This window comes from Delphinapterus leucas, chromosome 12 (genome assembly GCF_059928025.1).
Source record: "Delphinapterus leucas isolate spDelLeu-1000000601 "Yukka" chromosome 12, BTC_Dleu_Yukka2, whole genome shotgun sequence".
Lineage (NCBI taxonomy): Eukaryota > Metazoa > Chordata > Mammalia > Artiodactyla > Monodontidae > Delphinapterus > Delphinapterus leucas.
In genome coordinates, this window is record NC_143140.1 from 70,779,306 (window position 1) to 70,851,394 (window position 72,089).

The following is a 72,089-nucleotide window of genomic DNA, read 5'->3' on the forward strand; positions in this document are numbered from 1 at the left end:
TCCTTTTTGGTTTTGTGGGATTTTTTGGTTTGTTTTTTGCGGTACGCAGGCCTCTCACTGCTGTGGCCTCTCCCATTGCAGAGCACAGGCTCCGGACGCGCAGAATCAGCGGCCATGGCTCACGGGCCCAGCCGCTCCGAGGCATGTGGGATCCTCCCAGACCGAGGCACGAACCCGCATCCCCTGCATCGGCAGGCGGACTCTGAACCACTGCGCCACCAGGGAAGCCCAAAAATGTCCTTTAATTAATGAAGAGAAAATAGAAACTGAGTTCTACAGAACAGTGAGCTAATGTTTATTCTTGGCAAATTTCCTATATCTGTTATTAAGCATGTGGTTTAAGAACATATTTTTTTAAATGTAATTATCTGTAGGGGCCAATATGGGTTTTTAGAGGCATAAAATCCCAAAATAAAGTAATAGACTTTTATGATAGTGATTCAGAATGATTGCTTTCTCTGCAAGAACCTTCATAATGATATTGCATTATTCCAACTCACAAGGGCTGTCCCAGAGGGTGTCTTAGCCGTCCTTGTTTAAGCAAACTTCTCAAACTATTTTCTGGTTTTCACAATTTCTCTCTCTTCCCTTGGCTCTGTCTTCCAGCAATAATTTCTACTTTCAAGAACTCCAATATCTTATATAATAGTGATAATGTTTTGAAGCTATTATATCCTTGGATTTTTTATTTCCTTTCCCACATAGCATGTGTATAATGGGCATTCTGCTGTGATAGTCCAAGAGGAAAGGAGGAGAGTGAGTGACCCTTCAGAAGGGCACAGTTCAGGAGAAGGTTTCATCAGACAGCAAGATAACGTGGAATGCCTGCCCACTAGGTCTTTGTGGAGGGTGAGTAGGAGAAGAGAGGCAAAGAGGGAGAGCAGCAATTTCAGAATTGCAAGCCAACACTTTAATGGTGGAAATACCCATACGGGTATAGAAAAGACTGAGATCATGCTGGGCTAACAGCACGTTTGGGATGCAGCCACATCAGCATGGAGAAGCAGCCACAGAGCAGCACTTGTGAAGGGCAGTGGATAAATGATGCACCTGAGGCGGCACACCAGATTCCCCATGACCCACGAAGAACACACTGTAACTAGAACCTGCCATGGCCCATGCTGAGGTACACCAAGACCTGTGGTGAAGATGAAGACATGGTATATGTCTGGGTCTACAGTCTCCTAGGAGAGGTACCAGGATGATGGCCAAATGACCACACAGGCACCATGTGACTCTCAGATCTTGTCTCTCCTCCACCATCACAAACCACGGGAGCTTCGTCCCCCTGACATCAAGATGCCACCTTGGAAAGGAGCAGGGGGCAGAAAGTGGACCAAAAAAGATGGAGCAGTTCCCTGAAACAAACTATATTAGAAGAGAAAACAACATCATAAACTGTCAGACTTAAAGTCAGTTTTCCCCTATGTAAAAGGATACGTTTCCTAAAGTATAAAACCATGACTCTCATGGGTGAAGGATTTTATTAAGTTATGAGGAAACTGGTAAGATTTTACAGCATTTCACAGGAGAATTCAAACACACATATATATAGGCCATCAGGAAGACTGAAATGAATACCAGAATTGGTCAATATCCAAAGGTCAATAATTAACTGCATCCGCCCCAGACACAATTTGCAAGAGACATTTGCATTACCATCAGTATTCTACAGCTCACAGAGTTGTAAAATAGCTCAAAGTCAGTGACAGGTAGAGATAACTTAGAAGGGTGTACTAGATAGGACAGTCATCTTTTTTGCCCATTTCAAAGTCTTTCACAATTTTTCTACATATCTGCTACTAAGGGGTAGGGACTCTTGCAGAAGCTGAAATCAGTTATAGAAATTAAAGTTGTATGTTCTTCGTATATTTTAGAAGTAATGTGTAGATTACAACTCTCTATGATACCACCCTTCAGGGACACTACTACCATCTGCCACTAACATCCATCTGAATGATCCCTCATCAATGTTCTGTAGAACCAATGGTGACACACTGAGCCAAAGACCCTCAAAACCCAAAGAGTTCCTGAGCAGGAAGCCAGTGCTGCCAGGGTTGGGGCTTCAGAGGAAGTGAGAAAAACACTTCTCCCCAACTTGAGGGCCAACCTCATTTATATGAGGAGATGGAAAACCATGCTCTACAGGCTCATGTCAACTTAGAGAACCGTCCTTTAGATTTTATTTGGAGCCCCTCTCCCTACTAAAGATCTTTCAGGTCCATCCAAAGGGCCATCTGAGTACAGGAAATGATCTTTAGATGCATACTCTTGTTCTTTGACAATCATTAAAGACTCCTGTTTATGGTACTCTTCCACCCATCCATCTATCCACCTATCCAGTCTTCTAGTTGTTCATACTAGGCCAGGCACTGGGCTAGGCTTATCACCAATTAGTAGAAGTTTCCTATGTCTTATCAACTGATACCCTTCCGAGAGTTCTGTCTCCTGATTCAGGGAAATAGCATGGTGTCTGGGGGAAGGGGCAAGGTGCAAGAGTCAAATAAACCCCAATTTTTTAGTTGTCTCTCTTTCTTTCAGACAAATTATTAACATCTGTAAAATATGAGGATGTAATTCTCACCACCTCATAATCTGCTGAGGTGCCACCATGTGGTTGGGTCTCAGGTTCAGGCCAATTGCTGGGAACCCATACTCTCTCCCTCCCACTTACATTCTTATTTTACTTCAGTCATTCATGCAAATTTTACATCTCAGTTCTGATTGGTTCACTAGCGTAATATAATCTTTCACATTATTATAACTAATGTTAAAATGTCATAATTCTGTTAAATTATCGATAACCTAATTAACGTGACTTTGGACTATAATTATCTCATTTTTCTCTTCTTTCACTATACTTTTGTCATGAATGATTTCATCTCTTCCTAAATTTTTGTCACTTTCTTCTCAACTCCTAATTGCCTATTGCATTTTTCTCACTTCTTATTTATAGCTGGAGTTGCTTATATTATCAAACCCAGACTCATCACCTCCCTGCTGCCCCCACAGAATCTGCTCCTCTTATTCTAAGCATCATCTTGTGAACAGTGCAGCGTCCCAACATTCCAGTTTGTTCATAACCTGACACCTTTCCAGCTTTCTGTTGTTCCATAAACATTGTTCTCTGTCAGGCCAGTGCTAAGAGATGGAGATAGAAGGAGATAGAATGCCCTCCGGAAGTTCAAAGACAGTCTATGGGAATTAAAGAGAGACAGTTATTTAATTCAACACATGGAATAACTTTCTTAAAATTTTTGTTTCTAAAGTTGAATGGGCTATCCACAAAATGGTGAGCTTTCTTTTACTGCACTGTTCCAGCCAAAGCTAAAGACTAGCCTATTGGGGTGAGAGAGGGCAAATAATGTAGCCTCTAAGCATAGATGTTTCTGGTTACCTATTGGGACATTGAAGAGGCAGCTCTAACCACAGTAGGGAGATCAATCCTGCAGCTGCCTCCTTCTCCCTCTCCATCTAAGGAGAGGGCCCCCAAAGTTGGGGAGTAGAGAGGCAGGTGGTAGTTGGAGGAGGGTGATGAAAGGAGACATCCTCTATCCTGGTGACCTTCACTTATTGATTTCCACGGGACTAAAAGAACCCAAACAAAATTTCTGTTTGGGAGCACAAGACTTAAATCCATACCCTCTATCATTAGACGATTATTTATCCAGTGCCAGCCACGCGAAGTGTCTAGAACAGACTTAAGCGAGAGAATGTTTGCCAAGGACATAGCACTTAATAGCACAGCAAACAACGAATAGGAGTTCCCTTTGGCCGCTAGTGCTGTGTTGTTTCCACTTACGTTACTCTGGTAAAGTCCTGTTATTTAATTTGAGGAGTCGCAAATCTTCAAATCGCAGTCTCTGTCCTACTCCTTGAAATTAAAATGAAAAACTCATCTGATCCTGACTGTATTATGTGTGTAGCGTAACCAATCTCTGTAACACCACTCATGGGAACACTATATCTGTAACTGAAGGCCCCCCTTCAGCAGTGAGGGGGTATTTGTGTGTGTTCCCCCATGTGTTCCAGATATACTATTACTTCCCTGAGGACAAGGATTATCTTTGGATTTTCTTTAAGTCTAGCTCAGAGCCAAATATATTAAATGCTTATAAAGATGTTCATAAAAATGACAAAGAGGGGACTTTCCTTCGTGCAATGCTTGTCATTTTTGTCTTACTCTAGTTTCAGATGAAGAACAAAGTGTTCCATCCATCCTCACTCCAGTTTGTACTGAAGAAAAAAAAATACATGTAAAGACTTAAATGTTTGATTAGCTGTACGTGAAGCGCTCTCATGTGGAAAGGAAGATGACACCGCTAATGATGAATTCACTGAGGAAATGCATTAGGTAAAGCAGCTTGTCATCTTTTTTTTCAAATCATGCGAAAAGGATTGGGGGACACTCCTAGCCATAGTGTGTCAACCAGGAGGGTATTTTACAGGTTTTTGGATCTGATATTAATGACTGCAACTGTTTCCTAGCAGGCTGTAACCACCGATTGTTCCAAAAAAGAAAAAAGAAAGTGAAGATGCCCAACTTTATGATTAATTTATTGTATGATCTCCAGCATCTCTCCTGCCATTGTTTCTTCGTGGATGGCACAGCTATGATTACCCTTGTGTCTGGCTACCTCCTGGAATATCATTATTTTCAGTCATATGACATTAGCGAAGGACATCCAACTCTTGGTCATCCGTTTCAAAGAAATGCAGCCTGAGCCATTGCTGACACAACCCAGATGGCTTTAGTCGTGTGCCACAGCAGCAAAGTAGACTGCAAACTCTGTTAAATGAAGCAGGTGGCAGGTTCCCAAAGGCCCTGCATCCTGACGTCTCAGAAGCCTGCCTCTAAGCATGAGACACATAAACATTAGTTGGTGGCCACTCAGGGTTCTCTGCTGCCTCGGTCCTCCTGGTCATGCTGCTGGCTATGGCTTGACCTCAGGGCCTTATGCAAAACCATGAAGATGGAATGACTTTTCTCATGCCTCTTCTCTCCTCTCTCTCTGTGCTCTTTCCTTCCATTTGGTGCCCCCCAAGCAGAACCGGGTAAATAATTTGGGGGCCCCATGTAAAATGAAAATGCAGGGTCCTTTGCTCAAGAATTGTTAAGAATTTCAGGATGGCGACAACAGAGCATTAAACCACACATGGGCCCTTTTAAGTGTGGGCGTCCTGTGCAAATGCACTGGCCTCACGTCCACGAACCGTCCATGCTCCCCACCCCTCACCAACGACCTCGGTCTCCTTACACTGCCTTAAGCTTTAGTAAGCAGCCGCACTCTGGTTGTCCCAGGGGAACCACCTTTCCTACAGAGCCCCATAGAGCCCCCTTCTCCTTTACTGCCTTTCTCTAGGACCCTGCGCCCTGCTGAATTCGTCTGTGGTCAGGCGCTGATGCCTAACCATGGAATAATGAGGAGTGAGGAGTTTGCATTGGACCCAATGCCGAGTCCCTAGTGAAAGAGTGTGAGGCCCTGGGACAAGCTTCTGGAGGAAGGCACTCGGGCCTTCTCAATCAAGCACCAATTTCTTGCCTCTTCTTACCTGTGGTTTGGCCAGGAGTGTTGGGATATTTTTAATCCCTATATCCATCTAATGTGTATTGAGCACCTACTATTTGACAGCCATTGTGCTAAGTACTGGGAATGCAAGGGTCAATGAGATTTGTTCCCAGCCTTTGAAGAGCTCCCTTCTACTGGGGTTACCAGAAACAAAAGACATAATCATGGAGCTGATCCTTGTCCCTCCCCTAGAAATGTAAAAAAGAGCAAGTGAAGAGGGAGGTGGGGAAGAATCTCTAAGTAACTATATATTTACTCCTCACCAAATTATACTTGAGCTGGGCAATGACTGAGATAATATATGTGAATTGGGATGAAAAAAATCACAGCATTGGGTTTAGTACTGTAGAGAAGGAAAGGCTTTTCGTCTACCCTCTTATGTTCTGTGCCTGGGCCTGAGAATTAAACTGACAAAAGATAGCTGAACAATTTTCTGAGCTCATATAGATCTGGGAGAAATTTGAGCACCTACCAGCAAGAGTGAAAAGACCTTGTTGAATACCTGGTGCATTCAGTGGAGACCAGTGAAGGATCACGCCTTAGCAGTAAGGTTAAATTAGCTCTAGAGTAAAAACTATTTTAGACCCTTCCTAACAAAGCTGAAGATTTAGTCTCCACAATCAAGCTGATGGCAAGTAATGTAATTGCCTGCTAAATAGTGTTCAACATTCTTTAAAGGAAGACAACAAAATCCAAACACTCAAGAGCATAGCGTTCATACCATGTGGCATTCAATGAAAAATTACTAGATATGCAAAATAAAGCAACAAGTCCTATAACCAGGAGGAAAATCAGTCTGTAGAAATAAAGCCAACATGGGTGATGGAATTTGCATATAAGGATTTTAAAACAGCTATTTAAATATATTCTCATATTTAAAGGCGAATATAAACACAATGAGTCTTTCAGTAATTACACTAAATATAAATAGCCTCCATTTGGGATTTTACATTTTATATTTGCATACACTTCGATTGAAAAGCAGAGTTTGCCAGACTGGATGAAAAGCAAGACCTAGTACAAGCTGCTTTGGAAAATACCCTTAAATATAAAGACAAGGATAGATTAAAAGTAAAAGGATAGAAAAAATTATACTATGTCAACACCAATCACAAGAAAGCTAGAATAACTATGTTAGTGTCAGATAAATGGATTTCAAGAAAAGGAAGATTATCGGGGTCAAGAAGATCATTTCAAAAACAGAAGTAGAATCACAGATGCAGAAAACAAACTTATGGTTACCAGGGGATAAGGGGGTGGGTGGAGGGATAAATTGGGAGGTTGGGATTGACATATACATACTACTATACATAAAATAGATAACGAATAAGAACCTACTGTATAGAACGTGGAACTCTACTCAATACTCCGTAATGCCTATATGGAAAAGAATCTTAAAAAAGAGTAGACATATGTGTATGTATAATTGATTCACTTTGCTGTACACCTGAAACTAACGCAACATTGTAAATCAACTATACTCCAATAAAAATTTTAAAGAAAGGTCATTTCATAACAACAAAAAGGTCAATTCATCAAGAGGACATAAAAATCCTAAATATGCATTTTTTTAATAACACAGCTTCAAGCTATGTAAAACAAAAACTGATAAATTGCAGAAAGAAATAATCAAATCCACAATTATAGTTGAAGATACTTGATTAAAAAAAGGTCAATAGAAAATCAGTAAAGACCTGGGGACCCTAACAATCAACCAGCTTGACTTAATAGAATGCTACCCTCAGTAACAGCAGGATACCCATTCTTTTCAAGGGCACATGGAACATTAGCTAATACAGACCATATTCTAGACCATAAAATAAATCTCAATACATTTAAAAGGATTTAAATCATATAGAGTATGTCCTCTGCTCAAAATAAAATTAAAATACAACACAATAATAAAATGATATCTGGAAAATCTCCAAACATTGGAAATCAAGCACGCTTCTGAATAACTCATGGGTCAAAAAGAAATCACAAAGAAATAAAACACAATACAAGCAGTCCTTGCCTTGCACAGGTTCTAATATGCACGGATTTCAGTTACCATCAATAACACCAGTCCCCCAACAGCATGGTTCAAATTTCAGTTCCCACAGCATACTGACTGTAAGTAATGCTATAAGGCAGCATTTTTGGTCCTCAAAGTTTTTGGCACCAGGGACTGGTTTAGTGGAAGACAATTTTTCTACGGACTGGGTCAAGGGGGGCCGGGGGGGGCGGGGAATGGTTCAGGCGGTAATGCAAGCGATGGGAAGTGGCAGATGAAGCCTTGCTAGCTGGCTGCTCACCTCCTGCTGTGTGGCCCGGTTCCTAACAGGCCGCGGACCGGTACCAGTCCACGGCCCGGGAGTTGAGGACCCCTGCTGTAAGGTATAAACTTCATTGTGAGGTCATCAGTCCATAAATCACTACGCAAATAACAGATGAGCATCATGATCAGTGACCAATCACATCACTTCTCCCAAAATCTGTTGGCAATTCCTTGCTGTGTATTTATTATTCAATTCACACATATGTAGTAAAGTTGTTTCCTCCTTGTCTGCCACTAATAAGCCACATGACATTTTACTGAAATGGGTGAACCAAAGAAGGAACTGACCAACAAAGATGAAAGTGTATCAAATAAGTGAAAAGTGATCACCTTGGAAGCACAATTTGAATTGAACGCAAATGGAATTATCGAAGAAATAGCTGATGTGGGAATGTTAACATTACCGCTTTCTGAGAGACTCTAGATTTGCAGTCAGAGGACTGTAGTGATGGTGACATAATGAGGAAGTGACACCGGCAAAAATGTAACTCTGAAGGAACTCTCAGATTTTTCATACCATTGAATGTGCAAAGGATAAACTGTGAGAAGCTGATCCAAACTTAGAAAGTTCTGAGTGTAACGATTCACAGGGGCATAGAAAAAGTGCTCACTCCATATCATAAATTATACGATGAAGAGGCAGCAGCACTGTTCAAACTACCCCTGATTCATTTTTTTTCCAATTGTGCTAACATATACATAATATGAAATTTACCACTGTAATATTTCAAAATGTGTAGTTCGGTGACATTAGGTACATTCACATCGTTGTGCAACCATCACCACCATCCATCTGCAGAACTTCTTAAAATTTTCCCAGACTGAAATTCTGTATCCATTCCCTAAGTTTTTACGAAGAAGTAAAATACTTTAATTCTCAAAGTGCTTCATTAGAAATATTAAAGTATTTTTAATTATAGTATGCTAAATAAATATTAATTTTACCATTTTAAAAAATTTCCTATACATTTATAACAAAAAAATTTGTTATAAAGTTTCCTGTACATTTATGACAAAAAAATTTTGTCACAGAAAAATTTTAATGTCATGACAAAAAAATTTAAAGGTCACAGAACAGTTGTTATTTTTTCCATGTTTATTAAGACCGCTTTGCATGATTTTAGTTTGCATGGTCATTTTTATTGTTTCACTACTGTGTAAAGCAAGGACTGCGTCTATATCAAAATTTGTGAGGTGAAGTCAAAGTGATCCTTAAAGGAGAATTTGTAGTTGTGTATGCTTACATTAGAAAGTAAGAAAATTCTTGCAATATATACGAGTGTCTAATCATCCCATTATACACCTTAAACTTACAATGTTACATGTCAATAATATCTCAATAAAACTGGGGGAGGGGAGGAAAGGAGAAAATTCTCAAATTCAATTATCTATATTTTCACCTTAAAAGCTAGAAAAAGAAGAGCAAATTGAACTCAACGTCATTAGAAGGAAGGAAATCATAAAGAGCAGAACCGATGGTATTTGTCACAAAATTTAAATAACGATCCTACCCAGCCATAAGACAATAAAGAGCAGAAATTAATACAGTAAAAATGGATAAGCAACAGAGAAAAATCAGTGAAATCCAATGACTCAGCAATATTATTCCTACATATTTATTTAAAAGAAATGAAAACATATGCCCACCCAAAGACCGGTACACTAATGTTCGTATAAGCATTATTAATAATAGCCCCAAACTGAAAATAACACAATGTTCATCAAGAGGTGAATGAATAAATACATTGTGGTATGTCTATTTTAATGGAGTATTACTTTTCAGTAAAAATGAATGAACTACTAACTTACACAGCAATGAATGAACTACTAACTTATGCAACAAAATCTTAATATTTTGAAAGCATTATGCAATGTAAAAAATAGACCAGCCACAAAAAGTTACAGCCTGTATATAATTCTATTTATTTAAAAATCTAGGGGCTTCCCTGGTGGCACAGTGGTTGAGAGTCTGCCTGCCAATGCAGGGGACACGGGTTCGAGCCCTGGTCTGGGAAGTTCCCACATGCCACGGAGCAACTAGGCCGGCGAGCCACAACTCCTGAGCCTGCGCGTCTGGAGCCTGTGCTTTGCAACAAGAGAGGCCGCGATAGTGAGAGGCCCGCGCACCGCGATGAAGAGTGGCCCCCGCTTGCCGCAACTAGAGAAAGCCCTCGCACAGAAATGAAGACCCTGCACAGCCCAAACTAAATATAAATAAATTAATTAATTAACTAATTAATTAATCAATTTAAAAAATCTATAACAGGCAAATCTGATATTATTGACTGAAAGTAGATCAGTTCTTTCCTGGTGCCTGGGGTGAAGTGGGGAGATGGTCTATAGAAAAGGATTGGAAACTTTTCAGGGTGATACAAATGGTCTATATCTTCATATGGCAGTAACTGAGTGTCTCTGTTTGTCAAAAGACATGGAGTTTAACATGTGTGTATTTTCTTGCAAATAAAATACATCATAATCATAATAATCGTGAGGAATACTAAACTGTGAGTGGGAAGGCTATGTTCATCAACTGTGGATTCTTGTGAACCAAGAGGATTGATGGTGGTGTAGGGGAAGTGGACACTTTTACAAGGCCGCATGTTTGTGTTTATGTTTGTATGTCGGGGTGCGGGAGGTGACAGACGGTGGATGGTTCATTTTGCCGTCTCCCACCACACTGCCCCAAAGGAAGCACCCCTTCCTTCACTCTGCTTTCACTTACTCTTCAAGGCGCTTATTTTCCAGCAGACAGAACTTTTACCATAGACATATTTATAACACAAAAGTTCAGTCAACAGTACAGAAAGCCGCAGCCTGTGTTCTCGGCATTAAATGCCTGGACAAATCCAGAACTGAAGGAAAACACATTTTTCTGCCCAAGAGTAATTTACAGCCTAACGCTTTACTACAAAGTGAGTATTACTCTCTCCAAATTCCCAAACAATAAGCCACTTACTTCCTCAGGGTTTTTTCCAGGAACTACGTCTTTCAGGCATATTGAGGGGTGATAACACACACACACACACACACACACACACACACACACACACACTCGGTGCTGTACTTCCTGGGGGAATTCAGACCCGGTCTGAACTAGTTACCGCGTCTGGCAGTTCCTCCACAGCCTGCGGCTTAAGAGGATGTGGGGCTGCCACTAGCAGCTAGAAGTCAGGATGGAAAGCAGCGGGACCTCAAAAACTGTCCCAGATGGCGCCCAGTTTCCTGCCTCGAAAGACAGCCCTGCTTTCTTTGAATCTTGGCCCCAGAGCAAAGGGTAACAGGCCTTACTGCATTTCAGGGGTCATGTTTCCTGGGCCTAAACCTCCTACTCTGCAAACGGATGCCAAAGAAGCAGGCTAGGCAGCATCTGCCCGTCGGCGTCCTTTCTGAAGCCAGTGGCCAGGACTTGGGCTTCCTCCAGCACCAGGAGTCGGTGCACGCTCTTTGCTGCTGCAGACACGTGTGTGCTATGGAAACTACCCTGGGCTCTGTCTCACCCAATCCTTGCTGTTTTGCTTCTGTTCATTCTTCCATGTAGCACTATTTGTGAAGCCCAGGAGCGGCCTACCCAGCTCCTTAAACACCTTCTTCACAAGCTAGTTTTTTAAAGTGGTTGTATAGTCGGCCCTCCGTATCTGCGGGTTCAGTATCCGCAGGTTAGTTGAATCCATGGATGTAGAACCCGCCGATTAGGAGAGGAGATTTTACTGCAGCATTTGAATAAGGAACTTGAGCATCCACAAGTTTTGGTTTCCTCAGGACCCTGGAACCAATAGCCCGCAGATACCAAGGGATGACTCTATGTGTTATTTCAAGGTTGGATCACATGGGCTGCTTCTTGGGGATGTTACACACCAGTGAGCTTGGCAGAAGTCAGTTTTGTTTTCTTAAGATTGTTTTCTCAAAGTTTCTAAAGCTTCCAATGACATAGAGATTAAGTTCTAGACTAGGATATACTACATCTACTCCTTTCATCCAGAAAATTGTATCATTCAAATTGATCTCACCAATACTAAATATTCAATAATAGTTCCCCAAACCAAAGGAGCCACAAATTGCTTTTTGCTCAAGTTCCAAGTGTTGGGATACCACTGTGTCATTTGAGAAACTCTAGTTTCCCTGCTGGAGGCTGAAGCAAGTGTGGACAGCGTGCTGGTCTCAGAAGCCAGACCAACAATGCAGAGATCTGGGCTAAGAGACTCTGCCCTGTGCCCGTGTACAGCTTTCTACTGGGATCTGAACTTGACTTCTGAAACCTCTGACTCACCAATCCAATGGAGCCCATTTTAATCATTTCCAACTCCCTCCCTCATGTCCTTCTTGAGACTGGATACGGTGAGGCAGACGAATGACCTACACATTAGGTCAAAAAACTCAAGACTCTAAAGTTTAATCTAAAGCCAAATTCATTTTCCTTGTTGTAGCAGAATTTATTTTGCCCCCAGAAATGCTGGCCGAAAGATGTTAATCAAGTTCTGAACTGAACCAAAAGTCAGAAACAAATTTTTTGAATCCACCTGTTAAAGAAAAGATCTTGTACTCTGTTGCTCACTTATATTGCTGGCTAAGTTTTCAGCTTGAAAAACATGTAAGTTGTTTCATTTGTCACAACCATAGATCCAATGAAAATCATGTGTATTTGAAAATATTTACATCTTAAAAAAAATTCCTTGCACTGCCTTTATAAGGTTTGTTTTTTAATAAATCAAACTTAAAACGACTTGATCTTTAGGAGACATCTGATATGGAATCCTAGATTTGAAATGATAAAATTAGTGTTGTTTTAGAATCTGATTAAACAGGTACCATCGCTCACAAACATAAATTCCCATCAAGCTTACAAAAAAAACTTTTATAGCTAAGTAAAATAAGAAGAAGTAAATACCGTATTTCATAAGACAGGAAAAATTTCCCCTCTCTGCATAGTACATTAGGTACATTACAGGCGAGTTTTCTTGCCCCAGAAAATTATTAGACTAAATATTAATGGTATTGCAGGCAGCAGTAACTGTGAACTTAATATAATAGGGTTATTGTCAGCCATTATTTCCCCAATGATGTTAACATTTTCCTAAAAATAAGGTACGCATTGATAGCACCAAACAAGAGTCATCTAATGTTACCCTGACAGTGAGCTCTGATTTAGTGCTGGGGTAACTGATGGGAGTGGAGAATAGGTGGAGAGGGGAAGGGAATCCCACTTGAAGCACTGACAACTGGTAGACCTTTTGAACACCCTTGAAATTTGAAACAGGGATACTGGCAGCAAGAACAAAAAGAACACACATCAGCCCAGAGCAAAAAGAAGTTGCTGTGTGTGCCAATTCCTCATTTAGGTGACTAAGAGATTGATAAGGTAAAACTTAGAATTAACTAGAAGCTAATGTTGGCCCCTATAAAAATGTGTTTTAGTACCTAAAACATCCATTATTAAAATGGTTCCAGGGCTTCCCTGGTGGCGCAGTGGTTGAGAGTCCACCTGCCGATGCAGGGGACACGGGTTCGTGCCCCGGGTCTGGGAGGATCCCACATGCCGCGGAGAGGCTGGGCCAGTGAGCCATGGCCGCTGAGCCTGCGCGTCCGGAGCCTGTGCTCCGCAACGGGAGAGGCCACAACAGTGAGAGGCCCGCATACAGCAAAAAAAAAAAAAGGTTCCAGACCGTGTTAAATTTCCTACTTAAGAAATGTCATACAATATTCTTGAAAATGCTATTTTTTTGTTTATAAGGATGCAAAAGCTTACCATCGGTTGATAGGCAGATACAATTTTGCCTTTGCCAACAATCTTCACAAGTTTCATGGAATTAGATTTTCATCTAGTTGATCAAAGGAAATCCAAGAAGTAGGGTCCTGACTTCCAGTATAAAACAAGAAACAGGCCAGCTAAGATCTCTGGGGAGAAGTTTTGAATGTCACAACCAGAGCTACACTATAAAGGCTAAGGCTGACTTATGTATCAAATGAAGACACCCTCCCCCACAGGATTGATAGTTTATTATAGGGTCAGAATCACATTCCAAATCCTATTTAAGATATGTGTGGTTAACATTTGCCACCACTGTGCTATTAGGAACTATTCTTCAGGAATGGAAACAGTCAGGCTGCTCTCTGCACAAGAGTCCTCATGGCGCCAGGACAAAATACTCAGGGCACTGCTACCTCTCTAAAAATGAAGAGAAGTTGCTAGAAAATGGTCAAGGCAGTCAATCAAGATCTTGGGCGTATTTTAAACTCATTTATAGTTTAATCTGTTGGCAGAAATGGTACTTCAGCCAACTCTGGAAGTGAAACAACTTCAGCTCACTCCTTTGACTAATGCCACCCCTGTTCCATACAAGACAATAAGACAATTCTTAGAAAAGAAATCTCACATTGCTAGCATGCCTGCAACCCCCAATGTCATCCAGATGGGGAAATTGGGTGGGAGGGGTGGGAGTGGGGTAGAAGTTCCTCTTAAACCCAAACTTCCCAGAAAATTTTTGTCTGAAGTTGTCAAAGTATTGGTAATTTTTTTATGAATTTACTCGATGTTTTACAAATGTTAAACTCTTGAGAGCTCTGTCTCACCAGAAGCAGAAATGCCTGGTATTGTGGGATAACAAGGCCCCCAGGGTATTTCCAAGCAGACTGGCAGCGAGAAGCAGTACAATCATCTAGCAAAGGAGATATCATTCTTGTGCATTGCCCAACAACTAGTGTTTAGTCCCAGCAGTGCAGAGTTTTAGAGTGATGTGGAGACTGGCCAGCCCCCAAAAGAGACCCCACAACTCAGCACTTTCCTTGAAGAATCCACTACTTCCCCAAATTTTGTTCATAATCTTGTAGGTGCAGAAATGATCTTGTAAGTGTCCTAGGGTTGGCTAGACTTGAAATGCTGACTCATTCAAACAAAGCCCAGAGTCAATGATGTGTAAATCTCGAATGCTAATTTACAAATTAACATTCATGATGGCCTGAGTAGCCTACTCTTTCCTTCCAGACAAGCTACATTATCACCAAAGTGTTTGGTGAGCATGGGTGACAACCAAGGTAAACAGGACACAGGCCAAATACATGGTCACTGATAGAATACCTTCTTCTCACACATGTCTTTGTGAGTCTCCTTTCCCTTTGTGTCCATTGCTGATGAATTCCTTTTCTGGTTGACACACTTTTTCTCTTTAGCTATGTGACTTTCCCTTCAGTTTACCAATAGTCATTCAGTAGGATCACTCTCTATGGCTATGGTGGCCTGGTGTGCTGATTTCTTTTCTTTTTCTGCCTTTAAAAATATATATTTATAGGAACAATTCCCCATTCTCTGGGACTCAGGAAAAAAAAAAAAGATCCAATCTGAGAGGAAATAAACAGTGGAGACCAGTGTAGCTCCATCCCCAAAATCACCAACCCCCAGGTCCCACGCCTGGGTTGGGCCGATGTTGATGGGAGGTGAGCCTAGTAGTCCTTTGAACCCACCCTCTCCAGCCTGGAATTGATTTTCTTAATTTAACGTAGAGAGTGCAGTCTCATTTCAAGTTGTATGGGGCACTTCTCCAAGTGCCTACATTTTGAAAGGATGTGAAGATATTGGATGAAAACCTGAAGACCCTGTGACTCTTTTGAGAGTTGGTAGCTCATGGAGGGGCAGGGGACACTCACCTTTTCAAGAACCGAATAGAAAAGGTGTCACCAAGATGATTGTGTATCTGGAGATTTTTATCCTTAAAAATACTTGGTTACAGGATCACCAAGGTGCAACAATTGAAGGAGGAAGAAGGAAGGGGAAAAGACACACATCAACACCCGTAGTTTGGAGGCGTGGCAACCACACCTTGGTTCTGACTTGACTGCTTCTGGCTCAGGTGTAGTTCCTGTCTGAGCACCTCTCATCGTCAAGGTACAGAGCTCTGCGCTACTAGGCTTTCAGAGAAAATGAGGATAACTTGTCACAAATGAGTCATGAACTTTGCTCTTTTGGCCTTGCCAGAACTTTAATTTTTTTTCTTCATTGGCCTGGAATATCTAGAGGATAGGAAGGCAGGGCACTGCAGGAGGAGATTAGGGAGATTTCTAGAAGGAATCCAAGGAGATGGAAGATAATAACCACCTTCTGGCATTCCAAAACAGGAATTTGCAGCGTAACATCAGCTTTACAAACTTGCCTAAATCCTTGAGAAGAGATTGTCCCCAGGTCTTTATCCCTTTAGCTTAGCCATGAGCCTGCCTGACCAGCTAGATCACAGAGTTTTACATGAGGTACTTCAAGAACAGGAAGTGGGTTAGTGAAGGGCCGTGTGTGTGGTGGAGCAGGGGGACTGTCTTCTTCTGACCCCAGAAAAGTAAGGAAGGAGAAGAAAAGGAAGAGGGAGGCCAGTAGGCAGATGAGTGTCCCATTTGCCCCTTCCTGGCTTTTGGCCTCGAGTGAGACTATATCCAGTCAATTCTTATTCACTGCAGTCTGTTCTATAAAATCACTGCAAAGACTGAATTAGCAAATACTGGACCACTCTTTCTGGGGTTAGGTTCCTGTGAGCTTGCGGTCACACATTTTTTTTCCTTTTAAATAGATTTTTTTTTTAGAGCAATTTTAGGTTTGCAGCAAAATTGAGCAAATAGTAGAGTGTGCTCCAGTGTCCCCCTTGCACTCTCCCCACACTCGCAGCCTCCCTGACTATCAATATCCCCCACCACAATGGTGCATTGGTTACAATGGGTGAAACTACATTGACACATCATAATTATCCGAAGCCCATAGTTTACATTAGAGTTCATCCCTGGTATTGTACATTCTATGGGTTTTGACGAACAATGACACGTAGCTACCATTATAGTATCATACCTGATAGTGTCACTACCTAAAAATTTCCTGTTTATCCCTTCCTCTCCCCTAATCCCAGCAACCACTGATCTTTCACTGCCTCCATCGTCAGTCATATAGTTGGAATCATACATTATGGAGCCATTTCAGCTTGGCTTCTTTCACTTAGTAATATGCATTTAAGGTCCTCCCATGTCTTTTCATGGCTTGGTAGCTCATTTCTTTTTAATACTAAATAATAACCCATTGTCTGGATGTACCTCATCGTTATGGACTGAACTGTGTCCTCCCAAAATTCATATGTTGAATCCTTAGCCCCTGATGTGACTGTATTTGAAGATAAAGCATTTACGGAGGTAATTACGGCTAAATGAGGTCGCAAAGGTAGGGCCCTAATCCAGTAGGACTGGTGTCCTTATAAGAAGCATGCCACACAGAAAACAGGCCATGTAAGGACAGAATAAAAGGTGGCCATCTGAAAGCCAGGAATAAATCTCTCACCAGTGACCAAAATTTTCAGTACTTTAATCTTGGACTTCCAGCCTTCAGAACTGCAAAAAAAAATGTTTCTGTTATTTAAGTCATACAGTCTGTGGTATTTTGCTTTAGCAGCTGGAACAGACTAATGCACACAGTTTATTGATCTTTTCATGTACTGGAGGACACCTTGGTTGCTTCCAAGCTTTGGCAATTATGAATAAAGCTGCTATAAACACCCATGTGCAGGTTTTTGTGTGGACATAAGTTTTCAACTCTTTTGAGTAAATACATTGAGTAAAGGACTGTGACTGCTTGATCGTATGGTACGAACATGTTTAGTTTTTAGTTTTGTAAGACACTGTCTTCCAAAATGGCTGCACGATTTTATATTCCCATCAGTGATGAAAGAGAGTTCCTTTTGCTCCCCATCCTTGCTAGTATTTGGTGTTGTCCCTGTTCTGCATTTGGACTATTCTAATAGGCGTGCACTGGTATCTTATCACTGTTTTAATTTGCCTTTTGCTAATGACATGATGTGGAGTATCTTTTCATACACTTGTTTGCCATCTGTATATCATTGTTGGTGAGAAGTGTGTTCAGGTCTTTTACCCATGATTTAAACAAGTTGTTCCTTTTCTTATTGTTGAGTTTTATGAGTTCTTTGTATATGTGGAATAAGAGTCCTTTTTCAGATATCTTTTGAAATACTTTCTCCCATTCTGTGGCTTGTCTTCTCATTCTTTTGACAGTGTCTTTCATGGAGCAGAAGTTTTTAATTCATTAACCAGTTGATATATAACCCTGTTTAATGTGTGTATCTGTTTAAAAACACCTTATTTAATAGATATTGTTAATTCAAGAACACTGAACTCACAGCCAACAGCTCTATAATGCATGAAGGAAGCTTATTTAAAACATGTTGTCTTAGTCAGCTCAAGATGTCATAACAAAATACCACAGACTCTGTGACTTAACAGAAATTTATTTTCTCACAGTTCTGGAGGCTGGAAAGTCCAAGACCAAGGTTACGGAAGATTTCTGGTGAGAGCTTTCTTCCTGGCCTTTACAGGGTCACTTTGTCCTCACATAGCTTTTCCTCTGATTGCAGAAAGAGAGCTCTCAACTCTTCTTATGACATTAATCAAGGCTCCACCCTTAAGATCTCATTTGACCCTCATTACCTCCTTAGATGTCCCATCTTCAAATACATGACACTGGGGGTTAAGATTCAACATATGAATTTTGAGGACACAAGCATTCAGTCCACACCATATGTATTTTCTCATGTGTTCAGCACATACAACATGTATTTTCTCGTAAGGCACTTCACAGCCTTCTTGTCCTTAGGAAGGCTACATGGCACTTCAGGACTACAGCAGTGGGCCATTTTAAAACAGTAAAATCACCAATTCAAAACACAGAAATTTGAAAAATGTGGTACTAAGTAGAACATGAAAAGAACACTTGCGTACAGTGTGAGCCCTGAAACAAGAAGGCAAAGTGTCACCTTATAGGACTTCACCTAGAAACATACACAAAGGGCAGCTCAAATTTTTCACCACTCTGCATGTGTCCACAAATGGTGGTGAAAGTGCAAGAGTGTTGATTTGGGGGTTAAAATAAATTTTAGCAAGTGAGCAAATTCACAAATATGAAATCTGCTAATAATGAGGATTGACTGTATATATTTTAGGTAAATTGAAGGAATCACTCAGAGCAAGGGGCTCCCCAACCCACCCATTTGGATCTTAGGAGATGATTATAGTGCAGAAGGTACATGACAACATGTGGTCATCTATGTACTCAAGAGGGTGAAAGGACATGAGCAGATAAGAAAGGTCTAGCTGGCATTCTGGAACCTCTCTTGTTTCTTTTGCCCCACAGGATGCTGGAGTTGAATGCAGAGGACCAGCCACAGGCAAGGTGACCCCACAGCGAGTCATGGGTAGATAGCCAGGCCAAGGAGCTGAAGGGAATACAGCAGAAACCCAGGGGCTGTAGTTCATTAGTGTTGAAGAGCAGCAGAGTCAGTGAGCAGGAGAGGCATGACAAGTTATTTTCAAGAACCTTGCTGGAGCCAGAGTTTTCCACCTGCAGATTTTAGTCCTGAAATGCAACCGGGCGTCCTGGGCAAGAAGCTGCCTACTGGAGATGGGCGGATTCCTGCCAGTACAACCCATGAACCCTCATGAAGCCAGGGGCCTGTCCAAACCCTCCTCTCCTCCCCCAGTACAACAGGGAGTCAATAAGCCATGCTCTAGACTCCACCATTTCAGCTGGGTGAAGACCAGGCTAACTGGGCCACTGAGCAGCTTTATCCAATAGTGATTTAAGATAGCCTAAGGCACTATTAAAATCACTGGAGCTTTAAATCAGACTGGACATTTAGCCTTTCTCCTACTTACCAGTGGGTGGGGACTTCGGAGGAGAGCCACTTTAGTTGAACAAACAATAAATTCCTTTTTCTCTGTATATCTCAGCTCTACTGTGAGCTGAGCTATGTCGCCCAGTTACATGAAAAACTTTTTTTCAGTTGGTGATTTTTTGAATAGTGGTCATAATCCAGTGAGGGAAATAGATGCTCCATCATTAATCATAATGAAAAGGCAGTTTATGATGAGCGTTCTATGCGTTAGTTAACGTTGATTTGTTTTATCCAGAAGGCAGCAGTGAGCTTTGGCAATGCTGTTAGCAAAGAAAGACATTGGATTGGTGCACGAGAGAGCTGATGCCGTCCAGCCTGACTGTCTTGAAGGCTGCTACAATACGTGTGGATGTAATTCTCGTGGTTTTCAGTGATGACTGCAGCAGAGTAATCTGTCAGGTGCACAAGCACCAGATCCCTACCCTACCATCTTCTTTCGTCCTTCTCACGCACTCTCTTACGTCCACATCTCCATCCTGAGTCCCAGGCATCTGGCCTGGAACACCTTATATAACTGATTCTCTCCAGTAGTTATTGCTTCCCTTTGGTCTGCTCACTTTTTAAATTGACCAGCAGTTCTTCATGTTGATGCTGATTCTTTTCTTGAGATTTAATGTGTGCTGATTATTTTTCATTGTGACTCCTGCCATTCCCATCCATTTACTGTCCTCCTCTGCCCTGTTCGGTGCTCCTGAAGCACTTGGGGGAATGTGTTCAGGATTCTTGCTGGCCTGCTTCCAGTTGGGTTCCACCTTGGAGGGCTCTCTCTCCCTTCCTCCTTGTACCTTCCCTGCTTTCACTGAGTCTCCGGCATTTGCTGCATCTCTTCTTCACCACAGCCCCTGCTGGGAGCCATCCTCATCAGGCCTATTGTTCAATGGGATTTAGTGACACTATTGCCCTCCTCTTGTTCCTTTGGTCCTGTGGGTGGTGATGACTTCCCACTGTTGCCAGGCTCTGAGTGCTTTAACAACTCCTACTGCTTCCCTTAAACCTGTCCACACCCATATCATTTCTTCATTGAGATGTCTTTATTCAGTCACAGGAGTTGGATTCTGCTTCCTGGTACTCCAAGTAATCTCCAATTTACTATTTGTGATACTTCTTTCAAGCCTTGAGTTTTTCTTAGTTCAGATCACAGACCACCTGCTTTCAGAATCATCATAGTTGCTGGCTAAAAATGCAAACTCCTGGGGCCCTTCGCAGCACCTTCCCAATTAGAATCCCTGGGAGAGCTGGTGAAGATCAGGACACCTTCATTTTAACTGGCTACTGAAGAGCTTCATAGCCAAACTGAAGCCAAAGAACTTTGTACCAGGCTCCCCTCTGCTTGGTGTTGACTAGCACCTGAGTGTGTTCTTGGGTACATCAGTAGCTTTCCAGAACCCTTGCATAAAGTCCCTTTTTATTCTTTAAGATGAATCAAAGATTAATTACATGTATTTCAAGTGATTTAAATCTCTAAGAGAAAAAGGAATCTATAAGTAAGATACTTTTGAGCCAAGCCCACTAAATGTTTGGAGGCTTGCCTGTGTGAATCCCTGTCTATACTCTTAGGAGCATCCAAAATGTGTCTGTGAAAGGGGACGTGAAATGTACAGTCCAGCTTGCTCAGTCACGAAATGGTCCCTATTACAAATGCACCCCCATTCCTGCTACACTCACTGTTTGGGATGCTGAGAAACTTCAGAATAGCAGTAAACAGAGCAGCCTAGTTGCCATCTGGTTCAACTTACTCACTTTGTAGAAAGGAAACCAAGCTGAAAGGATTTGCCCAGAGTCTCACACACAGTTTGTTTGTTTAGTGTATTTTTCGATAGGTTTTCCTACTTCAATAATGACTTTAGGTGTTGCTTAGATATAGGTAGTGATGAAGTTGACCCTCTGGGTCCAGTCCTTCCACTGACCCTTAGTTGATGACATAAGATTGAACTGTCACCTTTTTGTTTTGTTTTGTTTTGTTTTGAGATCTGTATTAGTTTCCTATTGCTCATAATAAATTACCACACACTTAGAGGTTTAAAACAACAATCATTTATTATCTATACAGTTTCTGTAGGTCAGAAGTCCAGGCCCAAGTGAGCTAGGTCCTCTGCTTAGGGTTTCACAGAACTGAAATAAAGGTGTTGGCAAGGCTGCATTCCTTTCTGGAGCTCGGGGTCCTTTTCCAAGTTTATGTGGTTGTTAGCAGAATTCAGTTGCTTGTGGTTGTGGGACTGAGGCCCCTGTTCTCTTGCTGGCTGTCTGCCAGGGCCACTCTGTGCTCCTAGAGGCCACCTGCTGTTCACTGCCACATGGCCTCCTCCATAGGCCCTCTTTTGCTTCCAATCATTCTGTTTTTTTCTGTCTCTTGACTTCTAGACCCAGTTGTAAAGGACCTGTGTGATTCCATCAGGCCCACTAGATAATCTCCCATTAAATGAACTCAGAGTCAACTGGTGAGTAAACTCATTACAAGAGTGATGTGCCCTTGATCCAAAGGTTCTGCCCATATTCAAGGAGAGGGAATTACACAATGAGTGTATCCCCAGGGGCAGGAATGTTGGGCCCACCTTACAATTCTGACTATCACAAGGCCTTAAAGCAGCAGACATTTATTGAGTGCCAAACACTGGTTTAAACCCTGTTAAACATAAACTGAGGCATACTTTTACATTTTAAGAGTTTATCTGAGCAAAATTCAATTCCAGCTGGGCAGCACCAAACTGGAAGTGGTTAGGAGTGCTCCACCAGTAGGAGCCAATGGTAAGACTTTATGGAGAGGGTACAGGAGCAAAGAAAGGAAATTATTTGATTGGCTATAGCTTGAAGTCTAGTTGGCTGTGATCGGTTGTCCTTAGCATTTTGATTTTGTAAACTTGAGGCATTTACAGGCATGGATTTTGGTTTGTGTATGTACGCCACTGACAGCATGAGAGCTACCTCATTCTAATGGTCTCCTTGTTTAATCAATATAACAACTTAATACATGTTTTAACTCATATAATTCTTACAGCAACTCTAAGAAGTAAATATTATTATTACTATTATTCTCCTCTTTTTATATACAAGTAAGTTGAGGTATATAAAGGCAAATACAAATTAAAAATTAGAGGTTTCAGCCCCTCTGTTGAAAAAGAAGGGAAGAGATTCACAGCTCTGCCCTTTCTTGCAGAACTTCTTTCTTTGTCCTTTTCAAATGTACATAAATCTTTTTAATGGCTAGATAAGCTGCTGGCCAGTCCCACAACTCAAGGACTGGGAGCTATCTCTTTGAAATGTAATCATCAAGAAAGCCAGTGACCAGTGTTCCAGTGTGCTGGGAAGAGATGGGTCTACTGGTCACCAGACCGTCAATTGCAAAACCCACCTAATGTAACAGATTGGATCCCCTTAGCTATATGAGTGAGATTTCTTTCTGTTTTAGCAATCCCTTTAGCAGGTTGCTTGTGATGTGTATCACATTCATGTTTAATCAATAATAAAATTGTTTTCTTTTCCTTCTACCTTTGTAGCAAGGTTTTCTGGGTTGGGAGGAGATTGTGTTTTTAATTATGTTTTCCCAATAGGTAGAGAGAAGGTAACTAACTTGTCAATGACATCTTGCTGCTGAGTGGCAGAGTTCAGATTGTGGGCTCAAAAAGCCCGTGTATCTACCCATCTCACTATCTTGCTGTTGTTTTACCAGAAACAACTTATGGTTGCTAACTGTTCCTTAATGGAGGCTTCTCTATGCACTGTTCTATGACCAGTAAGGCCTCACATCTAACCATTTAGAGCAGTGTTCCTCAACCTTAGGAATATTGACATTTTAGGCCATGTAACTCTGTGATGTGGGAGTTGTCCTGTGCATGGTAGGATGTTTAGCAGCATCTCTGGCCTCTACCCACTAGATGCCAGTAGCACACCCAGTTGTGACAATCAAACATGTCTCCAGACATTGACAAATATTTAGGAAGGATGGGGCAAAATCACCCCAGGTTGAGAATCACTCCTTTAGTTGAAGAAGTAAGAAACACACACACACACACACACACACACACACACACGTACACACACACACACACACCATTGCTTGGCAAGGAGCAAGGACAAAGAGGAACCACAGACGGGAGAAAGGCATTGACTTTCACAGAAGGGCTGAGGGCCAACTGTCTGGTAGTTGAAGCTGCAGCTTTCTAAATCTTGATTTTGCAGAAACAGGTAGAGACCAGGGTTGGGTTAGCTTTGGCCTCATTATTCTTTCATCCTATTCTTTTTTTCTGGTTGGGTTGAAGAAGTGCCAGAGAATAGCAAGTCACAACAAAAGTCATTCTCCTTACCAAAGATTTGGGCAGCTCAAGTTTGTCCTGTATTTCCCTACTTTGATGAAATTTAAATTGTTAAATCCCCTAAAGCAGGGGTCCCCAGCCCCCAGGCCTCGGACTGGTGCCAGTACCATGGCCTGTTAGGAACCAGGCCACACAGCAGGAGGTGAGCGACGGTCGAGCAATCAAAGCTTCATCTGCTGCTCCCCATTGCTCCCCATCGCTTGCATTACCGCCTGAACCATCCCACCATCTCCCCTGTGCATGGAAAAGTTGTCTTCCACGAAACCAGTCCCTGGTGCCAATAAGGTTGGGGACCACTGCCCTAAAGGATCTTTGTTGGTGGGGGGATTCGTGAGTTGGGTCAAGAACTACACTTTAGACTTTATCCAGCTGCAAACCACAGCATGAAGGTGACTTCATCCTGGAAAATTCTCAACCTAAAGCCTAGGAAGAATTAAATAAAAGAGTTTAAAAAAAAGATTATTTCCTGCTGTGTTCAAAATCTTGTGTCTTTCCTGTTACTAACAAGAAACTTACACACACACCCGCACATATATCTCTTGGAGCAAGATAACTTATGAACTGAAAACCAACCCAATGCGCTTTCACCTCTTTGCCTGAACACTCTATACTTTAAATACACTTCAGAACTATTGCTGTATTTGTTCCGTGGCCATTTCCTTCCAAACTGTATAAAGAACTATTCCTTTCAAGCAGTCAGCAAATAATATGTATCAAAGATCTGCTATCTTGCCCATACTTTAGGAAAGACAAAGAATCATAAGATCCAGTCTCTCCACTCTCAAAGTAGGGCACTGCTGTGAGAAACTGGTTGTGTATCTGAGGTGGGAAAGCATTTGCAAAATTTTCCAATCCAGGAGCTCTTCTGTTCACGAGCAGGTCAAGTTTCAAAAGTTTATTCATTTATTCTTTTGTTTATAAGTAAAAGGAGGCCAAAAGGTGGTTAATATTGTCTTGCTTCATTTTTTTTTTGTTTTTGTTTTTGTTTTTGCGGTACACGGGCCTCTCAGTGTTGTGGCCTCTCTCGCTGTGGAGCACAGGCTCTGGACGCGCAGGCCCAGCGGCCACGGCTCACGGGCCCAGCCGCTCCAAGGCATGTGAGATCTTCCCGGACCGGGGCACGAACCCGTGTCCCCTGCATCGTCAGGCGGACTCTCAACCACTGCGCCACCAGGGAAGCCCTGTCTTGCTTCTTGATGTATTTCCACCAAATAGAATGGAGAATGATTTTGTTCATGTTTTAGAATTTGATAAACTCTTTTCCTCTCTACTTGAATATGTTGTCATTGTGTTAAGCATCTTTTTTCTAAAATAAAGCAACTTTAACTAAAATGAAGATCTACTGAGGAAAATTATATCTCACTTGATGATATTTCCAATGTTCTATGAAACCTCTTACCAACTATGTTTTGATGTTATACAAATCTTAATAGGCATTAAATTTATGAAAACCTCAGTCACATTTTCACCATGCTAAAGCCTGGAGTTATTGAATTCACATTCTACACTTCTCTAAATTTACCTCGGGCTATTTTGTGCCTAGCCTCCTGGCTGGGTGGCCGGGTGGATCTGTTTTATTTCTGCCACCACAAGCCTAATGCTGAGTCTTTACACAGGTCCCTCCAGTACTTTCCATTAGGTGCTGCCAAGGTCAAAGGCTGCCTTCGAAGTCCCAAACACAGGAATCAAAGGCAACTTCTAACCTTGGGAAAATCCCTGCTAAACTGATTATGACATCATGGACAACAACACAAGAGGGGGCTGACCTGACCTCTCTATCTCTCAAAACCCAAGTTCCTGGCGGTCATTATATAATCTAGGGGAGAAAAAACTATTCCTTTACCCTCTTAGGTTCTTTTTCTGTAGGCTGTGAATTAAAATGACTGAAGGAAACCAAAATATGTAACCCTAAAATATGCCACTTGGGCATATTGATTATTTTGAATTATAGGCAGTTAAGAAACAGCTGGTACAAGAAGGACACTCTGATCCTCCTTTTTCCTCCTGAAAGCTGGAGATAAAACTCCCTTGTGAAAGGTGCCCTCCCTGTGTCAGAAAAAAGGAAGACATTCTTATCACCCACCAGAGGTGGGGAGTTGGGGGCTAAGAAATCTATACAAACAAACCTTGTTTTACTGACACTTTTTTTCCTAGAAACTTCTTCACCATTTATTACCCCCAACCCAAACCCCTGTGTTGCGTGAATTCTTCACAAATTTATTGTTTCTTTGTCTAAAAAGTATAAAAGCTTCCCACTTTTGTCACTTAGGGGCTTCATTCTCTTGAGAAATCTTCCATGTACATGTAAAAATTTAACCCAATGTGTATGCTTTTCTCCTGCTAATACGTCTTATCACAGTTTGATTCTTAGGAACAGTCGGAGACCCAACAAACTAGAGGAGAATTTTACTTCCCCTACAAGACAAAAGACAGAAGAAATGCATACAAATTTATTTGATGTTAACATTTTTATGTGACATAGAGGTGGGGGAAAGACTTTATAGGAAAGAAATTTTTAAAAAACCCAAGACTTGGGAGCTTATATACCATCTTAACAAGGGACAACAAATTGTTAAGAAATGACTAGGCAAAGGAAAGGAGTTTAGGCGTCTAGGGATGTTAATTATGTGAAGTGACTAGGAAATACACTAGGGAAACTAATGGAATTTTGGGACCCAGGGCGCACCAGCCAAAAATATGCCCCAATGGCATATTGATTATCTAGAACAGAAGTTACTTAAGAAATGTCCAATGCAATATGGACGTTCTGACCTCCTTTCTGTCCCACTGAAAACAGGAACTAAACCTCTCATGTGAAAGGTGCAGTCCCTGCATCTGGAGGTAGAAGGACACCCTGATCACCAGAGAGAGGGAATTCAGGCCGAGAAGCCTGTAAAACAAACCTTGTTACTTCTTTACTAGCCCAAGCCCAAACCCTGTTTAGATTCTCACTAATTGAGCACCCAAAGCCTAAGTTTTTTGTCCTGTCAATTCCTTACCAATTTATTGTTTCTTTGTCTAAAAAGTATAAAATATGTCTGCTTTGTCCACTTCTTAGGTCCCTTTTCTATGAGAAAGTTAAAGTTTGTTTCTTTTTCTCCTGTTCATCTGTCCTGTGCAATTTCATCATTAGTGCAGCCACAAGAACTCAAGATGGGTAGGGGGAAATTTCCCCTCCCCAGTGCAAGACAAAAGGTTATTTTCAAAAGGTCTGTTTGTTCAGACTCATCTGAACATCAACTCCCCTTCTCCAGTGATAAGAAGTTTCTCTTCTTCCTGGTACTGGGAGGGCACCTTTCTCATGGGAAATTTACGCCTGGCTTTTGGGCAGAAGGAGAAGGGCAGAGAGGCCTTCCTGAACCTGCTGTATGTCAATTGCCTTCAGCTCAAAATAATCAATATGCCAAAGTGACATATTTGAGGGTGGCATGTCCCGATCCCCTTCAATGGGCTCCAGGATTTTCTTGCTGGATCGTCATTTACTTGCCCCGGCAGCAGGCAGGGCTGGATGTTTGAGTGGTTTTCAGGATATTCTCAGGGATGGCCCCTGGGTGTAGCTGGGAGGTCCTCCACCTCTTGCTTCATTTGCTGTGTTTTAGTGAAGGAAATGGCATTGGATCTTAGGCATGAACTCAAGGGCTGACCTTCACATTTGCTATATTGGCCCACCCGATATATTTATTTCCATTTCCTCAGTCCTTTGTTCTCTCTAGTACTGATTACTGAGGCGTGCATAGATGGATCATTTTTCACAGGTGGCATGATTCACTCTTTGCCCTTTAAAATATCTGTCCAGCAATTCGTCCAATTTTGCCTGCAATGCTTGCCATGATCTCACAATTTTCAACTTATTATCTGTACTTATGTTTTTGTCAGAGTGACACATTTCTTCTAAGATAATGATCCTAAAACATCTTTGCAACCAAACCTCATCTGACAGAAAAATATAATGGCAAACCTGACTGTGCATGCCCGTTGAGAGTATCTTTTGGTGCCGGCACAGTTGAAGTGCCTCCTCTCTGGAAGAGTTTTATTCTAAGTTTATAAATTATTTAGTAGACAGGGCTTCTGTGGTATTAGTTTGGAGTCAGTTACACCAAGAATTCATTGCTTACCTTCTCCTTGTCTCTTAGAAGACAGTGGGGTGTAACTCAACAAGGACGGACTGGGAACCACGGTCCTTCCCACACCCCATAGCTCATTTGTTCTTGGACCCAGGTCTCTGCACCTCAATTTGGTCACCTTTGAAATGAGAGGGTAAACTAGATTATTTGAATTTTGCATTCCAATGCTTAGATTCTATAAATGCTATTCAAGGCTGTGCATTTCTGTTCATCCAAAAAACTTTTATTGTGTGCAGGTATACGGTGCTAGGTGTATTATGCAAAGAGGAATCAGAAAAGTTGCCACTGTTAACAGTTAATAGAGAGTTAATAGTCTAACAGAAGACATAAGTGCATAAATAATAACACACAATTTATAAAATGAGAGACATCTCTAGAAAGGAACAGAGAAAACAATTTCTACTTCAAGTTGGTCGTCCATTTTTGGAGAGCCAGTTAAGATGCTACCCCTCAGTCAGATTGCTTGTATAAGTAAGATTAAGGGCAAGGTAGACAGCGATTTAATACTTTTTGTTTTTGTGTATGTGAGAATTTTTATGATTATAAAAGTAATGCATGAGAAAATGGGCAAGGGACTTGAACAGACATTCACAGAAGGCTAGTCAACATATGCAAAGGGGCTTCAGCTCATCAGAAAACAGGGAAATGCAAGTAACCATCCTGAGAAACCACTACACACCCACCCAAAAGGGCTAAGATGACACCACGTGTTCACCGAGGTGGGCAACGATGAGAACTCTCATAAGCCGCTGGGGAGTGTGTAAATTCATACAATCACTCTGGGACACTCTGTGGCACTACTACTAAAGCAGCCAACCCTCTCCACACTGCAGGACATAGATATTCTACTTCTAGGTTCTACCCCAGCAGAAATGTGTGCACTTGTGAGTGAAAAGACATGGAAAAAGAATGTTCATAGCAGCGCTATTCATCACAGCAGCACTGTCCATCAACAGTAAAGCAGGTAGATAAATTTTGGAAGATTCATAACTGTAAATACTATGGTATTTTTCTGTACAGTCCTTTTTGTGCATATGTAATATTAAAGATACACCCTCTGTGCCCTTCCATTAAAAATGTAATAACACAAGCATTTCTTCCTAAGATAAAAAGTTATTTGTGAACATTTTAATGGTCACACGGTAGTTGACCGTATTCTTGTTACTATGATAATTAACATGCACTGTGTGCCAAGCACTGTGTTCAGTACTTCGTTTTCTCTATCCAGCCTGATCCCAGAGTGCTGTGCTTCAGCACAATCATTGTTTCATGTCATCACCTACGGCTGAAGTCCAGGCAATCTGCTTCTGCCCAAAGCCCCAGCCTCTGAGGCTGCTGGTCTGCTAGTCCTCAAATCGTCCTTTTATCTCCTTACCAAACCATTAGCAACCAGGGCCACAACCTCAGACCCACTGGCCTAGCCAATTCCATCTACCAGAGCAATGCTAATGCTTGGAACAAAGTGGATATGGTACCACACTTGCTACTGGTATGGCTGTCCTCCAGTTTATCTATTCCTTTCTGGAAATTTCAACCTTATCATCTCACTCTTACTCTCACAAGTCTGCCTCAAAAATTTGACTAAGACAGGAGATTAAGAACCCCGACAATGTACTTCCATAATCTTCCTATTCTTTTTTTCCTTCCCACTATCACCCAGGCAGGAAGGAGCTTGACATTCCCTCTTGACTTGACATTCCGTCTTCTCGGCTGGAGCTCCTCTTCCTTAAGGCAGTAAAACCACATGGTCTAAGAGAGACCAATGGGAATCTCTTCTCTGCCATGGAAGGAACTCTATGGTCTGAGTCCTCCAGACTTAGCCCTTGATATGGGACCAGAAGACAATACCAGCAATTGGTAAATATCCCAAACAAAAATATATTGCTCTACTATCCAAAAATTTATCTTTGTCTTACAATTACTATTTTTAGTGTAGAGTGAATGCCTGCCTCACGTCTCTCCTGAACTGTATTTATGGTTTTGTTGTTGTTGTTGTTGTTGTTGTTGTTGTTTTGCGGTACGCGGGCCTCTCACTGTTGTGGCCTCTCCCGTTGCGGAGCACAGGCTCCGGACGCGCAGGCTCAGCGGCCATGGCTCACTGGCCCAGCCTCTCCGCGGCATGTGGGATCTTCCCGGACCGGGGCACAAACCCGTGTCCCCTGCATCGTCAGGCGGACTCTCAACCACTGTGCCACCAGGGAAGCCCTATGTATTTTTTTTCATCACCACATTTACAGGCCAGAAAGAGAGAGAAAGAGAAAAAAAGAAAGAGAGAAGAAAAGAAGTAAAAGAATCTTCAGTTACTTTAATTTGCACATTTTAAATTTCTAACATTGAAATATTTTTCATTTGTTAGCAATTTTTATTTATATTTCTATGCAATGTTATATCCTTTATTCATTGCCTTATATGGAATTTTTTCTCATAGATCTTTATGACCATTTACTTTTAAAAATTAAGCACAATAACATTTTGTTTGTCATATTAGCTGAAGATACATTTCCCAATTTTTTCACCTTTTAATTTGATTTATATAGTTGGTTTCTGGTAGTTTAAAACCTTATATTATCAAATTGATGGGTTTTCTGTTTTCCATTGCCTTTAAACTTGAAAAGTCCTTCCACATTCAAAGACCCAATAAATATTTACCTTCATTTTTGAAAATGTTTATGGTCTGATATTCTTATAACTAAAGCTTTAAGTGAAGTTAAAAATCTAATATGAGTACAATTACTCTTTAAGTAAGATACATTTCTGAGTTGGAAACTGGTTTTTTATTGACTCTCTACAATGTACCACACATTTTATATACACCTGCATTTACTCTACCCACAAGTGCTTGCAGATGGACATTACTGTTTTCCCTTCAAAGATGATACAACTCAAGATGAGAAAGGTCAAACACAAACTTGCTCAGACAGTGATCGGTGCAACTAGATTTAAACCCAGCTGGGACTACCCATGAGATATGACTGGCTCTGAAGACCATGCTATACGTTGTGGACAGTGTAGTCAAGCATTTAAAAAACCAGCTCATGGTTGCTAGTGTTTAAACTTAACTGATTTCTCCAAGTTTCAGCTTCCAAATTCACAATGCCCCCCAAAATAATTTAAATTGAAGTGAAGAGAACGATTGTGCTACATTTCCTGGAAAAATGATGACGTTTTACCCTTCTTTTGGTCTCCAGTCCCACTCCCAAACAATTTAATTAAAAAGCAAAAGCGGGCTTCCCTGGTGGCACAGTGGTTGAGAGTCTGCCTGCCAATGCAGGGGACATGGGTTCGTGCCCCGGTCTGGGAAGATCCCACATGCCGCGGAGCGGCTGGGCCCGTGAGCCATGGCCGCTGAGCCTGCGCGTCCGGAGCCTGTGCTCCGCAACGGGAGAGGCCCCAGCAGTGAGAGGCCCGCGTACCGCAAATAAAAAAAAAAAGAAAAAAAGCAAAAGCAACAACAAAAAATGTCCTGAACCATTTTTCCTATCTAGCTATAACATTGCACTAAAGTCTGCGCTAGTACTGCCCAATAGAATTTTCTCTGATGATGTACATCTTCTATATCTGCCCAATACAGTACTGTGCCACTGGGCACATGTGGCTATTGAACATTTCAAAGTGTGGCTACTGTAACTGATGAACTAAATTTTAATTTACTTTAATGAAAATTAGTTTAAGTTTAAGGAGTCACTGGCTACTAACTGGCAAGTGGCTAGTGTATGGACAGAACAGGTCTATAGATTAAGTCCTTGTAATTAAGTATCAAAGACTTTCAAATACCAAATTTTCAACCTAAAATTTCTTCCCTTATGTTAGTCCATTGTAAGCAAAATAATTGTAGTTTAGCATCTGGTTCACTTTACCAGAATGGAATTAGTAGTCACATCCACCAGTAGAATGTCAGTAAGAGCTTCCTCATGGGCTGCTATTTCTAAAAATGAAAATGTATAGACTCAGTAGCACATGCATGATTTATGTTAAAACTGCTCACAGTGGGTCATGCCAAGTGGCAAGAATAACAGCGTCCACCATCGCTGAATCCTAACTCTAACCTGCCCATATGTTCCCCATCGCTATCCAAATCTTCCTGAAATCCTTAATAAAAATGGTAGCTGACATCAGAAATATTGAAGGCCTAGAGAGAGACTCCGATTTCTCTTTGAATATTCACCAGTAGCTTCACTGCTTCCAGAAAACAAAGGTCATAAAAACCCAAAATAAGGGCGAAAAAAACAAAAGACTGAGAGTACAAGAAGTCAGCAGAAAAAAATACACTTTTCTGAATTGGACTGGTTACCAAGAGTCTCAATTCAAACTAAATGAGGTCTTTTCCACACCTTGGCAATCGTAAATAATGCTGCTATGAACACTGGGATACATGTATTTTTTCCAATTAGTGTTTTGGGTTTTTTTTTTTTGATATATAGCCAGGAGTGGAATTGCTGGATCATATGGTAGTTCTATTTTTAGTTTTTTGAGAAACCTCCATACTGCTTTCCACAGTGGCTGCACCAACTTACATTCTTACCAAGAGTATACGAGGGTTCCCTTTTCTCTACATCCTGGCCAACATTTGTTGTTTGTGGTCTTTTTGATGATAGCCATTCTGACAGGTGTGATGTGATACCTCATTGTGGTTTTGATTTGCATTTCCCTGATGATTAGCAACGTTGAGCATCTTTTCATGTGCCTGTTGGCCATCTGCACTTCCTCTTTAAAAAAATGTCTATTCAGTTCTTCTGCCCATTTTTTAAGTGGGTTATTTGGTTTTTTGATGTTGAGCTGTTTATATATGTTGGATATTAATTCCTATGGGTCAAATCATTTGCAAATATTTTCTCCCATTCAGTAGATTGTCTTTTTGTTTTATCATTGGTTCTTTGCTGTGCAGAAGCTTTTAAGTTTAATTAGGTCCCATTTGTTTATTTTTCCTTTTGTTTCCATTACTCTAGGAGACGGATCCAAAAAAACATTGCTGAAATTTATGTCAAAGAGTGTTCTGACTACGTTTTCCTCTAGGAGCTTTTTAGTATCTGATGTTACATTTAAGTCTTTAATCCATTTTGAGTTTATTTTTTGTATATGATATTAGAGAATGTTCTAATTTCATTGTTTTGCATGTGTCTGTCCAGTTTTCCCAGCACCACTTATTGAACAGACTGTCTTTTCTCCATTGTATATTCTTGCCTCCTTCATCATAGATTAATTGACCATAAGTGGATGGGTTTATTTCTGGGCTCTCTATCCTGCTCCATTGACCTGTGTATCTTTTTTGTGTCCATCAACAGATACATGGATAAAGAAGATGGGGTATATATATATACAGTGGAATACTAAACCATAAAAAAGAAGGATATTTTGCCATTTTCAGGAATATGGATGGACTTGGAGGGCATTATGCTAAGTGAAATGTCAGACAGAGAAAGACAAATACTGTATGATATCATTTATATGTGGAATCTAAAAAGTACCACAAACTAGTGAATGTAACAAAAAAGAAGCAGACTCACAGATATAGAGAATAAACTAGTGGTTACCAATGAGGAGGAGGGGAGGAGCATCATAGGAGTGAAGGAGTGACAGGTACAAACTGTTGGGTATAAGATAGGCTCGAGGATGTATTGTACAGCATGGGGAATATAGCCAATATTTTGTAATAACTGTAAATGGAATGTAACCTTTAAAAACTGTATAAAAGATAAGAAGTAAAAAACTTGATGTAGCAATTAAAAACTAAATAAATAAAATAAAGTATATATGAAAAAAAAAAAAGTAGATGAGGTCCCTCTTTGCAATGCATCCCACCCTTCCCTTCAGGACTGGACCTCCGGGAACTTGCTCTTTCATTGCAAATGGCCAACCAAATGTTTCCATCCTGCTGCTGCACCAGAGCCTTTTAGGTTTGGCTCTGGTCCCTGAAAGTAAAAAGTATTTCTGTCTGGTTCCCAGAGTATCCACCTCTGGCTTTGAACTGTGGTGCCCTGTTCTGAACAAGGCCCTACTTCACTCCTTTTCCAAGGTTTTCCACTGTTTGTGACCCCTAAAATTCTCCCTTTATTCCTATTCCATCAATCTTTACACTGGATTGTTTACCCATAGAGTTTTCAGCAACCAGTTGTTAAAAACGTAGTCTACTTCTCCTGTGTTTGGAATGAAGTAGCTACTGAACAAATATTTTGTGAATGACTCATAACCCGGGAACATTTAAGCTGCTGAATGAATGATCAAGCACCTCGCAGCCAGGGAACTGATGTCACCATCACCCATTTCAGGGTAGTGTCACAACTACTAAAATACCTTAAATATCTGTGACAGGAATAAAATTTTTGAGGCATTAAGTCAATACTTCTTGTTTCTGGTGATTCATTTTCCCTAACTGTTCTGGAAGTTGCTACCCATTGGACCCAGGGCCAGAATTGGATGAGAACAAGAGCCATCACTGCACTTTGTTTAAAAATGAGGTCTTGGGCTTCCCTGGTGGCGCAGTGGTTGAGAGTCCGCCTGCCGATGCAGGGGACGGGTTGGTGCCCCGGTCCGGGAAGATCCCACATGCCGCGGAGCGGCTGGGCCCGTGAGCCATGGCCGCTGAGCCTGCGCGTCCGGAGCCTGTGCTCCGCAACGGGAGAGGCCACAACAGTGAGAGGCCCGCGTACCACAGAAAAAAAAAAAAAATGAGGTCTTAAAATATTATAGTTAGACAAAAGTCTAAAAACAAACACTCCTGTTTTGCAAAAGCTGAGTCTTGCTGAGGAAAAAAAAAAAAAAAGGTTAAAAAGGAAATGTGTGTGGTCTGATGAGCTGGATGTCAGAGGACTGGTTCTGGGGAAGAAGGGAGAGACAGCCAGTTCTTAGTCCCAAGAAGGGATTAATCGCTAAGCCCCCATGACAGCCTTCCTGGGCTGCAGAAAGGAGCTGATTGAGGGGTAGGGGAGAAGGGCCAGGGCCAGACCTGGGGTAGGGAGAATCAGAGAGGTTTGGGGGGAATCTGTGAACACAGTGTGAACAGGGAAACTAGCCAGCTTCTCATAGATTTCCAGCCATCCTGCCCTGGGGGAATGGACCTGGGGCCACCCCAGCCCCCAGGGGTATCACACACTGCAGTGTGGTACTAAGATGGCAAAGAGAGGATGGGACTAGGGAGAAGGAGGATATAGGTACCAAGGGAACCATCTGACTGGATGAGGCTTGGAGACAGAGTGCAGAATCCACAGACCCATGGAGACCATGTGAGTGGCCCACTGGACATCAGCAAGGGACGTCAGCACGATATCCGAGGTGCATGGGGCTGATCACCCCTCTATGAACAGCAAAGCCTGGGGAGCCGGCTGCTCCGCAGAAGCCTATGGGCTGCAGGGGGCAACCTAGGGACCAGAAGTCCTCCCCCCTTTACCTGGCACACAGTTCTCTAGTCTAGAACAAGAAAAGAAAGAGAGAGAAATTCTTGAGAGGGGAGAAACTGCCCTGTATGAGGGTTTGAACTTTGAATGGACTCAATATTTACCCCAAAGAACTTTTTAGCCTGGAAAGTATGGAAATTGTCATCACTGCAAACAGGGGTTCCAAGTAAGATGAGCTCAGTGAAGGAAAATAAAGATGCATTTCTTCATTTTTTAATTTATGCATATCTGATTCATGGTGTGTGAATTTTGACCCCACTACAAATACATCACTATTTTTTTAAGTATCAATATATGTATTGAAATCTTTTTTTTTAGTCTAAATTAAGAAATCAAACTTTACTAGTATTTAATATGGAGATTGACAATAGTGCACATATTTTGTGATCAGAGGACATGATCAAAATGTGTAGAAACCAACTTCCTCAGAGACTATTTTTCCAACAAGATTAGGAGGAAAAAAATGCTTCCTACTCCTCATATTAGAAGCAATGATTACCAGATTGCATCTTAACTCTAGAAAACTAACTCATTCAATACACACTGGTTTCTTACTATGCACCATGCAATGTGCAAGCTCTGTAAGTCCAAACTTAAAATGTAATATTCATTTGGGACTTTGTGAACATAATATCCTCACTGCCAGAGAAAATGGAAAAATCCTTAGAAAGATGATACCTGCATTAATTATAATAATAAAACACAAATGTCTTCACCTTGCTTCCAGCAAGACCCCAAACTAAGCTTAGGCTTGCACTCACTGGTCACCAACGTGTTGTGACTTCATATACAGTTAGTACCACCACCTCCAACTCTTCTTCATTACCTATGAATGGATGTTTACAGAGAGTATCGTGTCATTTGCATACAATGACCATTTTACCTCTTCCCTTCCAATTTGGATACCCTTTATTCCATTTCTTGTCTGATTGTGTGGCTAGGACTTCAATATCATGTTGAATGGAACTGGTGAGAGTGGACATCCTTGTCTTATTCCAGATGAACGGATGTTTAAATTACCACTTTAGTCCTTAAAATTAAGCAGTATCTCTACAAGCAAAATTATTCCTAAAGTCATAATATATCACCATTAACAACAATTTAGGCTTATTATGTGGGTTATAGTTTACACTGTGATTCACATTATTTCACTTAATGTGATGGCAGGTAGGGCATTTATTACATCCATTCTACAGATGAAGAAACAGGCTTCACTGTTCAACTGTCTTTCCGAACCAGGACTAACCCAGATCTTCAGACTCTCATACCTGCAGCCACCCTTCTACTCAAATATCTACCTTGGCTACCACCATTCCTGGGATAACTGATTTGATCTTTGCCACTTATTTAAAGTGGGCTCTGTCTGCTTTAATGTGGAGTATAGTTCCATATCCTCACTTTGCACAAATACTCCCCTGACCAACATTGTCCACACTGATCTCACCTTCCTCTCAATGCCCACAGCATGTCTGTTCTCTTGACATAGCCATTTCATAATCTATCATACTCTCCCTTGAAAGAACTCTTTTTCTAGTACTCACCCTTCAATATGTTTACATCTTGTAGTCCTCAACTAGATGGAGCTCCTCAAAGACCTTTTCCTCTCCAGCCTTCTCATACTCCCTTGCAGAGTACTTGGCACACCACAGGACCACATACATTTGCAGATTCATTGATAGGTTGAAAGAGTTCTCTTCCTTTCCTTTGAAAGGAAAAGGGTCCCAGAAGGTCCCTGAACCCCTGGGACAAGAGAAGAACTCCAAAAAACAGGCAACCACTCTGAAAGGGAATATGTCTTGCTTCACAATTTTTCTTATGACCATCCTTGCTGAGACCCCAGCAATTAATTTTTATTTAATTCAGTCCAGTGAAGATTGGGTGATTTCATTCTGCCGACAAGAATGCTGTTCTGTATTTGATGACTAAAACATATATGCGTAGCTTGCAAATATTATAGTAATGTCTTTATATAAAATCAATGCATTCCCAGGGTACTCCTGTGCCTTGCAAAGAACTATCAAATGTAATTGGGCTTTCTGACCTTGTGACACAGCCCATCAGCTACAAAGTGCCTCCTTTGTTTCCTTTTCTTAAAAAGTACATTCAATCTGCTCTGGACTTTCCCGTCTGTCAGTGCAGCTTGAGGTGACTTCCTGCCATGTCAGCCGACCGTGAGTCACGTCACTGCTGCACGTTAGCAAGGCTGCTTCTGCATCTTCAGCAGCTAGGGAAAGAGAAGGATGGACGTGAGCTATCAGACACCCCGTCCCAGGGAGACCGCTTTTCTCCATGTTCATTTAAACCTCACGGTTATAAGCTTTGCCCTCTATCTCCTGACTTTGTGATGATGCTTCAAAAGACAGGAAAACCAGTTTCCTCCTTTCCAGAATGAAAGTGACCTTTTAAAAAAATCCATCTCTGTAGTGAGTGAATCATTTATCTGGGCAACCCCTTTCTCCGAGGGGGTCCTTCCTTTGAGCCACACTTCAGGGATGTCTTCAGTGTAGTAAATGGCAATGACAGAAGTGCTAGTTCTGGGATTCAATGTGATGTAAGTAGAATTTAAAAGAAATTTCAAAATCACAGGAAAGGAACTATGAGGATAGATAGGGTGGATGTGAAATACAAAGAAAACTTCCTGGATTGGGGAAGCCATGGGAGCAAAATCATGAAGAAGTTGGGGGCTCAAGAATAAGCAAACTCTAGGAAGTTGGAGGAGTCTGGAGTCCACTTTTGCCTTCTGCAAATATCTTGCATGTTATTCAGCTACTTGGGAGTTTAAAATCCTTATTCAAAGATGATAAGGGAGCAGTGACACTAACCTATCTCATCTGATGCTTTTGAAAAAAGCCAACAAACTACTACTGTGATGCACTCAGCAGACGTAAGTAAATTAAAAATGCTTTTTTCCCTATTAGGCCAGTGACACAACAATCCAGTTACACTGTCATCACCTCTGATTTATCCAGAGATATGGCTCATTAGCAGTGTCAGGGTATTGCCTTGGATTTGTGTTTGTTAGATTTTGTTTTTTCCCCCTTTTCCAGGGATTGTTGGCATGAAAATGATTGGGGGAAGAAACAGGTAAATTAAAGGTAGGAGTAGAAGAGTGAACTTATGCTCTCATTTATGATCCTAGCAAAAGGTATGTTTGTCGGGGGGTGGGGAGGAACTGGTCAGCCAAAACCCTCTTGAGACTTAAAGTAGGGAGGGTCACTGACCCTGACATAGTGAAGTTGAGAAAAGGTCTATACGCCTCTCACGGTAGAATGCCCCATCAGCATTCTACTCGTTTCAGTATCACTAACGATTAAATTACCTGTAACCATTCTAACCAAAGCACCACCAGCTCAACTATTGATATACGTGTAATAGAAACAGATGGCAAGCTTTCATTCTGGGTTTTTTTCTATGTCATCTCAGTTTGAAACTTTCTTGTCCATTTACTGGACCATACATCTGATCATATTGCCTGATACTGATTTCAGGAAAAAAAATGTGCCACGTTTTTTTTATTGAAGAAAATCAGGCTAATGCCCATCAAAGGAATAGGTGATGATTAATGGAAATTGGCTTTAAATTACAATGTTTAAAAAAGGTAGAAGTCTATTTTCTTCATATAAAAGTCTGAAGGTAGAAACCTTGGTCTGGTATGGCAGATTTGATCCCCAAATGTGTCAGGGACCCAGGTTCCTTCAGCATTTTTCTTCTGCTGTCCCAAAGCTATGGTCCTAAAGTTCTGGTACAAGACTTATATTACATCTGACTTATATTAGCAGCAAGGGAAGGTAATGAAGACTAAGGGGTTTGGGTGCATATACCATTAGTCTGTAAAGAGGGTTCCCAGAAGCTACCATCCACATGGCACTACCCTTTATATCCCATTAGTCAGAAGTTCAGCACTTGGACACACCTAGCTGCAAGGGAGGCTAACAAATGCAGTTTCTTTCTGCATAGGCATGGACCCAGCCAAAAGCCCATCACCGATGAAAGTTACTTACTGAAGGTAATTTCCTATCTCAGCCACAGAACCAAAGGACGTGATATATCACTTAGGTTCTACATACCTCCATGTAATATGCTAGTAAAGTCATCAGCACTGGTATAAAAGTTTGAAGACAAAAATAATAATTCACACTCATTACAACAATTTGTAGACCATTTGAGGATTCTAGACAGACATAGCCATCTATTAGCTCTATAACATCATGTGTACATCTAACTACTTCTTTACCCTAACCTTTTGGGATTAATGATACTAATGATTCATGCTGATGAAATAAATGTAGCCATCAGCATCTTAGATCAGCACCTTTAAGCCCAAAGAGAAAAAAAGCATGTATGCAGATCAGGGTTATATCTTTAGAGCGTTCATTGAAGTTAATTCTTGGCATCCTGTTTTGGAGAAATTCGGATCTGTACTTATATGCATGCTTATATATCTTGTTTAAATTAAAAATTTCACTTTTCTGTATTCCTTCCCATAAGGTCTAGTGATATATGGGCACTCCTCAAATGTCCATTTCATAAAAGTTAAGAAATTTCAGTAATACAGATTTGGTAGCTAGTACTACTGAAATAAATTGGAAAGTTCAAAATTTTATTAAGAAGCTTTACCAATTATTTAGCGTGAACTGCTCTAAGAATATCCACTGGCTCTCACTTAGAAATACCCTAAAACCTCTGTCATGGGGTTTGGACATCTTAGTTGTTTCTGAATTACCAATGGCAACCTGCTGATCATTCTCTAGGGCTGAACCTGTCATTCCTAAAAAGGAAATGAATAATGACATCGTCAACTAAACTTGAAGTGGAATCTTAAGGAAACAGTTTACCACTCTTTCAATTAAAATGAAACTACCTTTTTAAGATAGCATTTTCTGTAGAAAATTTTTATAGGTCCTTAAATATGACAAAACCCCCAAACCAGGGAAAGGCTAAAATTCTGTCCTGACTCAAAGACAGAATTCCACTACCAGAGTCACCTACCACACTTCAGCAGCACCCTGGATTTTCCTGAAAGGATCCCCAGCCAAGGATTGGGCAGGTTTAGCCATGTGCTTTTACGAAACCAGCTAATGACACAGTCACAAAGACTATAGCTCAAAGGTTATGGATTGGGCTGATGCCAACCCTGGTAAGGTGCCTTCCATTCAATACAAAGAACTGTAAGCTCTTTAGATATCAAGACACTCCTTTAGTTCAAACATCTATGTTGCCTGCTCATGGTAAAAGCACCACTTTCAGCTCTAGCGTTTTTACGAAGGGTATTTAGTCCGCTTTGGCTCAATTCTGGCCTTTCTTGGTATTTATGGAAAACGCATGTTCATTTTCAGCTTCATCTGCTCATTTTCTTTTAATTCTTCTTATCTCTCTGGATTGCTTCTAAATCGAGAATCATTCTCAAAATCACAGCACAGAAGTCAGCCTAAAGCAGCCGTCATCTAGAGGAGCCTAAGAATCTTAGACTTAAACCATGTTAGAGCTAGAAAGGCATTTAAAGATCACCTAGTCCAAACTCAGTTCAAAGGAGTGAGGGTGCCCATATCAGTGCTCACAAGCAGAAATGCAATCAGACCTGGACCCCAGGAATTTTCAATTCAACTAACTTTGACCCAGTAATTACACTTCTAGGAATCTAGTCTACAGATACCCTGAAATATATACAAAGATATTCGTATACAACCACGCTCATCCTATTAATAAGAGGAAGCATACCAGTAAAAAGATGATCACGCAAAGTGATGGGGTATGTATAGGTGAAGGAAACACAGAAAGGGTGAGAGAATGCCCAGGAGCCTGATTCCACAGCGGTTACCTCTAAGGAATAGGGTTGGCTGACCAGTAGGGGAGGAAGAGGGCCATTCACATTTTATTTTATATACTCCTGTTAAACATTTTTTAAATGAAACTAGTAAGGGGTAAAAGGAGCACAGGTGTGACTCCCTGACTCTCAAATGACCATCCTCTCATTAAAAGTATCAGTGTTAACATTTTCCCACCTTACTAAGGGTGTTTACCAGTTTGCGCCTTTCCCAGTATCCAGATAATGTAAGTGTATACAACATTCTTTACTGTTGGCTAATGCTAGAAATGTGATTTTTCAAAAACATTCAGTATGATAGAAAATGATCCTTTTTCCCCACCAACATTCCTTACAGCCTGTGGAGGCCATGTGGGTGATGATATGTAGTTTTGATAAAACAGGGCTCTTTCCTCCCTCACTGTGACACTCCATCAATGAACTGGTTATGAACTTTTGCTAGAGTGTTTCTTTCTCTGAACCTGCACATGGGGATGAGTCCTGGCCATGATAATATTAATATTGTAATTCAAGTTTTCTCCGGGCTTACCCAACTGCACAGATAACAAGAACAACCCCAACTCAAGTTTCCCTGGTTCTTTCCGTAGCTTGGGGACAGTAGACCTTCAACCTCCTGCAAGATAATTTTCAAATATTTCTGAAGGTCCCTAGAAAAGTATCTTCCATGTGCTGCTGAGTAAGATCCCTCCACCAAGCAAGTCTAAGGGCTCGTCCAGCCTTTTGACGGCCATCACTGTCCCCTGCTTGGCACTTCCAGCTACTTTCGCAGCCAAGGCCCTGGAAATCAGAGATGTTCAAGCTGCTTGGCATTTTCTTTTAGGTTAGAGGTGTGCTTCCTCTCACCCCCCACCACTCATGCCCAGCCCCAGTGGCAGTACTCAGCCGTGTGGCTTCTGCCCCAGTATATTATAGAATTATTAGTGATTCAGAATTTCACTTTCCCTTTGTAGTTCCCCTCCTGTTCAAAGGACTCAAGCTTTCATTCTTAAATACGTATTGATAGCCTGCTCTGTGCAGACACGTATAATATGTACAATGATGGATAAAACAGCCAAGGACCCAGCTAGCATGGAATTTTTATTCTCTTCATGGAGAAAGATAATGAACAGTGAAATAAAAACAAATAAATATACAAACTACAATTGGAGATAGGTGCTGTGAAGGAAACAGAGAAATAAGGAAGGAAGTATTTTAGTAGGATGGTCGGAAAAGGCCTCAGAAGTAGTGATGGTTTATATAACAACTAAGACATTGAAATGCCTGGTTTGGAAAAAGGGAGGTGAGGAGATGGGGGAGAGAGGAGAAATAGGAACAGAAGGAGGAGGAGGGGCGAACATTTTTAATTATTAGGAACCAGGAACATTCTAAAAACTTTACATACATTATATCCTTTAATCCTAACACAATCCTGTGAACTAGGACGACCTTTAGCCCTGCCTCACAGATGAGTCAAATGCAGTGTGGGAAGGGTAAGTAAGTGGAAAGGCAGAACTTGAACACAGGCAGTCTAAGACCCTAAGGAAGGAAAGACTTTGAGTTATTTCAGTAACTTACAAGCCGTTGTGGCTGAAGCAGACAGCAGAAAAGGGAAATCAGCACACAATGGAGGTGGCAAGGCAGGCAGGGACTAGACCATGCATGAGTAAGTAGTCGTATTTCATCCTTGGAGTTATTCATGGTTAACATTACTCCAAAGGAACAGTGCTGTACTGCGGAGCCAGCTGTAGTCATGAAAATAATGATTACTTATATCCTTTTTGTAAGCAGAAGTATTAGAAAATGAGAGTGCCTTTCTTTTGTTGTGAATAAGACATGAGACTTAAGATCCCAGAGAATTATGACCCAGCAATCCCACTACGGGGCATATACCCAGAGAAAACCATAATTCAAAAAGACACACGCACCCCAATGTTCATTGCAGCACTATTTACAATAGCCAGGTCATGGAAGCAACCTAAATGCCCATCGACAGATGAATGGGTAAAGAAGATGTGGCACATATATACGATGGACTATCACTCAGCCATAAAAAGGAATGAAATTGAGTCATTTGTAGAGATGTGGATGGACCTAGAGACTGTCATACAGAGTGAAGTAAGTCAGAAAGAGAAAAACAAATATCATATATTAACGCATATATGTGGAACCTAGAAAAATGGTACAGATGAGCTGGTTTGCAGGGCAGAAATTGAGACACAGATGTAGAGAACAAACGTATGGACACCAAAGGGGGAAAGGGGTGGGGGTGGTGGTGGTGGTGTTGTGATGAACTGGGTTATTCGGATTGACATGTATACACTGATGTGTGTAAAATTGATGACTAATAAGAACCTGCTGTATAAAAAAATGAATTAAATAAAATTCAAAAATTAAAAAAAACATTAGGCCAATGAATGATCCTACAATGGCCTCTAAGTGCTCAAGTGAAAGAAAGCGTCACACGTCTTACTTTAAATCAAAAGCTAGGAATGATTAAGCTTAGTGAGGAAGGCGTGTCGAAATCTAAGATAGGCTGAAAGCTAGGCCTCTTGTGTCCAACAGTTAGCCAAGTTGTGAATGCAAAGGAAAGTTACTGAGGAAATTAAAAGTGCTACTCCAGGGAACACCTGAATGATAAGAAAGCAAAATAACCTTAGTGCCAAGATGGAGGAAGTTTTAGTGGTCTGGATAGAATACCAAACCAGCTACAACATTCCCTTAAGCCAAAGCTAATGCAGAGCAAGGGCCTCATTCTCCTCAATTCTGTGAAGGCTGATAGAGGTAAGGAAACTGCAGGAGAAGAGTTTGAAGCTAGCAGAGGTTGGCTCATGAAGTTTAAGGAAAAAAGCCGTCTTCATAATATAAAAGTGCAAAGTGAAGCAGCAAGTACTGATGTAGAAGCTACACCAAATTATCCCGAAGGTCTAGTTAAGATAATTAATGAAGGTGGCTACACTAAACAACGGATTTTCAATGAAGATAAAGCAGCCTTATATTGGAAGAAGCAGCCATCTAAGACTTTCATAGCTAGAAAGTAGAAGTCAATGCCTGACTTCAAAGCTTCAAAGGACAGGTTGACTCTCTTGTCAGGGATTAATGCAGCTGGTGACTATAAGTTGAAACCAATGCTCATTTACCATTATAAAAATTCTAGGACCCTTATTATGCTAAATCTACTCTCGCTGTGTTCTATAAAAGGAAGAGCAAAGCCTGGATGACAGCACATCTGCTTACAACATAGATTACTAAATATTTTAAGCCTGCTGTTGAGAACTACTGCTCAGAAGATTCCTTTCAAAATAATACTGCTCGTTGAAAATGCACCTTGCCATGCAAGAGTTCTGATGGAGATGTACGAGATTAATGTTGCTTTCATACCTGCTAACACAACATCCATTCTGCAGTCCATGGATCAAAGAGTAATTTTGACTTTCAAGTCTTATGATTTAAGAAATATATTTTGTAAGGCTATAGCTGCCACAGATAGTGACTTCTCTGATGGATCTGAGCAAAGTAAACTGAAAACCCTATGTTTCCTTCCCTGTATTCCTGTTCATGGCCACTGACACCAGTATCTATGTCCTAGTAAACCAAGTTGGAAATCTTGACGTCAGTATAGATTCTTCACTGTCCTTGTGTACTCAAGTACTCACTACTGCCTTTAGATTATGTGTGTAAATACCTCTTCCCTCTTTGGCATTACTACTTTTGTCAGGTACTGAAGTTTTGCAAAAGCATCCTAATATGTCTTCCTGCCTCTAGTCTCACTGCTGTTGTTTCTCAGACTATCCTGTAGTCAGAGTAAATAAAAACACAAATTTGGAGGAAAAAAAAAGATCCTGGAAGAATGAATTACACTTTTCTGGCACATTTGTTGACCTTATATATAACTAAGGAAATTGTACCATCCCCCAGTGCTTACCTGTAGCAATTCATCCCCTGTGTTACAGAATTATGGGTGACAAAATTAAAGAGCATTCTACTAGGGGTTGAATCCTGAGTTAATAGCCACAGAGATGAGGAAGGGCAAGAAGAGGAGCCAGCTGTCAGAGTGAGCTGGTCCTCTGCTGACAGCCAAGAGTTCTGCCTTGATGGGATCAGCTCTGAGTACCACCCTTACTCATGGCCACAGGCTACAACGTGGATCTTCTCTCTGTGCTACCTAACTTGGTCAGTAAGTCCTGAAGATGAAGAAGTACCAGTGTCTGGTGCACCCAGTGCAGAATAAGAATGAAAAGGGGTGAAGTGACTGCTTTTCTTAAAACTCCAGTAAGTTACATCACTGGAAAGAATGAAAAGGCAACTGTTTTTTTAATCCTAAGGTCAGCTTTTTGTTTACTTGCTCTCCTGGATCCTTTTAGAGGATTCCTCCACCTCCTAGGAAAACACAAATTGCTCCCCCCCAAAGAAAAATTGAGAAGATGTGCTCAATCTAATCACATAAGCTTGAGTCTAACCTCAGCTCTAGTCACATAAACTAGGAAGAACAGACAGGGGGTTTCCCAAATTCTGTTTGCTTGTAATGATAAACCCTTATTGGTTAGCGTGTTCTTCCTTCTTGTTGAAGAGTGTGGACATCCAAACTCCACAGCCCCCTCTCCAGCAGCCCCGCAGTTTCTGTTTGGGGATCCACGTGATTCCTAAAAGGCTAATTCCATCTTGGTGGGAAGGAAGGAACATGTGTGCTGGGCTAAGCCATCAGCACACCTATCCCCCAGTCACCATGACCGTGACTGAGCCAGTTCATTCAGAGGGACTCTCAGGACTTTTGCTAGGAATGCGAGATGAAGCCTCCATGTCCCTCCTGCTGTATTTGAATTAGAAACCCTGGAGCTAGAGCCATCTGGGGACCACAGGAGGAGCGTGACTTAGGATTGGGTCACTGCTAACAAAAACAAAGTAGACAGAGAAAAGAGTGAAGAGCTAGGTTCTGGATGACATCATTGAGACGAAGGACCCCACCCCACCAGAAAACTGGACTTTTCAGGGATGCGAGTTGATTACATTCAGTTCAACAAAAATTTATTGAGTGACTGCTTACGTGCCAGATATGGTATCAAGCACTTAGAATACATGAAACCGACAAGAATCACTGTCCTTATTCAGGAGACAAGCAATAGACAATAAACATAACAAGTAAACTGGTAGTGTGTTAGAGGGTGATAAACGCTGTGGGAAAAGGAAACGAAGAGCAGGGTAAGGGGGTGGAGAATGAGGGATGGGGGTTGGGGACAGGGTCTCCGTGATTTAAGCTGGAATGAGATGGGTCTCTTTGTTACTTGCTGTCTATTACTTGCAAATAAACACCTGAGGACATTTTAAATACTTGCAATGCCCCAACCCCACCCAAACAAACCCCCAGATGCAGAAATTATAATAGACAACCCCCCCCCCCGCCAACGAAAGAAAAGGATTGTTAATTATATTTGTTTAAGATTCAGGAAGGGAAAAAAGTTGTATTTGAATTCAGGATAAAGATTGAACGAATTGATTTCAAAACACAGATCCACATTTTGTGGCAGGATGTGGGGAAACTCTTGAAACACTTCCATTTCAATCCTGTAGCACTTTGATATAAATTACAATCCTTTCCTAAAGCAGCAAGATTCTTTTACTCCCACTGTTTCTGCTTCTTGACATATAAAAATAACCACTTGTCTCTGTTTCCAATTTTGATTTATGGAAAATACAACAAATGAATGTCCTCAATGCTTCATAACTTGAGATGTTAGATTCTGTGATTCATTTTCCCAGGGACCAACTTGCAAGAACTATGATAAAGTCAAACGTTATCATAGAACTAAGCTGAAGCCAACAAGCAAGAAAGGAAGGAAGCAAGAGAGCAAGGAAGAAAGAATGAATGAGAGAGAGAAAGAGAGAGAAAAGTACCTTAATGTAGAGATGTCTGTTCCCACCCACCTTTCTGTGTACTGTGGCTAGTGGCTTCCTGTAAAGGAAACATTTTGTCGACTCTTGTCTTAGTTAAGACTGGCATTCCCCCCTTGTACAACTGTGCAGTGTTGTGTAAAAGAAGAAACCATCACCATAGAGACTCTGGTCTCTTGAACACTAGTTAGGGTGGCAGTGTCTCTCTGTCTCTCACCATAGCACTTACTTTTTAGTGGGTATCTGTTTGTAGGCTGTGTGTTTTTAGATCCAACGTCAGACGAACTAAAGCTATACTCCAATAATGCCAAAAAGACAACTATAAACATGACTGAATTGGCGAAGTGGGTTTTCATGCAAATGCGTTGTGCCATTACCAGTTTCAGATCTCAACGCCAACTTTCCCTAGATGCCTCAGAGTTTAGCCTCAGTGAAGCTGAACTGCGTTACACAGCAGGCAGAGCCAGGGAGAAGGGTTGGGGAGGACAAACACAGAAGGTATCCTCCCTCTCAAAAGTCTCTCCCTAAAACCTAAATGATGAAAAAGACCCTGGCCCACTTCAGGAAGACACACTGAAGCTAGAATCATATTGTTCTTACGTTTGTGAAAAGAGGCACCTTAAATCATCGGAAAAGGAAAGATTATTCAACAGATCATGTTGAGACATTGGTCAGCCTTTTGGCAAAAGAAGGTCCTCCCAACCTACCATTAAATTCCCAGTGGCTGACACCCAAGGACACATGCACACAAATGCACACACACAAGTACACACACACACACAGGCAAAGAAATCTAACTGTATACATACCAAAAAAAAAAAATTAGCTGAATATTTGATCACTGGTGGTGAAGGGACTCTAAGAGTCATGTAAGAAATCCCAAGGAAAATGATGACAGACGTGATCACATGAAGATATTAAACTTAAGAAGAATGTAAGATGAAAAAAAGAGAGAAAGAACATGAGATGAAAATACAAACATCTAAATAGAGGGGAAAACCTTCAACGAATATCATGATAATAATCTAACATCTTTAAAACACAAAGAGTTTATAAAATGTGATTACAAAAACATGAAAATTCCAGAATAAAAATGGGCAAAGGACACCAGACAATTCATAATAGAGCAAATATAAATGAGTTTAAAAATAGATGAAAACATCTCACTATTTAAGGCAAAATTGAAACAGCAGAAGGGAACCTTTCTTACTACCAAGTTAGCAAAACATTTCTTTTTCTAATAGTGCTGATAAGAGTACAATGAAACAGGAAATTTCATTCACTACTAGTAGGAGTGTAAAACTTTCTGGAAAGCAATCTGTCTTTTCTCAAGAGGGCTCAAAGATGCTTATGTCCTTTGACCTAGTAATCTTACTTCCAAGAACTTATCATCAGAAAGTAATTTAAAAATTACAAGATATGGACAAATAATCACTACTTATAAAAACCAGAAGCACCCAAAAATGTCCACTGCTCATTTCAATATCTTATTGAACACCTAATATGTGTCAAACGCTGAGCTGGAACAGAATCCAAACACAAAACAGACGTGGCCCTCATCCTTGCCGAATTTACAATCTGGGTGGAGATAAACGGTTAACTGAGTAATTACGACATTTGCTACCAGACCTCAGAGCAGAGAGAACCTAACCAGAGGAAGTGACATTTAAACTAAAATGTGAAAAGTGTGTGAAGTTCAGCAGAAGACAGGGATGATAGAGGGAAGAGTGTTTCAGCAAAAAAAAAACAGCATATGCAAAACCTGGAGGAAAAACCAGCTAGAGAGCTTGGGAGTTCAGCAGGGCTGGGTCAGCCGGGCAAGGAGAGGTGGGTGGGAACCAAAGGGCGACAGGCTGTAAATCACGTTTAAAAGTTTAGATTTTACCCTGAAGGCACTGGTTTGATAAATTATGCCACATTCATTACATGAAAATATGACCTATTAAGAGAATAGTTCCCATGGTGTTCTATCACCTGAGGAGGCTCAGAAGAATACAGAAGGTGATTTTAACTCTCTTCACCTCCTCAAGGACATGGAAGTCTCCAGTTCCAGGCTTTGCTTACCACCCTCTCCTTGGGCAACTCCCACCCTTCCCTTCCCAACTCAACTAAGAGGGTCTTTGTGTTCCTGAGTAACAAGAAGGAGTACCAAGACTCTATTTGGCACAATAGGACCTAGTAGGAACCAAACTGGAATCGCTTTCCTGGAGAAGGGAGAGACAGACATGAGGGAGTGCCCCCTATCCGGGAGAAGAGATCTTTCCAGATGGGAGAATGGCTGTGATGGTGCTAAGGGAAGCTAAGTATTAGGTACCAGGTCTTGAATTCATTAATAAAGACTTGAAAACCTCCCCATCACGAGGACAGCCCCACTTCTGAATGCACCACTAGGGCATGGCAAGGAGCAAGGGCATGACAGTCAAAGTGGACTGAAAACCAGAAGACCACACACCTGGTTTTAGCCTGTGTCAGGCTCCAGGATGATGGTGATGATGTGTGTGTATGTTTATATCTTCAGGAGAACAGTAGAACCATCTCAAAGCACAAGCGAGGTTAACTTTTCCAAAGAACCTTGGTGAGTATGGTCAAGACAGACCTTTGACTAAGAAATGAGGAAATCTGTGATCCATACAGCATGATCATGAAAAAATAAAAGAGAAAAAAGAATGTTGATCCTCTGTTACAAATAAGATAAACATTACATAACCAATAATAAATGTATTTATGAAGAGTTTGTAAAAATTAAAATTAAGTAAAAGAAAAAAATGACAAATTGTATAGAGTATATTGTCAGCTTTGCTTAAAATACACACACACACACACACACACACACACACACACATGCATGCACACATACACACATGCACACAGAGTCAACAAAATGCAAGAATATACTCCAGGCTTTTAATGGTGGTTATCTCTGAGTGACATTTTTTTCCTCTGCTTTAGTGCATTTCCAAATTACTGGATAAGCATATTTTATTTTTATAAATGTTTGTTATATATCTTAATCATTTTAAAATGTTAAGCTCTTAAGAGAATAAGCTTAGCTCAGCGCTTAGCCCATAGTAGTACTACATAAGTAATATTCATCAATAAATGAAGTGAAACAACTTCACTGCAAGAGTGTACACAGATTATGAAAACTATTCAAATGTTTTTGGCCTACAAAGTGTGCATGGGCCCCATTGACTCTGACCAATGACTTACCTGCTATTGTCTTCCTGTTTGGGGGCATCAAATGAAAACAAAGCTGATGCTACTCCTTTGCTCTCAGCAAACACAGAAGAAAAACGACAAGGCATTTATTGCTTTAAAATCTTCATGTCTGTAGCCTCGTCACTACTGATTTTTCAGGCCTGAGGAACGGGTCCTGAAATTTCTACTTACTTCCTTTTTTAGATTACGAGTCATATGAAAATTTAGCCAAATTAATTAAGAATACTCTATCCAAAAAAATCTACAACTTTACTTTCAGGATCCTCTTAATCTAAGCTAAAGATAAAAAAGCAGCATGAAGGTGCTGCTGTTACCTGGTTAAATTTGACAACTGTGAGACGTATGGATGGTAGTCTACAAGTTTAGAAACAGGAAACAGCGCTTGCAGCACTTGCCACGGGGCATACTCACCGAGAACGTGGCTATGTAGGAAGCCAAGATCAGAGGAGTAGCACAAAGGCGGTCTTCGACAACAAAACAGTTTATGGTGAGGCAGTGACGTGAGATTGTGTTTATGTGAACACACAAGCCCTCTCAACCCACGTCTGGTGCCTGGAGTGTTTTCTTCCTCCCCAACAACTTTATTGTCAGAGGGCATCGTGTTATTAATCGCGGAAACATGTCTGTGGCTAGTAACGTATCAAACAGAAGTCTTGATACGATCTGCAGCTTATCAGTTGATTAGGTTTCACCCGCAGGAAAAGCCTGGCCGCAGGCTGCCACAGGCCCGCCAAGCATCTTGTACAGAAGAGTCCTTGTCGCAACCCCGGCGGGAGTGATGTAAGCCAAAAACACACCTGATTCCATCGGCTCTCCATAGCAACAGGGCTAGATAATGAAGATCAGCAGAAAGAGGCTGACCCCGTGACAGAGGGAGTTTTCGAGGGCAATGCGTCAACAATACCCCAGCGACAAATGTTTGTTATGGTGATAGACGGGGATGCACAGCAGAGCAAGGCTGCCAGAAGAATTTGCATAGGGAATACAAGATTCCTGCCTTGGAAGAAGAAACAGAGAAGATATAAAGGTCTCTGGAGGAAGAAGGCAAACGGGCATCTGCTGAGTTGGAGCCTCTCTTCTATTTATCGGATTAACAGAATACTTCCCTTCTAAACATCCCGACACCTTGTACAGAACTTCAAATCTCTGCCATTTAAACTTGTCAGTTGTAAGTAGAAGAAAGCTGCAGGAAAACTAAATGAGAGAGGAAGGGAGTCATCTACTGTGTATCCTTCCCCCAGGCAAGGTGGGTCCCAGAACATCGGGGCTGGGACAGTTTTCTTTTGACCTTTATTAGAAGCTGTTTGAGATTTTTTGTTGGCTTATTTGCTTGGGTGTCTATCTCCCCCACAGTTCCTGAGGGCAGTACTAAAGTCTCTATTTCATCTTTGTATCCATGGTACCTGGCACAGAACAGAAGCTTAATCAATATTTACCAGTTGCTCGTGGTGATGGTTGCATGAAGTACAGCTAAGGGATGGGACATTCTCCTTCTAGCCTTAGACAGATGTGGTAGTCTCTGGGAAGTTCCCGCCCAGATCCTGGACTCTCTAGTCAGGTTAGTCAAGAGGTGGACTTCTCCTGGTGTCCTCTCTAAGAGAGGCAGGCAAGCCTGACAGTTTACAGCATGAACTCTGGAGCCAGATGACCCAGATTAGAATCCTGGCTCCACTTCAAGCTGTGTGAGCTTGAGCAAGTTACTTACCTTCTCTGTGCCTCTGTGAGGATGAAATGAATTCATTAGAATGGTGCCTGTTTCCCTAGAAGAGCTCTTTTAAGTTTAGTTGTCACTATTTCCAGTATTGCTGCTCAATCTTAGGAAGAGAAAATTCCAGGGGATGAGAGACTTTTGCTTCAAATTTTGAGTTTTACATGCAACCCTGCAGTCTTATCCCCTGGGAGTCCCTTCCTGGATGGAAGATGAATCAGGTATCTAAGCTTTTCCCCTAAAGCTGTCAGTTAAGCCACTGTTAATCCCCAGGAGTGCCTCTGAGTTCCTCACTAACTTCTGCAAATGTATAGTTAAGTCACTTGAAAAGAAAAGATAAATGGTCCAAACCAATCAATCCACTGTAACTGTACATGAGCTATTCAGTTTGCCTTTGAATTATTATTATCTCCTTACCAGGTGTGATTGCTACTTATTATCTAGAACCTCGCCAGATACTATGGCAGGAACTGTAAACAACCAGCACCCAAAAGACTGAGGGGACCTAAAGCCAAGTTGGAGAAACAACGTGAATATTGGGCGATTAACAGACATACAGGTCCAGTGATAGAAATGATACTTTTCTAAAGAAGGGGTTTATCATATAACATGCTGCTTCTTGAGGGCTTGCACTTGTAGAATTGCATTCCCTTCTGCTGTGCCATCTTTTTTTAATATATCTAGCTATTGGTCCTGGTTACTTTTTTTTTTTTTCTTTCTCTTTGGACCAAAGTAAGCCTTAGAGTACTGACTTCTGGGGCCCAGTAACTTAGAGGTTAGAGTCATGAGAACTTTACATGGAGAAGTAATTTGCATGTATGAGTTAGGAAGGTGTTTTGCAGGTATGTTACAGGCTTACTTTCAACCATTTAACTTATGCTCCAAAGTAACTGTAATTTAATGTTGGTAGTATAGCAAATTATGAATAGCTTTAATTGTATGTTTAAAGTCATATGTTCACAAGCTTAAACTGGATATAAGAATTTAAGCAATTCTTGAAATATATGAATGTCTCCTTAATATACTGATTACAATGCAAAAAAATAAAAAATAAAGAAAGAAAGTAAAAAAAACCCAAACATCCAGGTCCAGAGAGTGGTTGTGTTATGCACCCTCCCCCAAGACACACACACACCGTGAGCCCACAGTGTTCCAAGGACACATTAAAACTTACATGATACCTGGGGAATTTGATAAAGTTCTCTCTCAAAGCCAGTGAAATAAGGTCATCCATAACTACAAACCAGCAGCAAAATATTGCCTGGGGAAAGGACTCTGACTGTCCTTCATTTCAACGACCTTGAGCAGATTCTCTTGGAACTGCAAAAAAGAAGGCAGGGAAAGAGCGAGAGGGGCCGCCATGGTGGTGATTTCCAGATGAATAGAATCCAAAGGTTGAAAATGTCTACTAAGAATTTTAAGTCATTACAACAGTCGCCTCTTTTATCCAGGATTGTATTCCTACTGCGGGGCTGCAGTGTGATAAAGTAAGAGGATCAGCTCTCGGTTTTCCCTGTTATCATATTACAAACATATGGTACATTTGTCACAACTAATGAACCAATATTGACGCATCGTTCTCTTGATTTTTCCCTAATGTCTTTTTTTTTTTCTGCCCCAGGATCCCATCCAGGACACCACATTACATTTAGTTAACTAATATCTCCTTAGACTCCGATCAGCTGTGACAGTTTCTCAGGCTTTCCTTGTTTTGATGACCTTGACAGTTTTGAGGATTACTGGTCAGATATGTTGTAGAATGTCCCTCGATTGGTATTTTGTCTGATGATCCCCCTGTGATGAGACTAGGTTAATATATTTCCGCAAGGAAGACCGCAATGGTTAATTGCACTATCCCATCCTATCAAGGCTGCATACCGTGACTCGAGTTCCCGCCATGAGGAGGTTCTTTGCAGGTCTAAAGTAAATCACTTTTGTCAGAGTAGTCATTCTCAAAGGGTGCTCCCCACATCAGAAATGTCAGCATCACCTGCAACTTTTTAAAAATGTAAATTCTTGGCCCGGTCACAGGTTTACTGAATCAGCAACTCTGGGAGCGGATCCCAGCCATCTGTGTTTGAACAAGTCATCCAGGTGAATCTGATGCACCTGAAGTTTAAGAAACACTGTGTCAGAGGCTGCCTGACACGTTTGGTTCCATGTACAGAAGAATGCTTCTCACTGCTCACCCATGGAGCCGGTGGCTCTCAATCCCACTGCATGTCATGAATAGCTATCACCACACAGCATCCCCAGAGACTCTGATTCGTTGCAAGCTTACACAGGGTTGAGGGCTCCTGCATCTGGCCCTTTGTTGACAGCAGCACCCCAACTTCTACTCACACTTTCCATCCCCCCACACGCTCCTTCTTTGCCCACCTCAGACTTCAGAAGAATGGATCAATCAGTAGCCTGATTTCTTAGAAAACATCAAACAGGATTAAATATTGTAGAATTTTAGAGTTGGTAATAGTTATAAAGTTCAACTAGTTAAGTGATTTTAAAACTTTTTTTTTGAGCAGATCTCTTTTTTCAAAGGAAATCTTATAGGAAAACCCAATATAGAAAAAGAGAGAAAGCCTAGCTGCTCTGATGAAGGGTGAGGGGGCTGGACAATGCTTCTGGTCCTCCTGGCACAGGTGGGCCCTCACTGGCCAAGTTCAACCTTCCCAGGTGATGGTTGTCCACCTTTGCCTTGATCACCTGTAGCGATCAAAGCTTCTTTACCACTAAGCTACTTCCATTTTCAGTATAGCTCAAAGCTTTTCAAATAGTCTTCTTTCCTTTGAGCCCAAATCTACCTTCCTATCACCTCTTACCACTAGTAATAGTCATTTTCTTGGTGCTGAAGAGAGGAGACCTAGTTCCTTTCCCACTTGAGGACTTTCCTCATTTCATAATCAAGCCCGCTGCCCCCTAAACAGGGGTTCTCAGCTCGACTCATCTGAGGAGCTTTTAAAACTCCTGATGTCCAGACTGCATTCGAAATCAATAATTCGGTATCTCTCCGGGTGGAACAAGGTAGAAGGACTTTTTAAAGTGTCTCAGGTAGATACGATGTGCAGCCCTGGTGAGAGTGAGAGGCTGTGCCAGAACCTCCCCTGCCCAGGCAAACGTAGCCACGTCTTCTACCTGATCCTCAGTTGACACCGTTTTATAGCTTCTCACCATCCTCTTTGCTTTCTTCTCAGAGCACTGCATTGTCCAGATCCAAACAAGTCATAATAGAACAATGATTTGTATCAGCTGTTTCTGTAGACCAAATGTAGAAACTGTTAAGTGTAGGGTTGATATACTATCAAATGCTTCCTTGCCCAAGGAAATTAAAATAAAATGTGTCTACTGCTTCATAACTCAACCAATTAAGTCCTACCCACCTGTTTCCCCTTCCCCTGAACAGGAAAGATCAGACAAGCCCTCCTACTTTTCTCTAAGCAGGCTTGGATTTGGTGAAAGGGAGCAGCCATCACCTTCACAGCTAGTATATTTGCCCTGCCTTGGTTATAGGAGAGGTAGATGGTGTAATGGCTTTTGATGAATGACCCAAGCAACTCCACCCAAATGGCCCAGTTCTTTGGTGAGGATTCCTCGCTCCTCCTCTATCCCCAAACCTATTAGCAAACGACTGAGCTGTGCAAAACACAGGCTGTATAGGATGTCAAGTTCACCAGCCTCCAAGTGATCCCTTCCGAGTCCTCTTACCCAGAATTTCCTGAATGAAGTTAAAGTCATACAGGCCAGGAGCCAAGGAGTTTTGCTAGAGAGGGTGGGGTGGAGCTCACTTAGATGAAGTTTTGAAGTATCTCAAATCCTCCAGAGCCAATGACAATTACTTGTCTCCACCAGGCTGGAGAACACATTTCAGTGGTTCCTATCTCCATCTGTTAACTCCTCTTTATTAGCTGACTCATAGCCATTAACTCCAAGGAAGCGCAAAGAGGATAACATCTACATAACCATGGGTTTCCACCAACCGCTCCAGGCTGCCAAGCATTGTTAAGACAAACATAATAATTGTGCTGAGAGCTTCATCTCAAACTCACATGCTCCATCCTCAGCTGGGCCCTCAATTCTTCCCTATAATTATTTTATTTTTTTCTTACTTAATTCACTGTGCCATGCCCTACGTCAGTGTCTCAGAACCTCCTCCCAAAGCTCCAGTTTTCTCTTCTCTAACATGGGAATAATTATAGCTTCTACCTAGTAAAGCCATTCTGAGTATTAAATGAAAATAATGATCATATGGCTATAAACACATGATATCATAAGTACCTAATAAATGCTGTTATTATTATATTATGTATATGTTATTACATATTTTATGGTGTTATTCTTATGTAACATAAATAATAAAGTGACAAAATAATAGTGTAATATTCTACTCATCTCAGGGTCAAGAGACTTTTTTTAATGCCAGCTATATGCCAGTTATCATGACAGTCACTGTGACTTTTAAAAATTAGTAAGACATAGTCTTTGTTCATCACACAGGGAGAAAGAGGTGTAGAATTTAGAGTTGACACAACATTTTGATGTATACTCTCTGAAGATCCCAGCTCCCTTCCTCTGGATTTCCCTCATCTCATGACCGTTTCCTTCTTTGCTAAGACCAGGGCAAATCAATAGAAGCCCTTCAGTGTTCCTCTTGATCTCAGAATTTCTCCAAGTGTATCAGGTTCTTGTTTTTTTGTCCTCTTGTCACAGAAGAGCACGTCAACTCCACTCCTCAGCCTTGGCCTTTCCCAGGCTCACTGTGGTGCCCCAGAGAGGGTTTCCCCTCAGCCTCTGCTGTAAGCTCTGAACACTGCAGCCCACAGTTTAAAACTGAGTTCTTGTGAAGAGATTAGAATAGAGTTGAAGCTATGAAGGAAAGAAAGAAAGAAAGAAAGAGGGAGGGAGGGAAAGAAGGAAAGAAAGAAAGAAAGAAGAGAAGGAAGGAAAGAAAGAGAGAAAGAAAGAAAAGAAAAAAAAAACCCAACAACCTGGAGATAGCTCGTACCAAGTGCCATCTGTATGAGTCATGCAGGAAAAAAAAAAGAGGTGCCACAACCTTCAGCAGAAGAGAACCTTAGAGCTCCAGTTAAAAAAATATACTATTCCCAATAGGAATAAAGTTAACTCTCCAAAACTTTGTAATCATATTCATAACACTTTAATATCTTATAGTTTTTGTTTGTTTTTTGCGGTACGCGGGCCTCTCACTGTTGTGGCCTCTCCCGTTGCAGAGCACAGGCTCCGGACGCGCAGGCTCAGCGGCCATGGCTCACAGGCCCAGCCGCTCCGCGGCATGTGGGATCTTCCCGGACCGGGACACGAACCCGTGTCCCCTGCATCGGCAGGCAGACTCTCAACCACTGCGCCACCAGGGAAATCCTATCTTATAGTTTTTATAAAGTAATTTCACAAAAAAATTGTTTCCTTAAGCCACTTAACTCAGTGAGGAAGGTTAAGGAATATTCTGCCTATTTTATAAATGAAAAAACTGAGGCTGAGAGAGATGAGGGTGGTTAGGAGAACTGGGTCAGCTAGTAAGTGCTGGTCCCAGGACTTTCCCCTGGGTCTTGAGACCCCCCCCCCACCTGCTTTTCCTCCCAGGATGTTAATATTTATTAGTTTATTATGTGCTGGAAAATTAGCATTATGTTTTCTCACCTCCACTGTACAACTCTGAAAGGTAAGTCTTACCGCCTGCATTTTAGAGATCAGGGTGACCTTGTGAGGAGGGGCTGGGGAGGGAGGGAACCTATTAAGTAACTTGCCCCAAATCCCACCTCCAGGAATCTAGAGTTGGCATATAAATCCAAGCGAAAAATGAAAGCTAAGTTTGGAGGAGGTGCCAGTGACAGCAGCTAGAAATGGACGAGACAACCGTGGTTAGATAACTTGTGTGTGTGCCCGAGACTGGGCCATAGTGCAGGATGGTGAGGGGAAGACCCTCCTCGGTAATGGCCAGAAGTACACAGCTATCTTCATAAGCACTAATTTCTAAGTTATTTCTGGAAAAAAAAAAAAAGATTTTATGTATCCCTTGGTTTTTATTGCTCTTTATGATCACATGAGATCCAGAAATTCTTCAACGACCCCGGTGCATGGCAGTAATCTACATGTCCATTCAGACCTATCACTCACATAGATAGCCTCTGACAAATAATATGACTTATGTTTTTCAAATAAATTCCATTTTTTGCATTACATTGGACATGTAGACATCTTTTAAAAGAACCTTAATTAATTTGAAGCTAGGACGTCAGCAAAAATCTCTTTTGAAGAAAAAAACTAAGGAAGAGGCTATGAACCAATTTAAAGAATACGTGTTCAACAAAATACATTAAAAATAACACTACTTATAGTGCAGCAAAGTTTATGGCAGATACTTGACATGGCAGCCTCTTTGGAATGTTAAGTTTTGAAATATTTTAATGGGTTGGATCTCAAAATTCTAAGGCATGACTGAATAATTTTCTACTGGGTACACTGTACTTTTATGAGGATTTCATCCATTTTTCCCTTTCTGTGTTCAGGCTGACCTGGTTGGTGACTATGACTCAGATGATTGACAGGTTGTGGTTTGAAGGCTAATAGGTATCGCTTCAGAATTCTAAGCTCCTTTGTCATGGACCATCCCTGGGGATTCCAAAGTGTTACTAGCCTTAAAGGAACTCCCCTTCCTCAATAACCACAACTCCCAACAAGAAAGGAGCAACTTCTGGTAGTGAAAATGGGACATTTCAGAAGTATCAACTAATAGTAAAACCAAGTCACGAAAACTCTCTCTGAAATGCACTCTTTGCCATATTAGGAAATGAAGCATGGGAGATAGACAAAAGCTTCGTAAGAAGTAAACTGAATTAACTTTGTAAAAAGCTTATCAACCAAAGATTTTTGTTGTTATTGCTTTTTACCAATGAAATATAGTAGAGAGGAATAACCTATATAAGGACTGAGTATCCCACTTTTGGGGATCAGACACAGAGAAAGCAATAGTTCCTTGGCATTTTTTAATCAAGTTCGGGTCTGATCAATATTTATGAATACCTACTAAATGCCACCCTGTGTTATCAGGTATTGGGAAGTTAGTAATGCAAAGTCTTTCCCTTCAAGAAGCTTACTATCCAGTGGAGGAGTTCCTACTATAGTCACAAACTTTTTAACATCTATTATCAGAGTTATTAGACAATATTACCTGCTAAGAGCTTTGCTCTGTCCTCAAAGTGAATACATGAGAGGACCCAAGGACATGTGAAGGCCTCACACAAAGTCCAACATACGTACTCACTATAAACTTTCATTTGTGGTCTTATTTTTCTTAATCTGTTTCAGGTAGAGACATATTCATTTATTAATAATACTAAAAGTACAGTGTGTGCATCCCAGAAAATACAACATACTTATTTTCAACTCAGAAACTTAACTCTCAAGAAGTAAGACACTAATTGGGATCAAAAAGAGACTGATCTAAAAAGTAAAGGGGTGCTGGGAAAATCATCAGAGGGCCACCGTTACAGTGAATTCAAGCCAGAGATTTCCCGGATGTGGTATAGCATCAATATACACTGAATGCACAGACTGAAGAGTGTAGGAGCTTGTGCAAATAGTTTTCTAGAAAGATTATATCATCCATAAAATACCTGAACTTTTCAGATTCAAAATTCCCAAGTGGAAGAAGGACTAGGGACTTTTTTAAGGGACTAAATGACTCAACTTGACTCTCCGACTCTGTTTGATGAGTGTTCGAAAGCAAACAGACAAAACAAAACACACACACACAACCTGCCTAACTCTGTCCTTAGGTAATATAGTCAAAACATCCATGGAAGTTTCTAAATTTGTGAATTATATCAAGTGGTGGCATGTAGAGTTTGAGACTGAATTTTCTATTTCCTTTAATTCCCCCACAGTGACGATCAGTCTTACTCCCATCACGGACATTCACATTTAGTGACTATGCCTTTTGAAAGGAAGAATCAATCAATCAAACAATCAGTGCCTCCATAGGCACAGATGTATGTGTGGATATTTAGGCGTGAGGACTTGTGGATTTTACCTTTTAAATTCCACATCAGGATATTGTAATGAACTAATTCAATGCTTTTCAAATTTGCCCGCTTCTACGAATCGCGAGGGGCCATGTATTAAAAGTATCAATTTCCAGGTTTCTGTCCCGAAGATTCTGATATGAGAGGAATGTAGAAACCTCTATTGTTAACAAATAGCTCCTGGTGAAATTTGTTATCAAGCATGTGTAGGATATACCAAACTAATTGATTTATGCTGCTCTGTTTATAATATTTCATTTGTTTGACTGAGGGTTTTATTTTATTTGTTTTTATCACGGGCTTTCCCAACGACCCTTTCTTTAGTCCCCACTTCTGCTTCCCCACATTTTCCTCTCTTTGAGTCTCATCTACTTCCTTAAATGATGGCCATGCAGCCCTATCTCAGTCTTTATCCCCAACCTGAATCTCTATTCCATTTCCACTTAAACAGTCACCATCGATAACACTCCCATTAGAATCCTAACTGTCAGAGTAATAAGCGTTCATTTCAACAACTTTTAAAACCCTGGAGAGAGGAAACAATTTCATCATTTCAATAGACTTTAGGAAAATTTGAAGAAAAAAGAATAAACTTGAGGAACTGAAAATATCTGAGGTGTGAAGTCAGGGAATATACCAAAGGAACACAACCCCAAATCTCTTGTTCACACTTCCTCCAGACTCACTTGTAAATTATTTGCACATTCTTACTTCAAAGGAGGTTATTTTCTTCTTTGGCCAGAGTTTTAAGACACTGTAGATGATACTCATGTATCCTGATCATAGCTGGCTAGATATGTGAATGTGTTACTCCCCCCTAATGTGGGACCACATGAAGAAATTTACCTATTCATTCACTTTTTTCATTCATTCAATAATTTACACAATGCAAATGCGCACTCTGTGCCACATGCTCATATTTGAACTAGTATACAAAGACTAGTGAGAGGAAGACTTCACCTCCAGCTAACTCACAGTTCATTGGAAAAATAGGCATATAAACAAGTAATTATGCTACAATAAGACTATTGTATTAAGGTATACATGTAAGATGCTATGAGAACACAGAAAAATATATGGTGGGTATGGAGTGGGGTCACCTTTAGAGAGGAGATGATAATTTTTTTTGCAGTTATCTATTGCTGAGGCTATTTTTTAATTGTATAAATAATATAACATTAAGAAGGATAGTTTTTCACCACTTTGCACATTAACAGTTTTTCTTTTCCTATGTTCCCATCCAGTCTTTTTGTCTATACGTAAATAAATATATTTATGTATATACAATATACACACATATTAGAATACATAACATATATAGGTAAATATATTTATATTTATGTGTATATAATATACATATACTAGAATACATACATTGGAAAGTTGAAATCATAACATCTGTAATTGTGTGTTCCAAAACAGTGCATACACTTGGCTGTTTGAAACCTAAAATATGTTTTCCTATAAAAACAAAATTATTAAAGGTTGTTAGCTTTCCTGGAATAGCCTATGTAATACACATCACCCTACTGCTATACTACTGTGGTTGTACAGTGGAAGAGTAATTGTGTAGTAATTAGAAAAATATATTCTCTAATACATTTCTGTAGTAAAAAAGAAAACAATAAAATGATTTTTAAATATTTTAAAATGTATTCCAAATGCTCATTCATCCCTGAGATGGGAATTTAATAGATAGCCCATGGCCAGGTAACGGAGAGATGACAACCGAATGCTAGGGGGATGGGCAGTTCTGTTTCCCTTTGATAACATTACAGCTGGGGGTATGAGCAACGGAAACCCAGAGCTAGTGAAAGAGGGCAGGAGTACAGCTTGTTTTTCTAATTTGGAGATGGATGCTCTCCCTGTGTTGGGGAAAAGCTGAGCAAGCACAGATTGAGGTCAGCCTCTGGCTAATTGGGAAAACTAGCTTCCTGAAAAAGCAGGGCAGGTGTTCAGCAGAGTGGACAGAGAAAAAAGAAAGCAAGTGATCGGGTCCACACTTCAGATGGTTGGCTGGCACAAAAAACTGTTTGCTTTGCCTGCCTGAGACTTGGCACCTATAGCAGGGAAAATAGAATGATTGACCGCAAGGCGTCCCCCATGCTCTGGATCCTGGACCCCAGACACCCCGAATCTGCTGACTTGGGAAGACAGTACCCCAACAGTAAAGTGGCTGGACAGGAAGTATCATTGCTGTCGTGGTTCCCAGGCATCTGAAAAATGGTAAGCATGGAGGTCCTGGGGGGGCACCAGTCTTCCCATTTCAAAGTTAAGTATATCTTAAGGAACTTCAGTTGTGCTATGGTATAGTTGTAAATTTGATATTTCCAATACAGAGTACATCTATGGATAGGTACTTTGGGTTTATTTTTCTGAGCTATATACGTGCAAATTAACATCATTGGCGACCAAAGCTTTAAGGTAATTAAATTAAAAGGCATCTTTTTATTCCACATATTTCCTACTATACCAGTTTAACCATGAATCAAAAAAATACACATGAGCATATACAATGAATAATCCATTTGACTAGAATACAGAGTAAGTGAAGAAAAAAGGTGGAAAGTTAGATTGGGATTATATTGTGGATGGACATGAAGGTTTAGTAAAGAAGCTTATAAACTGATTTGGTAGGCAATACAAAGAATTTCCAATTAGACTATGATAAAATTATAATACTAAGTCATGGTCATGGTACAAAATTCAAATAGTATGCTTTCTTATTAATTCTTCCAAAAGTATTCTATACAATCACAGTTTTTTGAGCAGGGACTTGAGGTGATCAGAACTGACATTTCAGAAAGATTGCTTTAGAGGTAATGTGAAGGCTGGGTTACAAAGGAAAAGAAAGGATGGAGATTAAAGGAAGAGATCTGGCAACAGGAGAATTGACAGAACTCGGTGACTGATTAGCAGAAGGTACCATAGAGAGTGAACAGAGCTGATTCCCAGGGTGTAAATCTATCTCAGTGAGGGTGGCGGGACTGTGCTCTCATTGGCTGACAAATGGAACACAGGAAGTGTGCCGTTTATAGATTTGTTTTTGAACTGTGGTGAATATGGGGTTACCAGTAGGGCCCTCATTTGGAAATACGAAGCAGCCCAACCTGGAACTCAGGAAGAGGCTGAGGATAGAGATGCACGTTTGCAGCTCATTCACCTGGAGATCACAGCCGAAATCTCTGGGATGGGTCGTGTAGCATTCAAAAAGCTACTTCCCAGAAAGCAAATAAGAAGTTGAATGAAGGAAGGGGAGCCAGAGAAAGACAGAGAAGGAGAGACCAGAAATGTGGGAGGAAAACCAAGTTAGTACGTTCTCCCAAAAACCAGTAATAGACTTTCTAGGAAGGTTTATCAAATGCCACAGAAATGGCAAGGCCATTGGGTTTGCTAATAAAGGAGTCACTGGCAAACTTTGAAATAGCAATTTCAGTAGAGCAGGGTGGGTTGGAAAAAATCCAGGATGGGTTGGAAAGAGCATGGGAAGTGCAGAATTCAGAAGGGGCTTGGCAGTGAAAGCAGCAGCTTCATTTATTCATTTATTCATTCACTTATCCACTCATGCATTCATTTATTCAACAGATAAATTAATTTGTGCCTTAGCACAAGGCACTGGGGAGCCAGACACTGGAGATAGATCTCAGCCCCCAAGGAGCTTACTTCCTAGTGTGGACAAAAGAAATGAGTTAGCAAAAAAATAAATTAATAATGCTGTGATAAGGGCAATTAAGAAGATAATTCAGAAGGACCTACTGTGTCGCACAGGGAACTATTCTCAATATCTTGTAATAACCTATAATGGAAAAGAATCTGACAAAGAGTGTATATATACATGTGTAAATGAATCACTTTGCTGTACACTTGAAACTAACACAACTATATTAACTATACTACTATGTAAATTAACTATACTTCCGTAAAAAAGCAAAGAAAAACAAAAAAGAAGACAATTCAGTGAATGAGAGTGGGGTCGGGGTGGGTGTGGTAGGAAAAACTATCCTAGGATGATCAGGGGAAAGTTGAGAGAGGTGGGCTTTTTGGTTTTAATAGGAGAGACAGAGCCCATTTGTAGGCTGGAAGGAAAAATCAAAGTAGAAAAAGAAAAAGTGGAAGCTAGAGTAGCAACAATTTACGGAGCAAAGTACAAGAGAAATGAGACCGTCTTAGAGTTACCACTAACGGTAACCACCACTGTAGGTCAGGAACTGCACTGGGGGCCAAGCAGGCCAAGTCAAGTAATACACAGAGCTTATAACCATTTTGAAGAACAGAGATCTGAAAACAAATTATTGCAGCTAAGTATAATAAGTGCTCTGATAGAAAGATGCTCTTGGTGGACTGGGGGCCTGGAGGAAGGAGAGACCAGGACTACCTATGGAGAAGGGGGAGAAGGGGGCTCGGAAAAGGCTTCCTGAAACTTGGGAGCTGAATCTCAAAAAATACCAAGTCTCTGGGAAGTAAGCTGGGTGGCAAAAGACGCTCTGGGCCGAAGAGCACCTTGTCCAGAGGCACGCAACAGCATGGCGGGTTAGAGTAAGAAGGGCAAATTTGAACGGCCAGAACATGAGATTCAAGGGTGGCAGGAGGCAGGAGAAGGAGGTGGCACACCTGAAAAGAAAAGTCAGAGAGGTGGGCAGAGGCCAGGCCACAGAGGGCCCTGTTTTGTCCCTAAGGTTGGGCTTTCCTCCTGTAGGTAATGGGAGTCATTGCGAGTCCCAGTTTAAAACAAAGCAACGACAAGGTTAGATGTTAGGTCTGAGGCCATGTGGAAAAAGGATTGGAAGAATTCCAGATGAGAGGCAAGGAAACCAATTAAGACAGGGAAAGTGGTCATCTGAATTTGAGAAACAGTTATTGGGACAGAGAGCAGGAAACTGAAAAGAGAGACTAAGTTGGTACAATTAATGGGATTTAGCCAACTGTCTGAATGTCAGAGTGAGAAAAGTGAGTCCAGAGAACCCCTGGATTCCTGGCACGGGTGACTCATGGATGGGTTGCCAATCACAGAAACGGGAAGTGAATGTGACATAAAAGCAGGCTTGGGGTTAGGAGGATAAAGTTTGAAAGCTGTTAGGAGGACTGAAATAAACAATATACCAAAAATGGTTGTCAAGTAACACGAGGGTCAAGTAGAAGTGTGAATGAGTAGTAAACTCACCTGGACATTACCTAGGTTTCCCAGCAAAGTTCAAGGGAGGAGCAGAGAAGGTGAGCTTATCTTTACTCTGGAGTGAGGGATGGGAATGTGAGAATCATAGAAGGCCAAGCAGAAGGATAGCAATCAGGTACTAAGAAGGGTTTGGTTGAAAGTGGTTGCCCTTGAGCTCTGCTGGGGGATGAGATGCAGAAGTCGGAGAAGAGCCCAGTGAGTGAACAAGAGTCAGGAACAGTGAGGGGAGTGGAAGGTGCTCTGAGCTCAAACAGCAGCTCAGTGGGAGACAAAGGGATAAGTAGTCTTGGCCACACAGAGAATTTCAGGATTTAGGATAATACAGATGGAGCACTGTCAGTTAGTTGACTTTCAGTTCAAGGTGTGGCCGCATTCAGCTGCAGCTTACTTGCACTGAAGTGATGCAATAAGTTTGAGGAGTTGATGTGAAATGTGGATACTGAAGTAACTGGGTCTCCTGGTGGGAGAGGGGAGGGGCAATACTGAGGGAGACAGAGCAGTGCCCTGAGAGCCCTTCTTGTGGTTTTTGAGGCCCGGTGCCCTCAGCCCCCTCCTAGTCTCTCTCCATCCTGCCCAGGCTGTGCCCTGCCACTCTGGTCCAGCTGGCCTTCTTTCAGTTCCTTGAATGCTCTGGACTCCGTTTCACCCCAGGGCCCCTACAAATATAATTTCCTCTTCTCAGAATTTCGAACCCACTTCAGCTCCTACTCTCCCTTCCTCCACTCCAATCAGATCTCATTTTTTTTTTTTTTTTTTGCGGTACGCGGGCCTCTCACTGTTGTGGCCTCTCCCGTTGCGGAGCACAGGCTCCGGACGCGCAGGCTCAGCGGCCATGGCTCACGGGCCCAGCCGCTCCGCGGCATGTGGGATCTTCCCGGATTGGGGCACGAACCCGTGTCCCCTGCATCGGCAGGCAGACTCTCAACCACTGCGCCACCAGGGAAGCCCAGATCTCATTTTGAATGTCACTTCCCCCAAGAGACTTTCCCCAAGTCCTCAGGCCGTAAGTCTGCATTAGAACCCTCTCTTAGACTTCCCCATACTACCCCGCCCTTCTCAGTACTTACCACCATTGTAACTAATTATTTCTGTCATGATTTGCTTACAGCCAATCTCTCTCTCGGATGGTCAAGCTTTCTGAGGGCAAACAGTGTATCCACCCTGTCTACCAATACAAGTCCACTCCTAATAGAGTACCCAGTTATTTATTTTTACCTGCCCTTGGTCCAAAGGACCGGAAAGAGCACAGTACAATTGTATGGAGTATTTTGATATAAAACACTGAAACAATATTGCATTAAATGAATTTAAATTACTGGATCACCTGTCTAAATGGATGTGAAGGTAATTGATTCACTGGGTGTGGAAATAGCTAATCTCCCAAATCAAGACACTAATTTTATATAAAAAATAGAAGAAGCTTCTACCCACCCAGAGGACTACCTTTCAGTCTTTGCTGAGGTACACCACTGACAAATCAATCTTCTTTAAATACCAGTTTCATCACAGCTCTTCCCTGCTTCAAGTTTTCTCAGACTCCCTTTCCCCTCCCTAAACAAAGCTGAGGTCCTCTGGTGACTTGCGGTGGCCCCTACAATGGGACTGAGTCCAGTTTTTTTTCTACTCAACTCAGGCAAGTTTTTTCACTCTCACATTAAACTTCTGGGCTCATTTCTCACCTCCATGACTTGGCACAGGTAACTCTGGCACAAGGGTCTCTGCTGGAAGGCCCTTGCCCTTCTCCAGAACCCATCTGACACCATCCCTGCTGTTTTAGACCTGACCGCCTAGAGGAGGTCATTACTTGCCTTGCTACTGTCTCCCCCTTTGAATTGGATAGAATTTGATTATTGGAATCACAAAATAGCGCTTGACTGTATACAGAACTGGACTGCCCGGTATAGATTTTTGGCAGCTACGCGTATCTCAGTATCTCCTAATAGATACTAATAAATTCCTCATCATCTAACTGAAGTGAACCAAAGCTTAAAATAACCTAAATTACTTTGTATTCTCTAAACTATGATGTTGGTCAGGTTTTCTTTTTACTGAATGTCCAAACACCTGTAAAAATCATTTGCCTCAAGAATTTCTTTTCAGCTTAAAAAATTTTTGGAAAATGTATTTCAGCAGCCTTTTTTTTTTTTCTGTGGTTTTTCTTTTCTAGTCTCACGTAAGCAAATATTAGTTAATGCGGTATTGGATTCTGAACAATCTCTTTCTAGAACACAAAATCAGCACTTTACTGCTGTAAGGTTGGCTTCCCAGTCACTTACTGAAGGTCATATGGTGTTTATGAGTGAGGCCATACTGAGGCTAGGAACTCCGGGAATTCCATGTATTTTTACAATTGACTGCACTCTCAAAACATATTAAGAAATTGCTACAAAGCATGTTTAAAGCAGTTCAGGACTTCTTCTATGACTCTCATTTAACTAAACAACTTTTTCCGATGATTTTCTTGGCTGCATATTCCATAGAAATGGAATAAAATAATATAAATGGAAGAAAATGCAGGCAAGCTCTGCACTTTACCCACGGAAGGAATATTTCTCATAAAACTGAAATAGATTTCATTTTTAAATCTCTAGGAATTAAATCAGTAAAAAAGAAAACTGAAAGTCAATCGGGCATCACAAATGCCACTTATGTGTAAAGTCCTTATATTCATGATTATCATTATATTAATACAAATAGTATTATCATTATATATAATTTTCTACGAATAAAATGTTAATTATGTGCAGGGCTAGAATTCAAGACATACCTATTACTCTACTGGAAATAATGCAGAGATACAGTCACCTGGAAGGATTTCTTGGAGAATTTAGAGAATTTGAGAATGTTTTCTTTAGCTGAGAAAGCTCACACTAGATCATAGTCAAAGCTTATGAATACAGTTTTTTATAATCATAGAGATATACAGTTCTTTATCCTTTAAGAAAAGGTAACATAACATTTTTCGGTTCAGTGTTCTTCTTGCAAATTAAAAAATAAAAGTGGTAACAGCAATTCTGGAATATCCAGGAAATCTGATCTCACTGATGAGAAAAACTACCCTATATGGGCACATAGAGTGAGGGAATTTTCCAGTGCCAATTCTCTGAGGTATGTGGAGTTGGGAATACCCTTATTAAAAATTCCTTTTCCAAACTGAATACAGAAAGATCTGTTTGATTGTTAGAATGTAATTGATGGGAAAAGCAATAGTCACGATGTGGGGAATCACCCAAAGTTTTCTATAGACTCACAGGATCCAAGTAATCAGAGGCACTAATTTTGGAAGACCTGGTGCAAGTGACTTTTCCTGCTGATCCACAACAGGCATCATGTTGCCTGTGCACAGTCCACATTTGAGGTTAGGGTCATCACCCACACAGAAAAGAAGCAAAAATATGTGTGCCGCCTCCACCCGCTTCGGGTGGAAATGAATCTACATCAAGATACAGAATAGTCTAAACTTGCACAGTACGCCTGAGACTACAACAGGACTCTGGCTTCAGTGGTTAGTAACCGTGAAATACAAAGACAAAAAGAGTATATCAGATTTGCTCTGTGTCACACCCCCGAGGCATAAAAGAATTGTAAAAGCCCCTGACCCCGTTTGCTCCCTGGAAGAAGATTCCCCACCCCACCACATCCCTGTGCCCCGCCAAGCTAATTTCATCCAGAGACCCTAGAACTCCTGGAGTGAAAACTTCCTGCGTGGTGATCAAGAGCAAGGATGCTGGAACCCGACAATGTTGCCACTTAAACAAAGGGTGGCCTTGGGCATGTTACTTACCCTCTGTTTGTCTCAGTTTTTTTATCTGTCAAATGGGGATAATAATAGTGCCTAGATTATTAAGTGATCATGAGGATTAAATAGATTACTGCTTATAAAACACTAGAATATTACCAACCACATGGTGAGTGCTGTGTCAGCTATTAATTATTATTATTATATTAATACCAAAGCACTAGAACATTACCAAGCACATGGTAAGTGCTATATCAGCTATTAATTGTTATTATTAAATTAATACCAACCATGCCAACAGTTCTCTGGAGGGTTTCCCTTGTCTGTCTTAAATAGACACCTCCATACAGGCTCTGCATTGACCTCACCCCCACTTTATATAACTGTACTTAGTTCTCGCTTCCTCTATGTGTTTTCCTCAAAATTGGATGGCCGTTTATACCCACAGTGTGATCAGCGAATTCCCTCTCACATAATCTGAGCTGATCGGCTCTGAGGTCCAGTCAGATTCTGGTAGGTTCTTGTCCTCACATCCTGTTTCAGTCATTGATGCTAACAATGGAATTCTAACACTGTAATTCATCTCTGCTGGGTATCACAAAAACTTTCTGTGCATTAGTTCATTTCTTTGTGTCTTCACAATAACCCGACTCTTTTTAGTCCCACTTTGCACATGAGGAAACTAGGACACTAAGATTTCAAGGCTTTTCACCGAAAGTGACAAGGCCTGTGACAGAGGTGGATCTGACTTCCAAGGCCTTTGCTCTCCCATCTCAGCTGCACATCTGCCAACTCGTGCGGTTGCTATCAATCTCTGAAAACCTCAGACCCTGGACCATCCTCCTTGGTAAGTTCTTCACCTCTGTCAGAGCAAGGCCATTACATTTCTAGACTGAATGGGAGACAGGAAACAATGGCCTATGAGCTGATCATATTTGTCACATTTTTACACGGTTGGAAGCAAATCAAAGGAAAAATAGTACTTTGTGACATATGAAAATTATGTGAAATTCGAGTCAGTCTCCATAAATCAAGGTTATTGGAACACAGCCACGTTCATTTCTTTACGTATTGTCAATGGCTACTTTCACAGTATCCTGGCAGAGCTACGTAGATGTGACAGAGACCACGTGGGCCACGGAGCCGAAAATATTTACTATCCAGCCACCCCTACTCTAGACCTTTGCTCCTCACTGTGTGGTTCAGAGACCAATAGCATCAGCATCACCATGGAGCTCATCAGAAAGGCAGAGTCTTGGTCTCCATCTCAGAATCTGAACCGGAGTCTTCATTCTAACTCAGTAATCCATCTGCACGTGAAAGTTTGAGCAGCACTGGTCTAGGGAAAGGACCATGTCAAAGAGGTTTGGGGAAAGATGGTGGATTCTGAGCCTGACACGACTGTTCCAGCATTTCCTGTCTATGTAGCCTTGGGCATAACATGCAACTTAATCCTCAGGTTTCTCAGCTGTAAAGTGGATCCAAGACCATCTACCTTCAAGGATTATGTAGAGGAGCAGAGGTACTGTCTATGGTGGACCTATCCCAGTGACAGTCACATAACAAGCATTTAAGTGAAACTGAATGGTAACTCCAAAGATCATGAACCCTGGATATCTGGGGCATGTGACTTACCTAAGAGCGTCCACCATCTTGGCTCCATGGAAACTGAGGAAACTGGCAAAATTTTTCAATGTATTTTATCAAAAGTGCAGACCAATTCAGTATGTGTCCTCCACACACATTCATATGTTGAAATCTAATCCTTAATATGTTGGTAATTGGAGGCAGGGCCTTTGGGAGTTGATTAAGTCATGAGGAAAGAGCTCTCATGGATGAGATTAGTGCCCTTATATTATAAAAGAAGCTCCAGAGAGAGCCCTTGTCCCCTCCCCTATGCGAGGACACAAACGAAAAGATGGTCATCTCTAAACCAGGAAGAGAGTCCTCACCAGACACCAACCTTGCCAGCACCTTTATCTTGGACTTAGCTGCCTCTGGGACTATGAGAAATAAACTTCTGTTGTTTATAAACTACGAGGCATTTCTGTTATCGCAGCCCAAAAGGGCTAAGGCAGTGTATTTGATCAAAAGTGAAGACCTAATAACAATGGAAAGCTGTCACAGAATGGGTAAGAAACTGCCTGCCTACACCCCTCATCCTCCTAATTTCCCCGACCTGGACCCTTGACCACCACCTGCAGGTTCAGTCCCACCCTAGGCTCTGGGATAACCACGTCCTTAGTCACTGTACAGGTGACCCAGCATCAGGTCAATTCCACTCAGAGACCTGCTGGCACCAGGTGTCCTACATTCAGAAACAGGGTGTCTGCTTTATGAGTCATAATCACTCCACAAATACTTAGTTGAATGGCTCCTATGTGCCAAGCAGAGGGCCTCCTGAAGACTCACATATAGCTCCTAGGAACAGGTTTTCCCCTTACAACCCAGTTGGTATTAATTTCACCTGAGAACCTACCGTGCTAAAATGCCAAATACTCCAGTTCCTGCAAGACCAAGTCCCAGACTTGATCACCCCAGTTATTCTAGGACTGAGGTCCTCTGACACCTAGTCCAGCCAGCATCTCCTGCCAATGCTGTGACCATGTGGATCTCCACTCCCGCTGCTCCCGGACTCTAGGCCTTTCCCCCTGTGGGATTTCGCCAATGCTGACCTTCTCACTCAGTGGTGGTCCCCCAGCTCTAGGCCCTCCACACCTGGAAGGAGTCTCCTCTCTGACAGAGTATTCTTCTGTATGCTTTAGTGATGATCCCTCATTCTTTTTTTTTTTTTTTTTTTTTTTTGTGGTACGCGGGCCTCTCACTGTTGTGGCCTCTCCCGTTGCAGAGCACAGGCTCCGGACGCGCAGGCTCAGCAGCCATGGCTCACAGGCCCAGCCGCTCCGCGGCATGTGGGATCTTCCCGGACCGGGGCACGAACCCGCGTCCCCTGCATCGGCAGGCGGACTCTCAACCACTGTGCCACCAGGGAAGCCCAATCCCTCATTCTTTACCATGACAAGCCTAACCGGCCTGTGTAGAAACAAGCCTAAGCTGATCACATCAATGGAAACTATAAAAGGAACTCTGGCTTTGTTCATTCACCTTTTT

The 72,089-nt window shown here is 41.4% G+C and overlaps 1 long non-coding RNA gene across 5 annotated transcripts; it reads right to left on the reverse strand.

Annotated features, from left to right (window-relative positions):
• Positions 1-21,600: 21,600 nt before the first annotated feature.
• LOC111166202 (uncharacterized) lies at positions 21,601-51,747 on the reverse strand. 5 transcript variants are annotated; one of them, XR_002642567.2, is made up of 4 exons: positions 50,734-51,747; positions 36,956-37,638; positions 28,015-28,141; positions 21,601-24,322 (listed from the first exon to the last, which is right to left on the reverse strand). It is a non-coding gene; the product is annotated as an uncharacterized LOC111166202 (long non-coding RNA). The 5 variants fall into 5 exon arrangements; XR_002642569.2 differs by having other exon boundaries at positions 37,456-37,638; positions 50,734-51,746; XR_002642568.3 differs by lacking the exon at positions 50,734-51,747 and adding an exon at positions 50,314-50,713.
• Between the last annotated feature and the right edge of the window lie 20,342 nt (positions 51,748-72,089).